This window comes from Mus musculus, chromosome 11, assembly GCF_000001635.26.
Source record: "Mus musculus strain C57BL/6J chromosome 11, GRCm38.p6 C57BL/6J".
Classification (NCBI taxonomy): Eukaryota; Metazoa; Chordata; class Mammalia; order Rodentia; family Muridae; genus Mus; species Mus musculus.
Window position 1 is genome coordinate 101,905,534 of NC_000077.6, and position 70,620 is coordinate 101,976,153.

Here is a 70,620-nt window from a genome sequence, read left to right on the forward strand (position 1 = left end):
CAGAAGAGCCCAGGTGGAAGATAGGCAAGACTCCAAAGAGCTAGATAGCGGTTTCCTCTCCTGCCCACCCCTACGAATGTACGAGCCCATGATGTCCCCTTCCAGTGTCAGAGCTGGAAGACAAGGCTTGAATCTTCACACACACACACACACACACACACACACACACACACACACACACGGCCTAAGAAAGTGCCTCTAATACAGAAAAAAGACAAGGCATGGGTCTGAGGACAAAACATGATAATTGATTTGGCCATCGCAAATGTTTCAATGTAAACAAAGCAGGAGGTGGGCGTCAAGGGCGGTGTTCTCCCATCTACCCTGGTGATGGTTTCGAGCAGTCACTGAATCCAGGTTTGGCCTGAGCCCCTATGTGTTAGTGTGTGTGTGTGTGTGTGTGTGTGTGTGTGTGTGTGCGCGCGCGCGCGCGCGCGTTGGGGGTGGTGGTGGTGCGTGTGCGTGCATGCGCGTGCGCTCCCCCACCACCACCACTTTGGGTGTAATTCCTTAAGAGCAATCTGTCTTGGGGTTTTGGTTTGGTTTGGTTTTTGGTTCTGTTTGTTTTTATATTTTTGTGGTTTTAAAGATATGGTCTCTTTCACCGAGTCCTGGGGCTCAGTGCTCAAGTTACACTGGCTGTCCAGTGATTTTAGGGTACTCTGGCTCTCCAGCAAGCCCCAGGGACCCACCTGTCTCTGCCTCCCCAGCTCTGGGATTAAAAGAAGACCATGCCAGGCTTTGTACCATGGGTTCTGGGGATCAGACCCAGGTCCTTGGACTGCAGTTTCCAGACTGTGGCGCGTTATGCACTAAGCTTGGAGAGATCACGTAGAGTTCTTCCACTCAGCGCAGAGCCTGACAAGCAACCATTCGTCCATCCTTAGAGTGGCTAATGTGGACAGTATGGCTAGGCTGTCGGACTGGAGTCACAGAGGCAGCCTCAAAGATTCCCTGACTGTCTAGTTGTGAAGGCTATTTTTAATGTGCTTATTTATTCTTTTAAAGAGACATGTCTATCCTATCAGCTGGCCAGAGGCAAAGCAATGCTAGCAGTTGATTCCCTCCCATTTTTCAGATTTTACCCCCATTTGTCACACAAGCTCTGGGGAAAGTGTTACCCCAACTGTGTCTGGGAGTCCACAGGCACCCCTGAACTCAATGGTCAGACACAGTCAAAGTGGCATTGTCTGCCACCCACGCTTTACAGACTTGCTCTGTGTCTGCCTGGGAAGCCGTTTGAGGGGCTCCCTGTCTGTCTGGGGGGCAGGCATTCTCAGGACTACTGAACTGCTGCTTCCGGACGGGTCTGGGGAGTCCCCCTAACCTATGTTATACTTGGTCACAAGGGCTCCGCTGCCAGACCGAACACTGAGGTGATGAAGTGGTTAAATTGTGACTTGCCAGTCGGGAGATGGGCCTCCCCGCACACCCGCACACCCGAGAGGGATTATCTAGATTAAGGTTAGCTCCTGAGAGTGTGTGAAGGATTGCCTTAGTTAGGGAAATTGATGTGGGAGGATCCACCCTATCTGTGGGCACTATTCTGTGGGTGGGAGTCCTGGCCGTCCCAGAACACTAGGACCATTCATCACTGAATGGCTGGCGTATGACCAGCTGCTTCTGCCTCGCACTGCCTTAACTTCCCCATCAGGGGTTGTGTCTTGAGTTGTCAGATGAATTAAACTCTTTCTCTTTTCTTAACTCTAGCCTCGGTGTTTTATCAGAGCAACAGGAAAGTAAGAATACAGAAACACAGAACCAGGTACCAGCAGCTTCTTCCCCAAGCCCCAGACCTCCTAGAAGGGGTGGGGGCAGGGCTGCAGGCGGGGCTCCTCTGAGGAACCATCTGTAACAGAGTGACTTTGAGGGCACATTCTCAGGTCTGTGCTGGGGTCCTCAGGACCCTCATACCCCACTTTAAGCCAACTTTCCTGGTGAGTCCTTCGGGCTCCCCTCTCTTAGGCCAGCTCCCTTTTGCAAACATTTTTACTGTTTGTCAGTAATGCAAACTATGAAATACAGCCTGGCCCACGGATGACCAGGACATCTGATTTCTTATAGACTTGGGTTCAAATCCTCACTGAGCCAGTTCCCACTTGGTAACCTTGAGAGAGTTTCTAAACGTCTTTGATCTGAGCCGTCAGGCAGATGATACTGGTACACACATGGGGGCGGGGCTCTCAGTGAGGTGTCACTGTGGGCATGGTAGAATAATAGCTCATTGGCAGCCCTGAAGTTCACAGTCCGAACAGAGGAAAATGAGGGGCATCCTCTGTGGGCTGACACTCCAGGTTGCTTCTGAGACTAGGTGAGGGAAAGGGACAGGAGGTAGGACAGGCCACCCGAGGTTCTCCCAGTGTGACTCTGGAATAGTCACGGTGTAGGATCTGCTTCGGAAGCCCAGCCAGCTCTGCAGGAAGACAACAAGGTGTGGGTGGGCGGGGCTGTTGTTCAGGGGGGACCCAGTTCTCTTCTAGGCTGGCCTGCTCAGGCCTTGAAATGAACTGGAAGGCAAGACTTGGGAGTGCCCTAGGGGGAGGGAAGTATATGAGCAGTGTGTGTGTGTGTGTGTGTGTGTGTGTGTGTGTTTGTGTGAATGTGTATGTATATGTGTGGATATGTGTCATATATGTGTATGTGTGTATATATGTGTATGTGTGTATATGTGGGTATATGTCTGTGTGTGTATGCATGTGTTTGTGTGTATGTGTATGTATGTGTGTATATATGTGATATGTATATATATGTATGTGTGCATATATGTGTATATGTCTGTGTGTATACGTGTGTATGTCTCTGTATGTATGTATATCTGTGTGTTTGTATGTGTGTATGTATGTGTCTGTGTGTATGTATGTATATGTATGTATGTCTCTGTGTGTGTATATGTATGTGTGCATGTGTGTTTGTATGTGTGTATGTGTGCATGTCTGTATGTTTGTATGTGTGTATGCATGTATGTCTGTATGTGTATGTATGTATGTCTGTATGTGTATGCATGTATGTCTGTCTGTCTGTGTGTATGTGTGTATATGTGTTTTGTGTGTGTCTGTGTAAGGAAAAGCTGAGAGCATAGAAAGGACCACCAAGAGGCAGGTGACAGAATGCTAGTTCTGGGGTCCCACAGGGACTTTGGGAAGAAGGGTGACAGCACCTACATTGGGACCTGGGCTGTCACAGTGAGGGCTGGGGAGGACCAGCCTTGGAGGGGGAGGCAGGAGGAAGGCATTAGAGAGAAGTTCCCTGAGCTGGGCTTCAGTCCTGGGAGGGGAGCGAACTGGATAGAGGGAGCAAGGTCCTCAGCAGAGTCCCGGGACAGGCACGTCCTTATAAAGCCCCCTGGGGAATCTGGCTGCAGCCATGATGGGTTCAGTAGGTCTCTGTGAGTCACTGTCACAGGGCCCTGTAGGTCTAGCGTCTCATAAATCCAAGCAGAAGGGCACACTCTCATCTGGGCCAGCAGCCCGGGTGGCTCAGTGTTGTCACTGCAGGGATCACTGAATCAGAACGGTCAATCCCAGGGCAGAAGGAAGAGCTGGAGGCAGAGAGACCCCCTCTCTCCTCCCCTGAGGAAAGCTGTCTTGACTGGTGGGTCTCCAGGCCATGGCCTTTAATACATCTTACTGTTTTTCCTCTTTGTTCCTCTGTCTTTCTGTCTTTGTCTCTGTCTCTCTGCTGTCTCTGTCTGTCTGTCTGTCTGTCTACCCGTCTCTCTCTCTCTCTCTCTGTCTCTCTCTGTCTCTCTCTCTCTCTCTCTCTCTCTCTCACACACACACACACACACACACACACACACACACACACACACACACACACTTCTGTCTTCCCTCCCTCCTTTGCCTTCTTTAATTTGAACTCACTGTGTAGCCCAGGCTGGCCTTGAACTGGTAGGAATCCTCCTGCCTCAGCTTCTGGAGAATTGAGGTAACAGGTGAGCCACCTTTCTTTCTTGACACTCTGTGAGAAGCATCAAGATCTGGCTCAGCCCCTCACTGGCTTCGTCAAGCCCCATGTCACCTGAGGGTCCCAAAGTCCTGGAAACCCCCAAACGGAGCCTAGCTATCACCACACCAGTGACCTGAGGAACTATATAGACGCCAACAGCAACAATCACTATAGAAGTTCTAGGTACGGAGTCGTTAGAGTCATCTTGCTCCTGCTTTCCAGGGGTGGCCAAGATAGCCTGGTGCCACCTTGGAGGTGCGGAGGTAATCTGTCGGTTTAGTGGGGACACCTGGTCTTCCCTCTACTAAAGGAGACCACTGTAGCAGTCACTTCTGAGTCCCAAGCTTCTTCAAAGTCCATCGAGGTCCTAAGGTGTCAGTGAAGCTGGTCACTGCTTCCTGTCTGGTCACCTGCCTCTGAATTGTGGCTTTGGCAGTGGAGAGAATGGATTACCATTCAGCACAGGAGAAGAAAGCCTGTGGGCAGTATGGTCTCCTTAGGGTTTTTGTTGTTGTTTTAAATTTTTAAATTTTTTTTATTTTTATTTTTATTTTTTTTTTAGCTTTTTGGAAAAGCCCCTGCCTCTTGATGAACCCTGGGGCCACTATTCTTGTGGTTTTCCAGTTGTGGAAACCAAGGCATCCAAGCTTTGATATTCCTGCGTAGAACTGGGACTAGAACCCTGTAGCTGAGAGAGTCACCCCCTCTTTCTAGGAGCTAGCAGCCAAGGGGACGAGGGCAGCCCTGACTGTGCAGGCCAAGTCCAGTTTCCAGATACAAAAGGAACCAACGCCTGGGTAGAGTTTTGCCCCGAATGCCCACAGGCTTTGGAATTGGTAAGAAGTAAGCGGTGCTCACCAGGAGCTCAGCTTTCACCTGGCTGTTTTGGGTCATGTTGAGCGGCTTCCTGCTGGAAACTCTGTGGGTCACTGGTGCCCCCTGCTGTTCAATATTAGTATGACATCCTCGCCGGGCCTCAGCTACTATCCCGGCTACGCACAACCACTCCAGCTATTTCAGCTCCTGCGGACCCACACCCACGGGAGTGAGAAACTACGGGGAAACTCGAAGGGCTGCTTTGTCATTAAGAGCACGACCTTGGGAGAGTGTTAATAGGATTTAGGAGATAAACAGGTCGAAGCTCTACCTTTGCGGTGAGTTGAATAATGTGTACTAAGAGACATGTGACCCCACCCCATCCCAAACCTTATGTTGTCCTGCTTCCGCTGCTGCTGATTTGAGCTCAGCTTGTATCAGACCAGCAGGGTGTGTCAGGAAGAAAGAGAAAGAATGACCAGGCTGCTCTGAGCTGGGCCCTGGGGGAGAGAATGCGGCCGGGGCGTGTGTGAGGTTCCGGATTCAGGGATCAGGTCTGGGAACCTACCTACCCCAGGAAGGGCAGTCGAGTGGACAAGAAAGAGACACCCACAAGCCCTGACTCAGCTAGATCAAGGTCTGAGCTGGAGGCACATTGTTTTGATCAGCAGGTTGGACTCCAGAATGGGGACATCTGCTTTCACCAGGTGTCTAACTTTTCCTGGGATGCCCAGGAGGCGTGAGAAAGAGGCCCCACACTTGTATTTGGAGGAGAGCTCAAAGGACACACAGGCTAGGGACAGTTCTTTCTGGGACCTCTGGAGAGTTTTATACAGGGACTGAATCCCTTGGGACCACCTTCATCCATATGCTGAGCAAGGGTGCTCTCCCCATCCAGGCCATAGGAATGAAGGGAGAAGCTGGATGAGGAGCTAGGAAAGGGAGGAGGAAGAGGTGGAGGAGGAAGAGGATGGAGGGGAAGAGGAGGAGGGAGGGAGGAGGGAGAGGAGGAGGAGAAAGAGGAGGAGGAGGAGAGAGAGGAGCAGGAGGAGGAGGGAGCGGAGGAAGGAGAGGAGGAGGAGGAGGGAGGGGAGGAGGGAGGGGAGGAGGGAGGGGAGGAGGGAGAGGAGGGGGGGAACTTTACAGTTCTGTGTAGGTGGGTAGACATCCACACCAGAGCTGACTTCATGCCAGTCCTCTGCATCCTGATGCCCCTCTAGCCCATGAAAGTTTCTTACAAGAAGACAGTGGCCATTCGGTGGTAGAAGATCCCGCATGGAAAACACGCCATGGGCTTGTCCTGAGTGTTAACATGATTTAGGAGATACACAGGTCAGCCCCTCATGACTGAGAGCCATCCTGGAGTGAATCTCAGTGGCCATTTCCAGGCAAAAGCACCCGATGAGATGAAATAGCTCAATTGCTGACCATTAAGTCATGAAGGCCATGGCCGTTGTAAATCTCCAACTCAGCACAGCTTTGGCCTGCAAGGAGTGCTCGGCACTGCCAGGACCAGCCACCTCTGTGGGAAGAGCATCTACATGTTCATGCACGCACACACACATGCAATGCACGCACACACACATGCACACAATGCAAACATGTCTCCCTGGCAAGGTGGCTTGGGGTGAGGTGAAATTATCATAGAATTCATGTGCCCTCACATCCTGTCTTGCAAACTATGGCTCCAATTAGGTCTCCTCTTCCTGAAATGCCTTTCTCAGATGGTCTCCCTGGCCGATCCCACCCAACAGCCTCCTCCCTAGGGGTCACCCACACTCTCCAGCACAGCCCTTCTCCTGCCACCTGCAATGACCACACATTGGTACCATCTGGCCAGGAGGCTCCATGACTTAGATGGGAGCCATCTCTAAGAATCAGGACACAGCTGCTTGCTTTGTGTGTGAGGACATTTGAGTCAAAGACAGGAGTAGAGAAATTAGTCATTGGGACAATTTCAGCCTGAGGGATACGGGACTGGGGGGGATCAGGAACTCTTGGAGTTGAGTTTCTCTCCTGGGCCATTTAAGAAGAACCCAGCTGTCCCTCTAGGACACTGGACCTGCAATTCCACCCACAACCACTAGGTGTGTGGTACATGGCTGTCAGGGCACTGTGATAGGAGCCCCTGCAAGGGGATGCCTGAGGTTTCTCAGCATTCAGCCCTCTTCCAGTGCCAGGCCAGTCAGGTCATACTTTGGGAATATTCCTGTGTAGATTTTTCTATTCACAATGAGACCTTTGGGACGTCTGTGGTGACATTGTGACTGAGATGTGACTGAGAGGTAATGCCCTAGACAGATTCTTGGAAACAACCATGAGCCCTGGAAGGTGGCAGCTGCTTCTTCCCATTTCACAGACTTGCAAACTGAGCCTTAGAGAGCCCTTCCCAAAATCCTAGAGCCAACAGAGGCAGCCCAGGCCCAGGTCTTTAGGCCTTAGGAATGGGCCTTTCTCAGATTCCATAGCAGGGGGTGGGGGGTGGGGCTCAGTTCTCAGTTCTCCCCTGCCCCAGGAATTTGAGAGAAAACAAAACCTGGATCTTAAATTTTCTTTCCAGAAAAAGTTAGGGTGCGTACGTGGGCTGGGGTCCACCCAGCGGTGTGATTAAGCCACGGGTGATAGTGTTCCCAAGGATAAGAAATTCTCCCTCTTGTTCCTTCACTTGGGCCCACAGAGCTCAGAGTTGAGTGGATCCCTCCACCTCGCCCAGCCCCTGCCCCCTCCCAACTGCCACAGGCAGGTGACACCTGTATTATTGCTAAGGGTTAAAAAGCCTCCAAATCAATAAAACCCGTTAATGAGTGTTGGTACCTCGAAGGCTACAGATAAATCCCCTCTATCCTGAGAGTTCAGTCCCATAAAACAGGGCTCCCCTCTCCATCCCAGCATCCATCTGACAGAAAATGTGAAGAAATTTTTAAAAGGTGACTTACTAATTGCCTGTAAAATAAAAGGCAGATGGAAGCTTTATTACAGTCGAAGGAAGTCAGGAATATTAAGGTAAAATGTCAAATAACAATTGATTTTCCTTAGACATAAAGGGACGATTTATGGCTTCCTAGTTAGTACAAATGAGAAATTATTTGAAGTTCTAAAAAGTATGAGGAGAAATAAAGATTAAATAGAAGATGAAATCATAGAGTTTTTTTTTTTTTTCTGGGAGGTGACTTCAGTGTCCCCAGAGACTAGAATTCATGTGACTGAGGGGTGGGGGAGGTTGTGGGGAGAGGTAAGTTAAGACAGATGGGGCTTGGCTTGGCCAGTCAAAATTCACCCTGGGGTATCCAAGGATTCTGAGGTCCGCTTTGTTTTAGAATTAGGAAAAGGGAGTTGGGAGGGATAAGATGATAGTTAAGAAATTTTAGGACTAGAGATGGCCATACAGATTACTTCCCACAGCAAGCAGATATTGGGGACCTATGTACAGGAAGAAGGATTTGGCTTCTCTGAAGCTGTGGTAGCGCCATCTCCTGGGCTGCCATCTTGCTCCCTTAGACAGCAACGGTCTTGCACCCTCAGCGCTGCCTAAGGTCCGGTGATAGCTTTGCCTAATCTGTACCCTAGGCCCCCAAAATCCAGCCTGAGAAAGGAACCAAGGGGATGTTGTCGGCTGAATGGATTCTTGTCACTCCAGAAGAAGTGCGAGGAAGTAGAAGGCAGGAAGAGAGAGGTGGGTGACCCTTGCGAGGGACAGGATCTCAGGACCCAGTGTGGAGTCCACACTCCAGAGTGATCACACCCAAAAGTCATTGATAGCGGCTGCTGGGGGCGGGGGAAGGTAAAGTCTCTGACACTTTCAGGGGCCCACAATGGATCAAAACTGAGTCCCAGGAGGGACTCTAAGATGGTGGAGCCTTGAGTGATGTGGATAAGACACACAGCACATACCTGTGTGGGTGACCTAACATGTACTAACCCACTAGATTTCTCCCATGTGTGTATTAGAGCCTCCCAGTTCACCAAAGAGAAAGACCAAGGTCTGGAAAGTTTGTATAACATCCCCACAGCCAAGAGGATGGGAGAAGTAGGGGGTTAGCCCAGAACAGCCTGACTTCAGGACATAGCCCAGGCTCTCGATAGTCTTCCTATAGTACATGAGTGTAATGTGTATAGATACACGAAAGAGTTTGTGAGACTCCAGGTTCTGGGGCACACTTGAGGAGGTTGATGGGAGAGATGGGTCTAGGAGTTTGTGCTTGGAACTGCCGAGTGGCCTAGGCATGCCCAATGGCCAGACAGACATCAAGAAGCCCTACCCCTTCCTGAGTATTATCACTATCCCCTGGTAGACAGGTAGGGGACTCTAGGCTTCCGTGCTCTGGTCTGGATGAGCCTCCTGAAGCCAGGAATAGCCTGGGCTAACCCTAAAGAGAAAGGTCCTTCTTTAGCCCTAAGTATAGACAAGCTAGATCTGCCAGTTTTGGCTTTCTATGACTCAGTTTCCCTCCTGAGCACTCTATTTATTTCTTACTACTGCAGTAACAGACGACCACAGTTTAAAGCAACAAATCTCGCAACTCTAGAGGTGGCTGGATCTACAGGCAGGGTAGTGAGCGATAGTCTGCCTTCCTGACTTCAGGGAAGAGCCTGTCTCCTGCCTCCTCCAACCTCCCTTCTTGGCTTGGGGCCCTACACCGTGCTCATTGGTGATGGTCTCTGAACTGTCTTCCCTTTGACTCCCCTTGTCCGCTCTATGATCTCTTTGATCATCTTGAGTAATCTCTCCTAATAGCCATAGTTTTGAGACAAAGCTTTACTATGAGCTCAAGCCGGCCCAGAACTCAAAAAAAAAAAAACAAAAAAAAAAAACAAAAACAAAACAAAAAAAAAAACCTCCTGCTTCAGCTTCCTGAGTGCTGGGATTACAGATGTGCTCTCTCACACCTGGCCTGGCTTGTCTCTCTCATCATTAACGCACACCAAGAAGGTATCTTTTAAGATATCAGACTCACCTTAAGGCGATTAGTCACTTAGCTTGTGGACATCTTTTGGGGGGGTGTCTTTGTCTCACATCAACCTTAGCCATTCATGGTCTTAAGTAGGGTTCACCCCCCTCTCCGAGCCTTGGCTTCCCTAGCTGTGAGATTAGGCTTGCTCCTCTGGTCTCTGAGTTTCTTCGTGGGAGGGCATCTCGGGGTAGTGGAGAAGTTTTAATCCTATCTTAGCCAAGTGGCGCGGGTTCCCTGTGTATGTGGAGTGTGTATTTAATCTTCTATATTTTGGATGAGTTCCTAATCCAATAAATGCTTAGGAAATTTCTATAGAACAGATTAATTTTTACTAGAAAAAAATATAATTGGCTGATGTTAAGGCTACTGCCCTGACAGATCCTGCCTTGGCTATCTATCTGAGAAAGCGAGAGGCCTCATAAATATGCCATCTTCCCCTGGGCCCTGAGAGCACTCCTCAGGGGCTCCTGCCGTGATTTATTCTTCATTAATAAGCTCTATGCTGTATTAGGATCAGATTTACGACTCTGCCTCACTAATATTTCTGACATTTCATCTGAAAAGAATTCCAAACGAAATCGTGAGACATTACCACGTCTTCCCTGCTAGCGTTCCAATACTGCACACCTAAGGTTGCTGCTGGGATGAGGTGGCCCGAGAAAGAGAGATGAAGGGTGCTTCAGCTTGACTTTGGGGGGCCTGACTAGGTCTGCAAGCAGCTCAATAGGCGAGAAGCTTGGGTAGAAGACGGAAAAACAGAAGCAGAGGAGAGATGGTGTCAATCAACCAGCCATGTTGATTAGTGTCTGACCTGGGTACCAGAACCATCCATCCATCCATCCATCCATCCATCCATCCATCCATCCATCCATTCATCTGTTCATTCATTCCTTCCACAAGGTCTATGACTAGTACATGTCACTTGATGCTTGGGATGCAGCAAAGAACAAGGATGAAGATCTCAGCCTCTCTCTATCTGTCTCTGTCTCTGTCTGTCTGTCTGTCTGTCTGTCTCTCTCTCTCTCTCTCTCTCTGTGTGTGTGTGTGAGAGAGAGAGAGAGAGAGAGAGAGAGAGAGAGAGAAGAGAGAGAGGAGACAGAGATACTTGGGCAGAGGGAACAAGGTGACAGAATAGAGCATGAAAATCACAAAGAAAGAAAATAGGCTGTTCAAGCGTGCAGAGGGCTAGATTCAAACCAATGCACAACGAGCCGGTGTGATGACACACACCTGCCATCCCAGCACTGTGGAGGCTGAGACAGGAGGATTAGTGTGAGTTCAAGACTGGCTTGGGTGACATAGTGAGCTCCCCAAAAGGAAGGCAAAGTGTGGTGTTGCAGGCTCAGTGCTTGGGAAGGGGAGAGAAAAGGGTCAGGAGTTCAAGGTCATCTCCAGCTAGATAGCAAGTTCCAAACCAGCCTGGGCTATGTGAGAGTCTGTCTCCAAAATCACAAAACACAACCCAAACAACACAATAAACTCCACAGTAAATAGAACCAAATGTGCTGGTGGGCAAGAAGACTGGGGTACGGCTTCGACTCCTCCAAGCAGGGCACTGCCATGTCCCCTTCATAGATATGATGGAAACTAAGCCATATGGTGACCCAAAGGGTCCCACTGGCCAGCTTGCAAAATGCTACTTCAGCCAGTGGTCTCTGTTTTCCCCCTGGTTGCATACCACACTCACTGAGGGACCTTCAAAATACTGTCCCCTGGGTCCCCCTGCTGGAAGGTCTGTGTCCGCTGGTCTGGATGCAACCTTAGACTCAGACTTGGGTTCTTGGGGTTCACCAGGGATTCTGAGGCCAGGTTCAGGTATGAAAGGCATTAGCATTGTGTGTGGACCCAGCAGGTTCCCTCTAGCTTCCATTTTCAGTGTGTGACTTTCAGAGGGGAGCTTAAGCCAGGCAGCTCATCTGGAGACTCTGCACCTGAGTTCCATGGAGGGTTTCAGTCCCCTCTACTCCCAGCTGGTCATCCTGACCCCAGAGCAGCTCAGATCCTCCTCCTCCTCCTCCTCCTCCTCCTCCTCCTCCTCCTCCTCCTCCTCCTTCTCCTCCTCCTCCTCCTCCCCCTCCTCCTCTTCTTCCTCCTTCCCTTGGTTTGGTCTTTTCAAGACAGGGTTTCTCTGTGTAGTCCTGGCTGTCCTGGAACTTGCTCGGTAGACCAGGCTGGCATCAAACTCAGAGATCTGCCTGTCTTTGCTTCCTGGGTGCTGGGATTAAAGTTGTGAGCCACCACAACAGGCTGAGGGGGACCTCTAATACCACCACAGCTCACCAGTAGCCAAAGCAAATCGCAGGCTTCTGAATGCCGCCTAGTCTGTGACTTAGAGCGTTCAACTACAGTAGAAGCAGCGTCCACCGCACCCCACCCCTGACACTGAGTATGCAAAGGGGCGAAGTGGGGCTAGACGAAGGATGAACTGTTTGTCCTGCGAGACCCGATGGACATAGGGAAGATCCTGGAGCTGACACAGTTACTGTGTAGTGAAAAGTGTTGCCTGGAGATCACAGTAGCCAAAGTGATCCCGTTCTCAAATTTAAAAGCTAATTTCATCTTGTTTATTTGTTCTGTGGGCATATATGGAAGAGCATGGGAGTATATGGATATGTGGGTGCTACACATACACGTGAAGGTCTTGGTTCTCTGTTCCCGCTATGCATGCCATCAGGATTAGAAGCAGGCACACCATTACCCTCTGAGCCACCATGCCCACCAATGGTGTCTTCTCACTCAGTGCCAAGGGAGGCAGGAGGCAGGAGGCAGGAGGCAGGAGGCAGGAGGCAGGAGGCAGGAGGCAGGAGGCAGGAGGCAGGAGGCAGGAGGCAGGAGGCAGGAGGCAGGAGGCAGGAGGCAGGAGGCAGGAGGCAGGAGGCAGGAGGCAGGAGGCAGGAGGCTAGTTGACCACTCTCATTCTGCTCACAATGGAGCTACATGGAGAGATAGCAGCACTGACTTACTCCATCCCTACCCAGAGAGGGGTGAGTGAAGAATAAAGACAGGAAGGGAGGCAGGGAGAGGCTACCTACAGAAGCCCAGAGAGGCTTCCTGGAAGAGGAGGAAGGCAAGGTTAAGGGAATGAGCTCTGAAACAGGGTTTGGGAGTGTTATGAAAGAATGCAAGTAGGGAATGTGGGAGAGGCCACAGGAGGGCTGATTCCAAGCGAAGGTGGGCTCTGACACCAGACTCAGGCAGGCATTTGGATTCGAGGTGTAGCTTTCTGTCTTAGTTAGGGTTTCATTGCTGTGAAGAGACACCATGACCAAGATAACTCTTATAAAGGAACACATTTAACTGGGGCTGGCTTACAGTTTCAGAGGTTCAGTCCATTATCCCCATGACAGGAAGCATGGCAGCGGGCAGGCAGACGTGGTACTAGAGGAGCCATGAGTTCTACCTCTTGATCCAAAGGCAGCAGAAATGGGGGACTGAGTTCCACACTGGTTGGAGCTTGAGCATAGGAGAGAGAACTCAGAGCCTGTCCCTACAGTGACACATGTCATCTAACAAGGCCACACTTACCCCAACAAGACCATACCTCCTAGTAGCACCACTCCCTGTGAGCTGGGAGGTGGTCACTGGCAGACACAGATGTCCCTGTCTGATTACTTGGGACTGGAGCCCAAGCCTCACTCAGACTCATTCGTTCACAGAGCTCATAGATGTTTCTGGAAGACTGGGAAGAGTGGATAAGGTCAAGAATGGGGAAGGCACTGGACAACTCAGATACTGTGTTGTGGTTGCTACTCAGAAGTTGTGGAGCAAAAGTGAGAGAGGCCAGGAGGTGGCCATGGCATGACAACCAGACCTACCAGATACCAGTGTGGTGAACCAGGAGAAAGGATGACTCAGGGAGAAATGACAGGATTAGGAGAATGAATGGAAGCAGTGTGTGAATCCCACTTTGCAGAGCTGGGAACTAAAGTCCAAAGAATTTGTGTGACCTAGGTGGCGCTGAGATGTATCCCTTGTCTACTTGGATCTCAGCCCACTTTCCTGCCACACTGCCCCCTCTTCCAAATGGGCTTTGGTCTCTCACTGGGTTGGACACCTAAAAATGGAGTCCTTGGCGCTCCTCAATGCAGGACTCTCCTCCTCAGCACTGCCATTTTAGACCAAATAATTCTCACCATGTGCATATGCATCTTGGTGGGCACCACATCTCTCTTTCCACGAGAGTCCTGGGTATCGAATGCAGGTCAGCAGTAAGAACCATGTTGTTGGTACCCAGATTTCTTTCATAAATAATTCCTGAAGAATGTGTTCTGTCATCTGTCTGGAAAGGCCTAGTAGTTTAGATGGGTGGTACTAGGGAGCGCTGAGCAAAATTCCAGTACCCTTCTGTTCTATCCGTGGGGTTCTCTGGCTGTGGCTTGGGTCTAAAAACACAGACCTCCAATGTCTTTGAGGTCCTGATTCTCTGTACTGGGGGTCAGGCCTGGTACCTGCACGTGCTAATGCCTGACACACAATATAGACAGTATCCAAGTTATATCCAAGTTATAGTCAAGATTTCTCCATCCTCCCTAAGAATTAATTCCACCATGCAGTTCCACATGTGTCCGCCAGGTGGCGATGGTCAACCATAGTTCTCACAAAGCAACCCTAAAGAGGGCTATGTGCCTTCTGTGGTAGTGGAATGTTCTAGAGAGCCAGTATTTTGCATCCTGGCTCCGTGTCGTGCATAGACTTCACACCAATGTGATTATCCCTCACTCTTTGTTGCTCTCTGTCGCCAAGCCTTTCAGCAGCCCAAAGCTGGGAGCTACCAACTAAATCAGTACTAAAGTACTGGTTACTACTGTGTCTGGAATCACTGAATTATCAGCACTGAAAGGGACTTTAGAAGGTTGGGCATTGTAAGTCTTAAACTAAAAACAAATAAACAAACAAAACAAAACAAAAAAAATGGTATGATCTTGGACAAGCTCTCTAACCTCTCTGCCTCAATGTCTTTGTCTAAAGTGGGATAAAAATGTCTTGCTTATGCAGTTGTTAAAGAGAACGTGCCTATAACAGATGTTTGCTACAAACTTGTGTCACTATTTAGTTTTACACAAGGGCAAGCAGAGGCTGGGCAAGGGCAAGTGGCTTGCCCAAGTCACACACACAGGGAGAGACTGCTGGATGAGAGCCTCATTTCCTGTTCCCTGACCCTCACCCTTCCACAGTGTGTGTGTGTGTGTGTGTGTGTGTGTGTGTGTGTGTGTGTGCACAAATGTTTGTGTGTGAGAGTGAGCATTTGTGTGGCGTCCAGAAGTCAACTTCAGGTGTTGTTCCTCAGAAGCCGTTAATCTTGGGTTGTTTGTTTGTTTGTTTGTTGTGTGTGTATGTGTATTTGAATGTGTGTGAGAGCATGCATATAAGTGTGAGGTCAGAGGACTTCAGATGTCCATCCTTGTCTCCCGTCTTGTCTCTCTTCTTTACCCTGAGATACCTCCATTCCCCACCCCGCTTCAGGAGTGGCCTCTGAGTCCACACTCGGTAGTCAGGCCAGTACAACACCTCTGTGCACTGAGCCATCCCCTCAGCCTCTGCCTTGATTTTGAGATGGGAGTGTTCACTGGGACCTGATCTCACTAGTTAGGCTCAGCTGACTGGCCAGTGAACCCCAGGAATCTACCATGTCGTCCAGGCAAGCATTTGTTGGCTGAAACTATGTCTCAGCCCTTCTCCTGTTCAATGTTCTAGTCTTGGTTTTGTTCCCGTATAAGGGAAAATCAAAATTCTAGAAGACAAGGACAAATGGCTTTTACTGCAGTGAGCTCTCCCTGAGGGCAGGAAGAGCCTACTGCTGGCCTGGCCTCAGAGGTCCTAATGAGAGCCTTTCACTGGCTCTGGGGGTGAGGGTAAAGGTCTACCCTGAGCCATGGTCTTTGCCTCTAGGCAGCCAGATGGGGTCAGGCTGGAACATCAGAAGAGCAGCTAGTCCAGCGTCAGCCCTCAGGGGGACCAGAGAGAGCCATGAGATGAGATACCACACAGGGAGCAGCTCTGCAGAGGAAGTCAGGGCTCTAACACTTCACTCCAAGCTGGCTGGCCAGGATGGGGCCGACTCAGCACTCTGTTCTGTTTCTAGATGCTATTGGGGTTTTGAGACATCTCTCCCTCATTTGTAAATAAAAGGAATTAAATGGCATTATTTGGGATGTTCTTCTGGCTCCCAGGATCCCTGTGTGTTGCTGTCAGCTTTGGCCAAGAGCATCGGCGAAAAGGCCAGCATGGGAGGCAACCACAGCACAGTGAAGGGAGGATAATATTTACCTCCCATGTTCACATTCATCGAGGCGTCTTGGCACGGGTGCCCTCATGGGGACTCTGGCCCAAACAGGGAGCCTCAGCTGTCCTCTGAAACAGATCTGCCACTTGCACCCTGCCCCACCCCGCCACCCCCACCCCGAGCCTGGTCTCATTTGTTGTCTTCATTTTTAGACACATTCCAAACTTTTCAGCAAATTACAATGTTTGCCAACTGGCCGTCTGGGGCTCAGGAGAGACTATTTATAGAGCATTGGGATGCTGCCATCCTAGAGAGGCCTGGTAAGAAACTGGGCGAGTGCTGTGCCCAGAAGTGGTATCATGTGGCCTGGGGGAGAATGAGGCTCCAGGAGCAGGGAGCCAAGCTGGATCTACGGTCCGGGGAACATCAGGAGCCACCTCTTGCTGCCTCCAGGCCCCCAGGATGCGTCAGTACAAGCTCAGTTAAGGTCCAGACTCATAAGGGGATCAGCTCTTGGTTGTGGGGCTACTGCCCCATCTTGGTTGATTCATTTTCCCCTCACATGTTCCTTGGAGGGTCAAGTCACCATGGCCAGCCTTGATTTTCCCCATCTGTACAGTGGGTGGATGTAAGTTCCACATGTCTCTAGCCATGTGTATGAGGCCTCAGTCATGTCTACCGTGCAGCAGATACATAATAAATGTTGTCTTCCCATCCTGCTCAGGGATGGGCACTGTGGCATCCAAGGGGAAAGAAGAAATACATACGGTCTCTCTTCTCCAGATACTCTGTCCCAGGCTGAGACCCAGCATGCAGGTGAGGCATGTCCCAGGGATAGCACAGGCTACCCACAAACTATTCGACATGCTGCCGGGTACAAACACTAGAGCACCTGAAGGTCCCCTGTGGCTTCCTAAGGGACAAATGTGCCATGCCCCTCCACTCAAGAAAATGGCACACACCAGGAATGCCAAGAGTCTTGTGCAAGGTCACACAGACGCAGGAAAAGGGCGGGCTTCCTGACCAGAATGGCTTGCCATTCTGACTGGCTCTCTCAGACCTCACAACTGTGGGTCTGTCCCCTGCCTCACCATCCACTAAGATTTCTCTTCTCGGCACATGCTTTTAATCCCAGCCCTTGGGAGGCCGAGGAAGGTGGATTTTTGAGTTCGAGGCCAGCCTGGTCTACAGAGTGAGTTTCAGGACAGCCAAGGCTAACCCTGTCTCAAAGAGACAAAACAATCACCAACAATAGCAACCTTCCTCTCAACTGGAAAAATGGCTTAATCAATAAAGGCACTTTCTATGGAAGCCTGAGGTAACCTGAGCTCGCTCTGTGGAACCACAGTGGGAGGAGATGTTGGTTTCTAACCTCTACTGCAGTACACACACACACACACACACACACACACACACACACACGGACAAACAACAACAAAAACCTAGAGGCTCTCCAGGGCTCTACTGTCCTTATCCCAACAGGTCCTGCTGGGGAACTGAGGCCACCTCAGCAGACAAGGGACAGAAGCCTCTGTCTTACTTTATGTCATTTTTCTTTGTGGCTTGGTTCTCTGTATTTTCCATGAGCAGTGGGAATTGCCTTTTTCAATAAAAGGGGAATTTTAAATGCTTAATTAGTATTTTTATTTAGTCACTTAAAAAAAAGATTTATTTATTTACTTATTTATTATATTTGAGTACGCTGTCACTGACTTCAGACACTCCAGAAGAGGGCGTCAGATCTCATTACAGATGTTTGTGAGCCATCATGTGGTTGCTAGGAATTGAACTCGGGACCTTCAGAAGAGCAGTCAGTACTCTTAACCACTGAGCCATCTCTCCAGCCCCTATTTAGTCACTTTTTATCATTAAAAAGAAATCCCCTTTGGCTGGGGATACGACTCAGTTGACAGGAGTCTTCAGTGGAGAGCATGAGGTGTGTGTGAGGCTCAGGGTTTGATCCCCAACGCCAGACTCAAAGTGATAAAACACACACCTGCAGTCCCAGCACTGAGCAAGTGCAGACCAGAGCATTAGAAGGTCCAGGTCATCTTAGCTACTTATAGAGTTCAAAGCTCCGAGGCCAGCCTGAGCTACATAAGACCCTATCTCAAAGACAAGACAAAACAGAAGCACAAAGAAGATATTCAAGTCACAGAGTCCTAAGTGGCCCAGCCTTGAGGGTGGGGCAGGGATTGAGACAAAGAGAGGGTAAAGGGACTACCCAGGGGACTTTAGGGACTATACCTCTGTCCCTTAGCACCCTGGACAGGGCTTTGCACATAGCCTGCCCTGTTTCTTTTTATTTATTATTTCAGTCAAGGTCTCACTTTGTAGCTCTAGCTGGCTGGAACTCAGAGATCTGGTTCTCTCTGCCCCACTGGGGGTTGATATTAAAGGCATGTGCCATTATACCCAGCCCTCATTATTTTATTGTTTGGAACAGGTCTTGCTATATAGCCTAGGTTAGCTTTGAACTCAAGATCCTCTTGCATCTGCCTCCCAAATATGGGGAGACTACAGATGTGTACCATTAAGTCCTGAAGTAAAGAACTCTAGATGGAAAGGCTCCACTTTAGCAGAGACAGAATGAAGCAAAGACGTAAGGATAGGGTAGAAACAGGGCCCCGGTCGGCAGGAGTGAGAGTCTGCAGGAGTTGGGAAGAGGTAGCTAGTACCTGCAGCAGAGGGCCTTCAGAAGCAGCCAAGGACAAAGTGTCAGGGCTCTGAGCCCAGCGCGGGCACCCAAGGAGGGGCTGGGAGAACAGAGCCAGTGCTCAGGGAGGCTCCGAGCAGGTCAGATGAGTGGAGGTACAGCTGGGGTGTCAGGGAGGTGGTGGGGAGTCCAGACAATTCCCAGAGGCAGGGGAGGGAAAGCAGGAAATGAATGAGAACTGAAAGAAAGGCCCTAGTCTGTGAGCCTGAATGTGGCTAACGTGGCGCTCTGGAACCAGATCCCAAACCTGGGAGCTTCGGTCAAATCTTTTCTCACATACTCTGGCTCTTTCCTCTGGCAGCAATGGGTTCTTCTAAGAAAGTTCCAAGTGCTTCCCACGGGATCAATCGATGTGCGAGTTACCTTTACGCCGCCCCCTGCTGGCTCCTGCTCTGCTCTGCACCCCCCCCCCGCGCACCCCCCCCCCCTTTGCTTCCACAGGATCTTTGCACTGGCTGTCTCCCCTGCCGGAAATGCCCTGCGGAAAATAACCAGGATAAAGGTATGACTCAGTTCCTGACTTCCGGATCTATGCTTCCGGGGAGGGGCTCAGCCTTATCGAGCTGTTCTATCTGCAGCCACACTCATTGGAATCTTTGCCCTTCCCGGACTCCCCCCGGGCTGTCACCTGCCAACAGCATGCACTTCTGATCAGTCAGCTAGTTGAGACTAAAACAATGCTGTGTAACAACCACCCCGATGCTCAAAGGCCCCAAACACCAAGCGTTCATCGGCTTTTCACCGTGGCAAGTCAGTGGATTGTGTAGGAATAGGCAGTTCCAGGCTGGGTCTGGGTTTGGGTTCTAGTCTTGAAGCTCCACATCCTGTTTGGACCAGCTGGCCCCTGGCTTCTTAAGGGAACTGGTGGGCATCTCCAAGCCAAGGTTTAGGGGGCAGGATTAGGGAGACCATCACATACGACTAACATCCTACGTAGACCACACTATCTCTCACTGCCATGTTTAGTACAGATAGCCCGCGTGGATTCCACACTGAAGTGGAGAAGAGGAGAGGAGAGGGTACAAGAACCTTCCCGAAGAATAAGAGCAGTACCATCCCCCCAATAGAACACAAATGCCACGGATGGACTGTACCCCAACTTTATTCCCCTCACCTAAAAGAAAAGAGTTTTTGATTTACCATAAGGTGCAATTACCAGTCGCCAAGTGCACCTGCGAACTATCCAGTCACCATACTATAACAAAGATTTTCCTTTCCTTCCAACTCCCCTGCATCCATCTTTCCATCTCGAACTCTGGCAAAATATGGGGGACTGTCTCCCTCGCTCCCTTGAGATCTCAAGCTCAAACACTTCATGTCACCCTGCCCACCTGTACTCCCAGCCCCCGGACGCCCCTCCCCCAGCGGCAGCAACTAGGGGTCTTGGGGGGTCAAACTTGCCCTTGCTTTGCAACCTGACCACTGTGTTTCACTGCCCCTACCTAGCATGGGGTTTTAACCAACTGCAGGGCTTTATTACAGGCGCCAGGGGTGACAATTACTTAGAGCCCTGGCTATTGGTCTGGCTAGGCTACACTGGAAAAGAAATACGTGACTCTGTAGTGTAGCATTAGCCAGTCGGGGAGAGTTGCAAAGGACTCAGCCTTGAGTGACTTGGTGGGGTGAGGAAAGTTGTGACTCTTGCAATTTACAAGTGAAGAGGTTCCGGAAATGGTGAGCTGTGGTCCGTTGCACACACCTGCACACGGGGAGAAGCTATGGCCTTGGGGCAGAATGTTAGCAAGAATCTAGGAGACAGGATTGCTGGGGCTTATATTCCTGCAACTTTCCCCCTACAATTGTAACTTCTAAATAAGTTTAAACCCAAACTACAGCTCCAGAAATGGCTCAGTGAACAAAGTGTACGGGCTGGCGCTGGGATTCTCAGAACCACACAAAGCCAGGCTCAGCATCGTGTGTCTACAACTCTAATACTTTCATGGCAAGATGGGAGGCCGAGACAAAAGACTCCCTGGAAGCCGGCTGGTCAGCTAGCCATGCAGCACGGACGGACAAAAAACAGACCCTGTCTCAACCCGGGGGAAGGGAACGGGGGGGGGGTGGTGGTGCGTGGGGTAACAGGGCAATTACACATATGTGCACGTGTGCACACACATGCACACATACTTAATAAGCACACACTCCATTTACACATATGTCATATACACACACCATACACATACACACACACCATACACATACACACACACCATACACACACTACACATACATCATATACACACCACAAACACACAAATATCATATACACACATACCATACATATAAACATACATACCATACACACACACACACCATATATCACACACACACCCCACACACACACAAGTTTTTAAAAAAAGCCAACTGGTGGGTGAGACCCTTAGAGTCCCCACTAGAAAACAGAGCCCCTGTGTCACCATGCACGGCCTTCTGCATCCTATCCCCTATCCTAACCCAAGGGCCAGGGCTTTGTTCATTGAGACATCTTGGGATCAGTTCTCAACCCCTGATTTCATCGATTATAAATGTGCTTGTTTCTCACGGCAAGGCAATTTGTGTTGACCGTGGTCTGTGGTGACACTAACACCTTCCGGGCTCACCACAGCCTCGGCAGAGAGGAGGGAGGAGGGCCAGATACAGGGCTGTGGAGGTGGCAGAGGCAGCAGGCGAAGGGGTCACTGCTCAGGGCTGTCTTGTGACACTAGAGAGACAGAGGCTCCCCAGAGACCTGAGGCCTTCCATTCCTGAAGGAAGCCCTCTGACTAAACCTGGCAAAGGTGGCTTCCTCAACGTGCAGGAGAGGCCACCCTTAGTCAGTCTGCTATGAGACGGAGTCCTTTTAAATGAGTAGCGACTGTACACTTTTACTTGAAAACTCTTGGTTAAAATAATGCTAGTAACATGACTCTTGGAGCTGTCTGATTAAAAAAAAAAAAAAAAAAAAAAAAAAGCTGTGGCCAGCAATGTTGGGCGCCATATTTGATCCATTCAGCAACAACATCTGCCCTAGTAGAAGTTAGGGGTCAGTGGGTAAGGGTATCTAAAATGACACCCAACAAGCTGCTGAGGGCACAGCAGGGCAAACTTTCGGTAGCATCCCCCAACTTCCCAGTCTTCTACATCCTACACCCCGTGCCCCTCCCCCACACTGTACCCTGGACTTGGTCCTGAGCTGTCTGCCAAGCCCTGCTCCCCTGAGACCAGGTTCCCATCACTGGGGTGGCCTGGGCAGCTGCCAGCCAACAGCGTTAATTACTACGGACTTGCAGGGAGCTCAGCGAGCCCCCACCCCCTACATTCCCATTTCTAAGTGGGAACTGAACGGGCCCACCATGGGTAAAAGGGGTGTGAGCAGGCACCTGTTCATCCCTTGCTGGGTTCCCAGGCCCCTAGAGCTCCTGGTAATAGTGACCGGTTGCCCTGTAAGCAGTGGGTGAGCAGGTTTTTAATCTTGGAGACCCCTCAGATACCAGCTGGGAAGTGGGATTTGTCAAAACGGGAGGGAGGTCCTGTCTGTGAATGTCAGAGCTCATTTCAACACAAAGGGGGCATCCCTGGAGCAGTGCCCCATCCCTCTAACCTCCCCTGACCTCAGAGCCACTCTACAGCATGTAGAGGGAGCCACCAGCATGCCCAGTCACAGATGCCTGAGTCTGGGACTGGATAGCTTACTCGGGTACCTGGCAAGTTGAGACTCTCCCTAGCTTGACTTTCATCCCCCACCCCCCCCACCCCCCCCCCACCCCCCCCCGCGCGCCTCTAGACTTCTCTACCTGTTTGTTGCCTGTCAGCAGCTGTCAGCAAAGAGCACCACTTAGCCGCCAGGTCTTAGCCCTCAAGATCCAGGTCTTAGCCCTCAAGGGTAGAGATCAAAAGCTATGGACGCCGCTATGTGGCCTCGGGGCAAGTGGCTCTTCCCATGGCCTCTGCACTGGAGGCCAAGCTGACTCAGCACTTGCCGCACGCACGCCCAGCGTGCGTTCTGGCCTTGAAATGCCTGATCTGACACAGGCTGTGATAATGACCCTGTGACCTCAATCTTGCCATTCCCAGTTGACGCAGGCAGCCTGGGAGGGAGATCTGGGGCAGGAGCTGAAGCTAGGCCTCTTAGTGTAGACCTTTCCCCCTAGGCCGCCCCGGCGCCTGAGTGATTACAAGAACTCCTACAGTCTAAAGTGACGGAACAGGGGTCCTGTAGGCAGATTCTCATGCCTTTTCAGTCTCATGTCTTTTCAGTCACCCCCTGACCACCTGTGAGTGGCTCTCCGATGTCACTCCGATGTCAGACTGCTGTGTGTGTGTGTGCCCCAGGGCGAAGTCTCCGGCCTCAGAGTCTTTCTGCATACAGTCTTGCAAGGTGCCGCCTCCGCCCAAGAGCTCACCCTGGTGCACCTGGTGACCTCCTGGGAGTCAGTCATTTTTTAGCTCCCCGCCGAAGCGCCCTCTGCTGGAATCTTCTGTCCTCAGCACTTAAAACTGTGTCTGCCACAAGCCGTATCCCTCAACCAAATATCCGAAATCCACAGTGCTCTGAAATCAAAAGACCTTTTTGAATGGGATGCGACAGCCCATCCTCGGCTACAGACTGAGTTTCAGGTCAGCCTGGACTACAGAGACTTTGTCTTAAAACAAAGCAAATAAACGCCCAACCCAAACGAAACCAAACAAAAAATTTTGGAGGGCACGGCGTGCCACTCAAAAGGCTTCCGGTTTCAAAGCACTTTGAGTTTGGACTTTTAGATTAGAGAAGATGGTCAGTATTATGTTATGAAAAAAAAAAACCTGTAAACCAGAAAAGCTGTAAATTCAAAAATGCTTCTGGGTCCCCGGTACTTTGGGCAAAGGATGCTCGACATGTGCTCTGTGTAGACTTGCTCCGTGGACAGATGAACAGTAGCCACACCAAGGCTGGAGAGATGGCTCAGCAGGTAAGAACACCGACTGCTCTTCCAGAAGTCTTGAGTTCAAATCCCACAACCACATGGTGACTCACAACCACCCATAATGAGATCTGACTCTCTCTTCTGGAACAAGCAGGTCCGACCAGAGTAAGCAGAGGTCGTAAAAATTCAATTCCCAACAACCCCATAAAGGCTCACAACCATCTGTATGCTATACTCATACACATAAAATAAATAAATCTTTTAAAAAAAGTAGCCATACTCCCAACTAAAACCAAACATCAAGGACAGGGCTTCATTGCTAGAGTACTTGCCTAGCACACACAAAGACCTGGGCTCCATCGCTAGCCCTGAATAGACTGGTGATCCCAGCTGTTGGGATGCGGAGGCAGGAGAATCAGTTCAAGATCATCCTTGGCTACCTAGAGAGTTTGAATCCAGTTTGTGCTATGTGCGACTCCGTCCGAAGATACAGCCGTTTTACAGACTAACAAATAGAGTCACAGAAAGTCACTAATTGCCCCAGAGCCTACATTCTCACTTGAAATTTCAGGTACTATAGGCTCCAAAGTGCTCTGTGACTCAATGGTAGGTAGTCAGAGCTTTTATGAGCACTGACATCTTCAGGCCCTCCCCAGCGCCCCCTCCGGCATAGATGAACCATCTTCTGCTTCTTGCTGTGGCCAAGGGGTACAACCCTGGGATCTCACAGAATCCCCCAGTCCAGAGACCCAGATCTTTTTCCTCTCAGGGGATGTGATCTCAAATTTCAAGCAAACACCTGAAAATAAAAGCCAAATTAAAAAACAAAACCAACCTTTCCTGCCTTAAAATATTGTGAGCCAGGGAAGCAATCTGCCTTGACGCTGCGTTTTATTGTGAGGTAGAATTCTAACTGGACTGGCTTGGGTTCGGTACACCTCCACACATTGTTTGGGGAATTGAGGGATCAGTAGTATTGGTAATTATGGTTTAGCATTCAATTACCCCCACAGTTGAAAACCGTTAAATTGTCTGTGACAGGGCTTAAATTTAGCCCAGTCTCATGTCCTGTGAAGACTTCACGAGTCAATACAAGCCATCCGGAAACCACAAGGTCCCTGTGCCAGGTGGTAATGACCAGTTGGGTTGAGGTTTTTTATCTGGGACATCGGGACAAGGGACAAGCTGACCTACAGGGCACTTGTGTTGGGGGTGGGCATCACAGAGCACACAGTTCCTAGAGCCTGCTTGGCCTGGCTGGCCCTGACCCCAAGCCTCAAGAGGCATCCAAGAAAAGGCTGAGAGTCCAGATGATGGGTGACAGCTGACCAGGAGCCTCAACCAGGGGAAGCAGCCCTGGGGTCATGAGTGACACGTGAGGTTTGGGGACACTGCCATTGAACACTTCTGTGCCCAACTCTCTGTTCTGACACTTAGTGAGTGACCTGAGGAGGGATACCCTATGTCTATTTGTTTACTCATCTATCTATGTATCTATGTATCTATGTAATGTATCTATGTGTCTATGTATCTATGTATCTATCTATGTATCTATGTATCTATGTGTCTATGTATCTATCTATGTATCTATCTATTAATCATTTCTCATTTATTTATCTATCATCTATCTTCTATCAATTAACCATCTATCTTCTATCTATCTATATATCATCTATTCTCTATCATCTATCTCTAATTCTATCTATCTATTTCTATTGCTATCATCTATGTATCTGGCTCTATCAATCATCTATCTCTATATCTCTATCATCTATCTACCTATCTACCTATCTTCCAATCTTCAATCTCTATATCTATCACCTATCTTCTATCTCTATATCTATCTATCTATCTATCTATCTATCTATCTATCATCTATTGGCACTTGCCTCACTTTCTGTTTTGAGACAAGGTCTCGCTGAGCTGCCCAGGGAGATGGTGCCTTGTCACTATGGTGCCTTGGCATCCTCAGACCTTGGGATTATAGACAATGACACCAAGCCTGGCTCATTTAACTTCTCTCAGCCTTTGTCTCCTCATCTGGTAGATGGTGACACCACATGCCTCACATAAGTGTTACTTTCCATGAGGATTCAGAATGAGCACCGTGAAGGCTGATGTCAGCAGTACCCATGAAGCGCATCCATCTGGATGGTGCTGATAAGAGCGGTGAAGGCAGAGCTCTATATGGAGAGAGTGTTGGAATAGCAGCTGTAGATCCCTACTGCAGCCAACTGAAAAGAACTGCTTGTGCAAGGGAGAGGACATGAGTCTGTGAGCATCCACAGGCCTGGGCTCTTCTGCTCATCCTGGTCTCCAGGAAGCCCTTAGAGCAAACAAGCTCCCAGTGATATTCCTAGCCTAGAGTCCTTGACCTCAGGACCTGTTTTAGTCACAGGCCTGCCTCATCACTTCTGTCAGACAGAAAGAAGAAAGTCTACCCAAAGGGCAGACACTAGGATTTCCTATTTTTCCAAAATGATACAGGGGTTGAGGGTGTAACTCGGTTGGCGTAGTGCTTGCCAACCATGCATGAAGCTCTGGTCCCCATGACGCATGATCCAAAGCACAAGGGTGGTGAGACTCCTGTAATACTAACATTGGGAGGCACAGGTAGGAAGGTCAAAAGTTCAAAGTCACCCTCACCTACATAATCAATTTTGGTCTAGCCTGAGCTACATGAGACCTCTCAAACAAACAAACAAACAAACAAACAAACAAACAAACAAGTTAGTGAGTGGCAAGATGAAGTTAGGGTGCCGGAAGATGGATACTGGGTGCCTTATACTGGGTGCATGTTCTTTATTATTTCTGTGTCTAGGCCAGGTGTCTAAGGGTCCGTTCTGGGAAGCACTTTCTGAAATCCACACAGTCATTAAGAGGCAGAGCTGAGATCCAAGTCTATCTGTCTCAGCCTCAGCTTTTCAAGGGTGGGGTCAGAGGTTGCAGGCTCCCAACTCCAGGGACCAGCAGACAAAGCAAAGAGTACATCAACAGAAGGTCTAACTGACTGGAAGCATGAGGTAGTAGGAATAGGGGCTTGTGACCCTGAAGAACTCGGAAGCTGTCATGCGCTTTGACCCTGGGGGGGACAGGCTTTTGTTCTTTCTCCGATACAGTCATGGCCCCCTCCCCCTCTCTAAAGCATTCCACATTCTTTGAATCTGGATCCGAATTCCACTTTATCTAAGAAGCCTTCCTGAGCTGCACTCTGGGAGTCAGGGGCCAGGCTTCTCCTTCCTGTGAGCCACAGTCTCTGCTGTCCTGACCCTGGCTGGCTCTGCTTTCATTAGCACCACCAGGTCACAGTGCTGGTCCAGGGGACAGTTGCAGGGTGGTTGTTAAATGAATCCAAGCCACTCTTTACCTCTGCAAACTGGTGTATGTGTGTGTGTGTTGGGGGGGGGGGGGTTTCACTCCATGCCCCACACTGACTCGTAGCTCCTCCCCTTATTCCCTAAGGATCAGTCTCCTGTGGGAGGGGAGGACTCTGGGCATCAAGACAATCATAGCTTGCTTTAAGACAGCTAGTACTAAATGGAGGTTACTGTCCTGGGAGTGAAGGGGAGCAAGAGGCAGAGAAGGAAGCTTTGGTGAATCATGGCTCAAGGGGGCAATAATTGTGGCTCAGTGGGGCAATAAATGCCAGGGGAGGAGTAGAGGGTGCCGCCTCTTCTTTCTTCTCCTCTCCCTCCTCTTCTTCCTCTTCTTCTCCCCCCTCCTAGTTTTTTGAGACATGTTTTCTCTGTGTAGCTCTGGTTGGCTAATTATCCTAGAACTCACTCTGTAGACCAGGCTGGCCTTGAATTCACAGAGCTCTGCATGCCTCTGTCTTCCAAGTGCTGGGATTAAAGGTATATGGCACCATCACCCAGACTTCTCTCTTCTTTGGTTCAAATCCTGAATCTAATAACTTACTAGCTGTGAGGCCTTGAGCAAGTTATTTAACTCCTCATGCCAGCACCTTGGGTACCACCTGGCACTCAGTGACTGCATGCTGAGTCACTCTTAGACACTTGTTCCAGATCCGTTCAGCATCCCACTTTGGGGTGGGGCAGGCTCCCTTGTGGGGCAGTCAGAGCTCCCCAGGTGGAAGCTAGAGAGGCCATAGCCTCCTTTCAGCATCCAGAGCTGGGCATGTGATCCAGGCTGATCAATTCCATGTTCTCCCACCCTGCCCAGAGCTCATGTTAGGCAGTGATCTGGTGACAGTGGTTGTTAAGAGGCTGTGCCTGGGAAGCCCCACCCCCATGAGAGGAGAAGACGAATGGTTCTGTCATTGCCCCCCCCCCCACATACCCCTACCTCAGTGGACGGCTTGCTGAAGACCTTGCTATCAACACATTGTCTTGCCACCAAGAGCCTGGTCAGGAGCAGGAAGGGCTGGAGGGACCCAGAAGTTGATGGATATGTATTCCTGATCAGGTGCTGACAAGTAAGGCTCTGGGCCAAGCACATGGTATTCAAATGATGTGTAAGATACAGGCGGTCGACTGGAAAGACACAGCCAAGGCAGCATGTGAATCAGATAGGTCCAACCTTTTGACATAGCAACATGACAGACGTTACATTATCTACAACATTCATGCTTAAGAACCACACAATGGAGATGCAAAATAATAATAATAATAATCCCTCAAATCTCATAATGGTTGTGTGCGCATACGTGTGTCTATGGATGTGCACATGTGTGTGCGTTTGGAGGCCAGAGGTCAACATCAGCTATTTTTCGAGGTCATTCAGACATTCTCCACCATTCAGACAGACTTTCTCTTTGAACCTGGAACTGACTTGTTGGCTAGGTTGGCTGACCAGTGAGCTCTAGAGATCTACCTGTCTCTACCTCCCAGTGCTGGAGTGACAGGTGAGAGCCACTATGTTGGGTTTTCAGGGGGTGCAAGAGATTAGAACTTGGATCTTCATGCTCACAGCAGGCAGGCACTGAGCCATCTCCCCAGCCCCCAAATTTATGCTTTAGGTATGTTTACAGTTTGTGTTGAGTGACATTCATAGCTATCTCTTGGCTTCATCTGACCATCAGGCTGCAAGCTGGATGTGACCACACTTTGTGATGTTTACCGGCACCTGGAGGAGATGACAGTGTCCATCGGATGGGGCCATGACAAGGGATCATCTTAAAATGGAAGTATCCAAATATCATTTTAGATTTAAGGCTGAGGTGAGGTTGGAAACCCAGTTACCATCAAGGCAGGATTTGTAAGAAGTCCTATGAACTAATGCAGGGAAGATTTAATCCAAGAGCAAGCAGCTGGGTCCCTGGAGTTACATCCCTCCTCATCTAGCAGGGACCCGGGTGTACATCAATCTAGATGGATACTCCACATGTGTGCTTTATCTATAGGTAGGCTGCAGAGCCCCAAGGAAAAAGCCATAAGGAAGCCATGCAGTAGAGAGGCTTCAGGTTTCAGCAGGACAGCAGGGAGTCCTCCCCTCTTCTTGGCCATGAGCTTCATCTAGGGGACCTGGAGGTGTAAGCAGTTGTGATTTGGATGATGTATTTAGATCTGATGCATATTTGTATATGCATATATGTGCATATGCATATATGTGTATATATTACATGCATATATGCACATATGTATATGTGTATATGCGCATTTGTGTATATATATGCATATATATCTATGTATATCTATGTATATATATGTATATATATGTGTATGTATTTAGAATATATTATATGGAATATATGAATATTTCATGTATTAATATATGCATTCATCTATTCATGCATATATGGAATACATACATCCACTATATCAGTTATGGTTCTCTAGAGAACCCTGACTAATACAGAAGAGGCAATTGTGTCACATCCTCCAACCACATGGAACCCCAAAGCTCCAGAAAGCAGGCTGCTCTGCGGGAGATAGGAGCCCCAACGTGCAACTTATCCCAGCTGTCTTCAACACCCCTATCCTGTCTGTCTTTCTTCTGCTATTGGATACAAGTCTCTCCCAACTAAGCCCTGACTTCCCTATCCATCTCTCAGAGCCCCTTCTGCAAGAGCTGCCTCTGTTGTGCTTCTCCGCAGTACAGCACACACACACACACACACACACACACACACAGTCCATGATGTCAACTCCTTAATACAAAACAACTATGGGAGGAAGGACATCAGCAAATTGGATGGTGGCTGAGTGTGGAGAGCATGCCATCTAGTCATCGGCTCCATCTGCATAAAACACAGGCAGTTTTCCCCAGCACTCAGGAGGCAGAAACAGGTGGAGCTCTGTGAGTTCGAGGCCAGCCTGGTCTACAGAGTGAGTTCTAGGTTAGCCATAGCTAGAGAGAGAGACACTGCCTCAAACAAACAAACAAAGAAACAAACAAACAAAATTACAGGTGGTTCCACCAGAACCCAGATCTGTGTCACTCAGGGGTTGGCTCTGCATCAGAGAAAAGACAAAGACAGCAAGAGATCCAAGGTGCAAACTATTCCCATTCCGCTCTAAAGCTTAGCAAACCGTGAGGTTTACAAACCCAGAGATCCCAGCTCTTAGACGTAGACAGGAAGACGAAGAATAGGAAGTGATGAATCTAAACTCCTGATAAGAGCAAAAGAGAAGCCGAGAGACAGAGCCCCACACTCCTAGCAGCCCCTGCTTCTGGAAAGTTCCTGTGTTTTCCCCAACTCTCTAGTCCTTTTTTAGCTAAGCCTCTACTGTGCTGCCACTTGGAGCTTTGGGAGGCACCTGATCCCCTTGTCCCCAAGGCCATGACCTTCTTGTATGTATAAGGAAACTCTCTGTACACACTTGGTTTGTTCCTTGTTATAAGACAGTAAATTATCAGACACAAACCCTTTGGAAAGCAATTTGGTCACAGCACCAAGTGTCATAAAAATGTTCTCAACCTTTGGCCTTGTCATCTTCCTCCTGGGAATTAATCCCGAGGAAATAATTCATAAGGAAGACAGAACAATTTTGGTATCTACAGAGACATTTATTGGGGTTTTATTTATGATGGGGGAAAACCAGAGATGCCGTCCCCTACCCGACAAGAGGGGGCTGGGCCTATAAATTATGATTCATTCATCCAAATGAAACCCTACCCAAAGGTAGATGGAAAATTGTCTAGCGATGACATAGAGCGCTTAGAGCACTGGGGAACGTAGCTCAGTTGGTAGAGTGCTTGCACGCACAAGGCCTGAGCTGGAGGCCCAGGACCACACAATCTTAGTGTAGTGGTGCATAGTTACAATCCAGCATCCCAAAGTTCAAGGTCATGCTTGGCTCCACAGAGTCTGAGGTCAACCTAGGCTACAGGATACTCTGTCTCAAAAGAAAAAGAAAAAAAAAGAAGGTGTTCTGGGAAAAAAAAAAATTCAGATCTAGTCACAGAGGGGGAGAAAGGCAGTAAGAGCCAGAGGTCAGAGGGAACCAGTGCACCCAGCATCTTCTGGACATGACAGAACCAGGACACACAAGACCTCACTGCGGTCACAGTCGCCTGTAGGAGACCAGGCAGAAGAGCTAGCCAGTCGACTTTCTAGCCCTAAGTGGGAGGGGTTCGTGAGTCCCCACCCTTCCCTGAGGAATTATGGGTAGCTGCCAGCTTCTGCAGGAGGAAGAGTCTGTTTTCTTTAAGGACATCACTCCAGATAGGTTGACACGCTTCAGTGGATGGCCCTACACCCAGAAATAAGTCGATGGCACAAATTGGAATTGATTGGTTATTAATTTAAAAACAGGAAGTTTCGGGTGGTAGGGAGATGGGGTTGGGTCTGGGAGACATTGAAGGAGTTGGGTTAATATCAAAATACAATATAAAATTCTCAAAGAATTAATAAAAATATTAATTCATTTATTTCAAATTTCAGGCCTAGAATTCTGTATGGCCTGTGATAGTTGCAATATTGACAAATGTATATATGTATGCGCACGCACGCGCGCGCGCGCGCGTGTGTGTGTGTGTGTGTGTGTGTGCAAATGTGTATGTATGCTTGTGTAGGGAAGAGATGCCTAAATGGATACACTGTTTTTCAAAAGGTCTAGGGTCCTAATAGTGAGACTACACTCTATAAAACTGTCACCTGTCCCCAGGGGATAATGACTTTCTTTGTTGCTTCCTTGAAGGTGGCCTCACAGATCCCGCCTCGCTTCGTCCCCACCCCGACCCCAGAGGAGCCTCTCGGGACTCATGCCAGCGACTCCCACTCTCTCCGAGCCTTTGGTGGCAGACAGAGCCCGAGGCACGTTTTCATGCTCATAATTCAAATTGCCTGTTGAAGTCGGTCAAATGAAAAAATAGCCGCGCCCGGCGGTCGCGGCCGGGCGCCGGGCAGGGGAGCCGGAGCCCAGCGCTGGCCGCGGCCGGGGCCTGAGCTCATTTCCTGGGCCGCGCGCCGGGCTATTTCAGCCTGGCGCTGTGCAAACGCGACAATTGACTGCGGCCCACAGGGGCCCAAATTACAATCGGAGCCCACACAAATAGCCGCCGGGCTTGGCCTGCCGGGGGGGGGGGGGCGTGGGGTGTGTGAGGAGGAGCTGGATGCCACTCGAGGTGGAAATGGGGGGAGGGGCGGAGGGGTGGGGTCGCGCGGGTCCTTCGGGCTTGCTAGGAACCCAAGTTCAGTCCTGCGTCCTGAAGTGTGACCCTCCTGATACCCCATGGGGACTGCTTGGGTTCCTCCCACCCACACCCACCCCCGGTGCAATGCTGAGAACCTTACCTGTGGATTCTCCTTGATTAACCCCCCTGGCCATGCCTTTTTCTTAGCATTTTGGTAGAAACAGACCTCCGTTCCATCTTCCCTTCTTTAAGTCGCATCTGATTATTCAGAACCTTCCCCTGTCTCTCTTGGAAAGCTGACAAAATCCTGAGCTTGTTGGACACAGCCAGCAGGATCCCAACCTAGCTAGGCAGACACACACCCAGCTCAGACACCCCCAGCTACCCTGCCTTCTCCACATGACCTAGTGAATAAACTCTTATTCCTTCTGCAAGAAGCTCCCTGTCACCTCCTCAGGGGACCCTCCCTGACTTCTGACCCTTGACCTTTTACTTTCTAGCACCTGCATTGATTGATAAGGGGATTTCTCTCGTGTCTTATTATCCACGGGCATGTGTAAACTTCATTGTGCCAAGTGTTTGCAAACGTCTGCTCCTCTTTCTAGAAGAGTATCACTTCTCTGACAAATTGACTTACTTAGCCTTGGGGGGACAGTGTGGATCCCCATCCTATCTCCCTCTTTCCAGTGCTAAGGGTGGTTCATCGAGTCTCATCTCTTTTTGTCCTCTGCTGTAAGCATGGAGGTTACCCAGCTACCAACATCCCACGAGCCCCACACAGGAATGAAGGGTACAAAGCCAGGCAGGAGCCAACAGATACACAGTAAACTTGACTTTAGTTCTTGAACCTCTGAGACCTGGACTCACTGGACCAACCGTGCAGCATAAACCATCCTGGCGTCTCCAGCTTCTGCCTCTCTTTCTAGGCACTGTCTCCCCAGGCCCAAGAGCATCCCTTGAGAGTTGAAGTATATTACATTAACTGGGAGAATTTATTGAGCGCTGACTGTGCCCCAGACTCTCTGCGGTGTCTTGACAAACACTGTCCACTTCATCTGGTGCTGGAGGTGGGTACTACCCTTCCTTAGAGTTCATAGAGGAAAGGGGTTCCACGTGATCTTGTGGGGCTTGCCTGAGATCCAAGTTGTAAGAATAAATTCCCACCAGCGTGGCTAAACAGCCTTCCCAAAGTCCGTGGGCGTGGCGTCTGAGACAGAAGGGTATGATGTGGGGCTGCCAGGCATAGCCAGGTGTGATCTGTGCGTGGGATTGATAGCCAGGATTTTAATTCTCCCAGGCACCGTGCTTAGAGCTGGATTTCCTGGCCTCTCAGCACCTCACCTCCAACCCTTCCTGGTTTGCTAATGGCAAATGACAAGCAATGGACATTTATTAATTAAACTGCCCACAGAGGCCAGTGGTAAAACCGAGGGCCGCATGCAGTGGAGGCTTTCAAAGCACTCCTACTGTTTGTGCCTGGAGCCACCAGGGTAGCCTTGGCCTAGCACAAGGGTCTTCCCAGGACTCTGAATTCTGACAAATGAAAACCACCTCTCCAGCCATGGGATGGGATAATTAAACTCCCTGAAAAAAAAAAAAATCAAAGATCGTTCCTCTAGGGACATTCCCACGAGCTGCAGAAGGACTGGCTGGGATCTTTGAGCTCTCAGCTAGGACTGAGGGATTTTGAAGTTGGCCTTGACTGGAGGAGATTGGAGGGGGAGGAGAGTTGGGATGGGTGGGTAGGAAATGCCTTGTAATTAAATTTATCACAGGTCTGCTCAGCTTGAAGCATGGACACCTGTTTCCTTAGGACTGATGTGAGCAGAGACAAAAACAGATCCTTGGTCCTCCTTTCCTTTCTGCTGGGTGCCGACTGCTTGCTTTTGAAATGGGCAAGTTCATGAAATCCAGGAAAGTGGTGCTGGTCCTGGCCGGACGCAAAGCTGTCATTGTGAAGAACATTGATGATGGCACCTCAGACCGCCCTTACAGCCATGCCCTGGTGGCTGGAATTGACCGCTATCCCCGAAAAGTGACAGCTGCCATGGCCAAGAAGAAAATCGCCAAGCGATCCAAGATCAAGTCCTTTGTGAAAGTTTATAACTACAACCACCTCATGCCCACAAGGTACTCTGTGGATATCCCCTTGGACAAGACTGTTGTCAACAAGGATGTATTCAGGGACCCAGCTTTGAAACGCAAGGCCAGGCGGGAAGCCAAGGTCAAGTTTGAGGAGCAATACAAGACAGGGAAGAACAAATGGTTTTTCCAGAAGCTTCACTTTTAGGTATATTTTTGTTTTGTCATTAAAAATTAAAAAAGAAAAAAAACCAAAAAACAGATCCTCAAGGCCCGTTTGTTATGTTCGAGTTGCCTGTTCATTCACTGACATATCCTCACTGCCTAAAATAGCCTGGCAGACAGTGGGTGTTAGATGCACACATTAGGTGTTCTATACATAGAGCAGGTGTTCAAAACACATACACAGTAGGGGGTTCAATATAGGTAATAAATGTTCAATAAATACTTACTGACTGATTAGCCAGAGATACGCTTGGTGTCTTTGTTTTTTGTCTATTTGCTTGCTTTTTAAAGGTAAGGTCTTTCTGTACAGCTCAGTCTGGTCTTGAACTCAAGAGTTGAACTCAACGGAATCCTCCCTCCATCTGTCTCCCAAGTGCTGGGGTTATAAGCAGTTGTCACCATATCAGGATTATGCCATGCTGAGGCTTGAACTCATGGCCTCACAAGGACCAAGCAAGCATTCAGCCAACTCAGCCACACCCCTAGACCTGTTGACAGGTACAATGCATAATTCCTAGAGGCAGGCTGATGTCTCTTGTTTCTAACTGGTGTTGCTACAAGATTGTAAATAGGTTACTGAAGAGGCCAGGATCCACTCCACTGAAGTCCCCAGGACAAGCTATCCAGGTCCTAGGCTGTCTGCAGTGGTTTCTTCGTTTGTTTGTTTACTTATTTATTTATTTTATCAAATTGTCTTCTGGAGGGATTGAGGCAAACTGCACTTCAGGGCCATGCCCCACTGGGGTATGTCCTATATAGCCTTCGTGCATGCACTCTGGCTATACCTTGAACTTCAGCAGTGCTGGCTGCTGCAATGCCATGAAGCCCAAGGGGATCACAGCCAGAAAGGCTGTATATCTCAGTCAGTTAATGACAGAACAAAAACAAGAAGTAAAGGATCTGCAATCTCTCTCTCTCTCTCTCTCTCTCTCTCTCTCTCTCTGTGTGTGTGTGTGTGTGTGTGTGTGTGTGTGTGTGCATGCAGGAAACACAAATTCTCTTCCTGGTGTCTCTCTGAGACTCAATTTTGCCCAGCTGCAGCAAACTCAAGCTAATCAATTGCAGCCGAACTCAGTAATTACAGATGTGAACGTGAACCCTTCTGGATTTTCTTGTCTTTCCTCTCAGAGCAGCTCTGTAGTTCCAGGTCCTTCTGGGCACAGGGGAAGGAGCAGAAAGATGAGGTGAGCCAGCCATGGTCACAGCCATCTGTCTTCCTTAGCCTCCTGGGAGCAGTCCTGTCCCCCACTCCCACCCTGCCTGCACCTTGTTCACGTTGGACTCAGCCTTTCCCAGCCAATGCTTCTGACTCCGCACACAGTGCCCCCTTGGCCACTGGGTCTTACCTGGCATCTTCCATTGAGGGCATTTGGAAAGCAGCTGGCCTCTCTGACACTCATTACTTCAGGGCTCGGGTGGTGTCTTTGATCTTGGATTCCAGGATGAAGCAGGGCTACTGCTCTTAGGGGTTTTATGGAGATCGTGGACTCTGTCTGGTTGGGAGGCTGTCGGGGTTGTCTCTCTGATTTAGGTTCATCAGGAGCCATGGATGCAGGTATATGAGGGAGCTGCTGGCCATGGTGACACACACCTATAGGCCTGGAACTTGGGAGGCTAAGTGGGTCACTCCGAGTACCAGGGAAGCTCAGGCTACATAGCAGACCTTGTCTCAACCAAACCAAACCAAACCAAAACAGAATAGAGTCTAGTGGTTCATGCCTATAATGCCACCACTCAAAAAGCCAAGTTAGGTGCCGGGCGTGGTGGCACACGCCTTTAATCCCAGCACTCTGGAGGCAGAGGCAGGCAGATTTCTGAGTTTGAGGCCAGCCTGGTCTACAAAGTGAGTTCCAGGACAGCCAGGGTTATGCAGAGAAACCCTGTCTGGGGAAAAAAAAAAAGCCAAGGTTGAAGGATCACTTGTTCAAGGCCAGCCTGGCCAGCATAGTAAAATCCTGTCTTAAGGCAAAGCAAAGCAAAACAAACTAACAAAAAAAAAAAAAAAACAACCACAGACATAAAGGGAAATATATACTCATCTAAGATGCTATTTCATTTTACTGTTTTATTTTATTTAGATAGGATATCACGTAACAAAAGCTAACCTTGAAATTGCTATATAGCCAAGGATGCCCTTGAACTGCTAATCTGCCTCAGTCCCCAAATGGGGTTACAAGAATGTACTACCACACTTGACTCCTTAACTAAGCCTTAAAAAAAAAAAAGTCCTTCAAATACCTCAAAGGCCCTAATTTTGAACCCTAACACCATCAAAGAGAACTTAAAAAAAAAATAGGGCCTGGGAAGATAACGCGACAGGCAAACACGAGGGTCTGGCTTCATTCTCCATCATATAAAAAGCCCACTGTGGGAGCAGAAAGGTGTGATCCCAGCTCTGGGGGACAGGTAGAGGAGGTGAGTCCCTAGGGCTGTCCAGCCAGTGTCACCTAGTCTAAAAGGCCCACAGTCCATGAAAGAGACTGTTTCAAAACCAAGTTGGGCTGCCTCTGAGAAAGGACATCCGATGATGAGATTTGGCTTCCACAGGAATGCACGCGCGCACACACACACACACACACACACACCAATATACACACACATAAACAAGTAAATATTAGACAAATCATCCGTTAGATGAGTTGGCTTCAGGGTGATAGTTATGCTCCTCCGTACTTCTGGACACATGGCCTGTCCACCCCAAATATCCCAATATCCATCCCCACTGGAAGCTCTCTCTCAAGGTGCTGTGGAGTGAAGTTGTGAAGCACGTGAGCTGTGGTCAGGTGGATGGGAAGCACTCAGCCTGCGTTGCGTTCCTCTCCTGAGCCTTCAGACCATACTGAGGCCTTCCTGAGTTTTCTGTGGGCTGTGAGCACCTTGTGGGTCCCAGAGAGATTTCCCGCTGGAAGTAGGTATGCTCCAAATTGATGCCTGACTGGATGCTTTCTGGTGTAAACTATATGTCGACTCTAACTTTAGCCCAAGCGAGCGCTCTTATTTGTTTCATGAAAGCTATAATACAGGACGAGACAACTCACCTCATACATTCCGATTTCTAAATACACAATTTACAATTTTCTGGGATATTATTTAAGTTTATTTTGGTGATGGAGTCTCGCCATGCCCGTTGAGCGTTTATTTAAGTTCTGGGTGGTCACTGGAAAAGCCTGGGTTGCCTAGGGAGGAAGGAAGGGAGGAAGGAAGGTCTTCCTATTCATTAGTCAGAAGCAGGTCTTGCAGGTCCAGGGATCCCCACTGTGAGGCCAGGGTGGGGGCTGGGCACAGTCTGACTTGCTTTCGCAGCCCTCAGCTCTGCAGGTGGCCTTCTGGTGTGGGATGACTGCGGCCAAGAAAAAACCTAGTTGGGCTGTGGTCTGGCTGGGGTTCTAGCTTTCTCTTGATGGGCATTTCTCTGTTTCAGGAAAGACCATCTGGACTCTGCAGGAACCTGTTTTCAAAACCTTCTGGGTTTCCCAAGCTAGCTTCTTGCCAACACCAGCTAACCAATGGCGTGGTGTGTGTGTGTGTGTGTGTGTGTGTGTGTGTGTGTGTGTGTTTTACCTGCATGCATGCATGTGCACTTTATATATGCCTGATACCCTTAAAGGACAAAAGAAGATATCAAATCCCTTGGAACTGGAGTTACAGACCATTGAAAGCCATCATGTAGGTGCTAAGAATCAAACCTGGATCCTCTGAAAGAACAGCCTGTGCTATTAACTGCTGAGTCATCTCCCCATCCCCAGATAAACGTAATTATATTAAATTAGGTTTTTGAAAAGAGAAGGAAAGGGGACTGGAGAGATGGCTCAGTGGTTAAGAGCCCTGACTGCTCTTCCAGAGGTCCTGAGTTAAATTCCCAGCAACCACATGGTGGCTCACAACCATCTGCAATGGGATCTGATGCCCTCTTCTGGTGTGTGTGAAGACAGCTACAGTGTACTCACATACATGAAGAATAAATAAATCTCTTTAAAAAAAAAATAGAAGGAAAGCAATTGTATAATCTAGAGATAATTAGAACAGCAAAGCATCTTGGGATACTCTGGTCTGGAGTAGCAATAGGTCCCAGAGCTTACTGGAAAGGCACCATGGGGCTGGAGGTGTTCTGACAGAGAGGGCATGCTTAGCATGCTCGGAGACTTTAGTTCCAAACCCAGCACAATAAAGGAGGCGGCAGAATGGGGGCAGGGTGGGGGAGAAGGGAGGAGACTCTACATTAGACATTCTGAGAACTTCAGCCAGAATATGTCCGATATTGTGGGCTCTGTGTCTCATTGATTGATTGATTGATTGATTGATTGATGGTGCAGATAATGTGGGGACACAGGAATAGGATCGGGTTGGTCTTGAGCTCTGTACGTGACCAAGGATGCTCTTGCCCATCCTCCGGCCTCTGCTTCCCTATCGCTGGGAGTGCAGGCGCGTGTCGCCCTGCTCTGCTCACCGTTCATTTTCTTATTTGGTAGAATTCACACGCCGAGTCCACTGTCCTTTAATGTCATCCAGGAAAACTCCTTATTGACTGTAAGAGATGATACAGCATATGTAGCCTGAGAACATTGTACCCATCACTGTATTTTCCTAATTTTTTTTTTTACATTAACATCCTTAGCAATGTGTCTCATACAAAAGGTGTGCAATTTGGTGGTTTTAGTGTCTTCACAAGTGTGGTGGTTTGAATAGGGATGCCCGCCCCCATAGGCTCCTATGTTTGAATCCTTTCCCCAATTGGTGGAACTGTTTGAGAAGGATTAGGAGGTATGGTCTTGTTGGAGGAGGTGTGTCACTGAGACAGGCTTTGAGGTTTCAGAAGACCTGTGCTATTTTCAGTGTTCTCTGTCTGCCTCCTGCTTGTGGATCAATATGTGAGCTCTCAGCTGTTGCTGCTGCCATGCCTTTTGCTCCTCTGATCATGGCCTCTATCCAAACTATAAACACAATTGAATGCTTTCTTTTATAAGTTGCCTTAGTCATGGTGTTTCCTCAAAGCAACAGAAACCTTGACTAATATACAATTGTGCAACCATCACTACTACCAGTTGGCATTTAGTCTAGGCCAGTTACCTGGCAACAGCCAGTTGTGCCTGACTCACTATAAAAGGGGCTGCTTGTCCCCTCCTCTCTCTTGCTCGCTCCCTCTTGCTCTTGCCCCTCATCCTTTTTCTCCCCATTCCCCTTCTCTCTCCCTGCTCATAGACAGCCTCTACTCCTCTTCTCTCTCTCTCTCTCTCTCTTTTTCTCTCTCTCTCTCTGCCTTTCTCTCAACTCCCCTCCCCATGCCTATACTATACTATATACTATACTATACTATATTATACTATACTATACTATATACTATACTACACTATACTATATACTATACTATACTATACTATCCTGTAGCTGGTACCTCAGGGGGAAGGGATGCCTCAGCATGGGCCCACAGAGGCACCTCTTCCCCTATACCATATCACACCTCCACCAAACATACCCTCCCCCCACCACCTCTTATATATAACACAACAGTGCCTAAATCCAAAACATGGTCGAGACACACAAAGAAATGCCATACGCACCCACAACTGGTCACTCATCCCCTTGACTTACAGCCCCTGGAAACGACTAGCCTAGCGCTGTCTCTACAGATACAACACGTGATCCAACCATTAGAGACAAGCTTCTTTTGCTTAGTATCTGTTTTCAAGGTTCACCTGCGTGGTGGGAAACGTCAGTACTTGACCTTGTCTTCTGGCTGCATAATTTCCCACTGTGTAGGCACTCCACATGGAAGACATAGATTCATCAATTATTAATTTTAGGTTGTTTTCAAATGTATGAGTGATGCTGCTAGCAATGTTGGGGTAGAAGAAGGTTTTGTATGGGCTTAAGTTTTCACAATCTTGGGGATAAACCTGGAGTGGAATAGATCTTTCAATAAATTTGTATTTTTACCTTTGAGTTAGGATCTCTAGAGCTGGGCCCCGAGCCAGTCGGTCTGTCTGTCAGTCAGTCAGTCTTTTATCTGTCTGTCTGTCAGTCATTGTTAGTCTGTCAGCCTGTCTGTCTGTCAGTCTCTGTTCGTCAGTCAGTCTGCAAGTCTTATCTGTCTGCCTGTCTGTCAGTCATTGTTAGTCTGTCAGCTTGTCTGTCTGACAGTCTCTGTCAGTCAGTCTGTCTGTCTGACTCTCTCAGTTTTTGTTCTGATTTATTACTCCTTTGAGAATTTTGCATTTTGAACAATACTTTTTGCTCACATTCATAGCTCTTCCTGGATCCATTTCCTTCCCTACCCACCCAGCATTTATCAAGTCTAATTTGTGCTGCCCAAATAATCTCGGATGTGTGTCCTTCCTCTGGAGAGTGGTGGACTTACGGGGGGCTATACCCCTAAAGAAAACCGGTCCCCTCTCTCCTGGAAGCTACCCACTGCACATAGCTCCTAGGTTGGAGGGGGACTTCATGCTGACCTCCCTTTCCATGCTGCGACTTGGTCTGACTTGAACCTGCATGGGTCCTGCGCCTGCTGTCACAGCTGCTGTGAGCTCATATATGCAGCTGCCCACTAATAGGTTTCCCACCAATGCAATACAGGCCAGATTAGACCAGATTAAAGCAGATAAAGGCAGGTTTATTAGATCTCCTCCCAGGTGGGTTGATCGCTCCCAAGGAACAGGGCTAGGGAAATTGCGCACCCGGGCTAATGCAAGGGGGTCTTATAGGCCTTAGAGGAGGGGTGGAGACATGTCAGCTAGGAGCTGGGATTGTGCCCATATATGGTCAAAAGCTGAGCCCCTAGGTGGCACTCTTGGGCGGGTTGCTGGTACTTCAGAGGCAAGGGGCTTGATGTGTTGGCCTGGAGCTTTCTCTGTGAAGGCAAGGAGGGCAGAGGTGGGGTGTGTGTGGGAGGGAGTGGGATGGAGGGAGATGGAGGGTTGTGGGGCCCGGAAGGTTCTCAGCCTGTGGAGGAGGGGTGAGCAGGTATTCCAACCAAACACTCTTGGCTTTCCTGAAGTCATCTATTTCCTCTGATTTTTTTTTACATTCTTTCTATCCTGTCTTCTACAAGATCCCCGGGCCTTGGGAGAAGGTGTGCTCTCTCTTTCTTTTAATTAATTAATTATTAATTAACATGAATGTACCTTGAATTTTTTTCAAATCTTATTTATTTATTTATTTATTTGTTCTATTTTGTTTTTCGAGACAGAGTTTCTCTGTATAGCCCTGGCTGTCCTGGAACTCACTCTGTAGACCAGGCTGGCCTTGAACTCAGAAATCCACCTGCCTCTGCCTCCCCAGTGCTGGGACTAAAGGCGTGCGCCACCATGCCTGGCTCAAATCTTATTTTTAATGATGGTTCTTAAACACTTTAAGAGCCACCATTAAAAATGAGACTCTTAATCTCAGGGTGTGGGTTCAGGCTCCACATTGGGTGCCACTTGTAACTTCACAGGTACATGTATATGTATACATGTGCATATTTGTATGTGTGTGCACCACGTGCAGGTATGTGCCTGGGGCCCAAGAAGGCCAGAAGAAGGCTCAGATCCCCTGGAACTGGAGTTACAGAAGGTTGTAAGCTCCATGTAGATGCTGAGAGGCAAACCTCAGTCTTCTGCCAGAGCGGCTGACTGACTCTCTCCACAGCGTCCTGCAAACTCAGGCCTCCTGGGTCTCCAGAGTAGAGACTGGGGAGGGGAGTGATGGCAAGTGGTAGGCAGTAAAGATGGATGTTGGGTCTGTAGGGCTTAGAGACCAACTGAGTATTAGTTACTTTTATTGCTGTGACAAAATGCTGCACTGAAAGGAGGGTTTTTAATAAGGGGACGGTCAACCCTGGCAAGGAAGTCATGGTGGCAGGAATATGAAGCGGTCAGTCAGTCACATAGCTTCTATGGCCAAGAAGTGGAAATGTGGTGCTCTCTTCCTTCTTGACTCCAGCCTATGAGATGAGACGGTGCTGCCGGACAGCTGGGTTGAGTCCTCCCAGTTAACCCAATGGAGACAACCCCTCGCAGACAAGCCCAGAGATTTGTCTCTTAGATGATTCTAGATCTTGACAAGTTGGCAATGAACGTTAACCATCACTCACTTATACACTAGAATAGGTTTTTTGTTTTATTTGTTTGTTTGTTTTTCGAGACAGGGTTTCTCTGTGTAGCCCTCACTGTCCTGGAACTCACTCTGTAGACCGGGCTGGGCTTAAACTCAGAAATCCGCCTGCCTCTGCCTCTCAAGTGCTGGGATTAAAGGTGTGCACCACCACTGCCAGGCTAGAATAGTTTTTAAAAAAAATCACGAAAACGGTTACTGACAAAAAATTTTAAGTATGACCATAATAATTTGAATAATTTTTTTAAGCACAAGTTTATTGTGAGAAGAGAGGTATTTTTTGGTGGTATGTCATCTTATAGGAAATCTAAGTTCAGATTTTCTACTATCAACTAGACTGCTATCATCCACCTGTGAAAGCTGTGTTCAGCTCACAGCCTTTAAAGGGCCAGCCTTGGTGAGCCGCCACACTTGCTAAGCAGCCCTAATGCCTAGCAACCCCTGAAGTTTACATGCAGCCAGGCCAGTGCTAAGCAATTGCCTTTACTCACAACATAGTTTTTCTTTGAGCAAATGACTTCTATTCCTCATAGTTCTGATAGAGCCACAGGCTGTGGGGTCCTGGGTTCCCACCTACCTCATGGCCTCATATCCCCAGGAAGCTGAATGTGGAAAAAGCCATCAATTAGAGAGAGAGGGTCTGTTTGAGCATTCGGACAAAGAGACCCAAGTAATTTTCTGCCGCCAGGCTCACACTCCATGTCTGGGTCCTGTGGCTCAGCCATATCTACTGATGACCCTTGAATCCCTCGAAAATGTACCTGAAGTGGGCTGCAGAGATTAAAGAGTGGCATGCTCTCACTGTAAGGTAAAAGCATTGCTGCTCTCCAGCCTGCCAGCCTGGAAGAGTGGCCACCCATCCTGCTTCAATACATTCACACATCCTAATGTGTTCCGGAGACTGTAGTCCTCACTGGGTCTGCTTGGGGTGTGGGATTGGAAAGTTATATCCTGCATCCCAAAGAACAAAGAACACCTCTTAACAATGTCAAAAGAACACGTGACATTTGGCCTGTTACTTGCAAACTGCAAGAACTACGGGGTGTGGGGAGGGCTCACTGTCCCCATCCCTGGAGCCTCCCAACTCCTTATCACCCACAAGCTCCTCACTGCTGTCAAAAAAGCGGGCTGAGAGACCCCACTTCTTACTCTGATCCATGTAAACGTTAGATAGCAGGCAGTCCTGAGTACTCAGTACTTCATTCTGTAGTATTCTGGGAACTTCAAAAATGAATGGCAGGGCTGTGGAGACGGCCGCTTACTACGCATGCGGGTCCGAATTTGATCCTCTGCACCAACAGGAAAAACTAGGCACAGTGGCTCACAGCTGTGATCTCAGTGCTGGGCAGGAGGGCTTCAGGCTCAGTTAGAGCCCCTGCTTCAAAATGAAGCAAAAGTAAAGTGGAAAGCAATGGGAGAAAATACCCAGTGTCAACCTCTGTCCTCCACGCGCATGCGCACACGTACGTAAGCGCAACCACACGCATGAACATGTGTCCACACACCTCCAGAGGGTGTGGTGACTCAGGACTTTCCGTGCTTGAGGGAAGTATTATCTTAGTTGTCTTACAGAGGTGGCTTAGGGACTGTGGCAGACAACTTGAGTAAAGAAAGCAACAAGTCCAGAGCAAGGGGAAGAGTGTAAGTAAGAACAGGCCAGGGAGCCAGGATGAGCTAATCGAGCTAGGGACTGGACTTGTTCGGGCCCAGGAACTGGACTTGATCGGGCCCAGGAACTGGACTTGATCGGGCCCGAGTCAGGGATCAGGAGCCCAGGCCCCAGGGGATAAAGATTGTACCAGGTAGCTCAGAAGACAGCAGCTAATCCCTAATGGACATGTGTGTGGCCCGAAATTTCAACCACTGGATCACCATTAAGAATGGGGGTTAGGGCCGGGCGTGGTGGCACACACCTTTAATCCCAGGATTTCTGAGTTCGAGGCCAGCCTGGTCTACAAAGTGAGTTCCAGGACAGCCAGGACTACACAGAGAAACCCTGTCTCAAAAAAACAAAACAAAAAAGAATGGGGGTTAGGAAGATGCCATGATGTGAAAAATGGTTGTGTCGCTTTTCAGATACATGAAACAGATGCATACATACTTGTCCTGTGGGTGGGTCCACGGCTCTGTTTTTAGATAAATCAACAGCACTTGCTTTTACGCAAGCACAGGCTGCTGGGGTGCTGGCCAACCCCGGGCGGGCATAATCCTTATTCCTAAAATAGTTCCAGCTCAGGAGATAGCTGAGCATCCTATCTGGCAGCCCTGCATCCTGGACAGGAGCCTAGGGCTTGCCACACTCTCACCTGATGGTCCAGAAGAGGTGGCATGCCCAGTAGGCTACTCTTCCTCTTTTGGATGTGTAGAATCACAGAGCTTGAGCTGGTGCCAGACAGGGGGTGGGGGGCAGATGTGGAAGCTGGCAAGCCCAGAGCTATGGGAGCCAGTGTGATGGCCCCTGTTTTAGTTCCAACTCATCAACCATTGTTGAAAAGCATCCTTGAGGCTGCCTGTCTCCACACCACAAATCCCCACCTCCCTAAACAATGGTACCCGAGGTGACTCCAAGACATCACCTCTCATGTGGCTCCCACTGCAGCACCTTGGGCGCCCACCTGGAGCCCCTCAGCGGAGGGCTGCTACAGTCACGCTTTAAGCCCCTCCATGGGTCTGATCCTGTATTCCTCCACTTAGCAATCTCTGGTACCTCATCAGGGCTGCCAGTGTTCCTTAGGAGGCGAGGCATTTGTCTTGGACCCTCTCTGGATGCTTCTGTCCAGACCATTGGCAGGACTCCACACTCCGACTCCATACTTGTGCCGTGACCTTCTATCTGGGTCCATTCTTCACCTTTTAAGGACTGGGGAATTTTTTTTTAAATACATAATCTGGATTTTAGAGTCTCCAACAAAAGCAATACCATGTATAAGGGTGTATAAATAGAATTACTTTTGACAGTAACTATTGCTAATAAGTGGCATAAAGTCATCTTTATATCTTATATAGGCATAAGTCATCTTTCTGCCTATATGAGGCAGATTTGTCCTTTGTATAAGAATTAGAAAAGTTTTGTAAAAGCAGAAAACACACACACACACCACCACCACCACCACCACCACCACCACCACCACCACCAGCACCACCAGCACCACCAGCACCACTGCCACCCAGACACAGCTCAGTCAGGGCCAGCTGATGTGGTAGGGCTGCCTCAGAACCCAGCTGGAGTGTGATTTTAAATTCAGCTTCCTGGACTCAGCTTCGGAACTGCCTGTCAGAATCCGGGGAGCAAAGCAAAGGCCTGGAAATGTGAATTCATCCCAGCTCCCCTGCTGACTCTGAGGTACCCCAAACTGCTAATTTCATTGGCTTCCTTGTAATCGTTTGACCAAGACATTAGAGGTCAGGAGAAGGGAGAAAGAAGGTGGTAGATTCAGGAGGGAAATGGAGAGAATGAAGGAGATTTCTAGGACATAGAAGCCAGACTGGGCCTGTGCTGGTTGGAGAACCAGAGGCTAGGCTGAAGGTTTGCAGGGCTGGGTAGCATGGAGGAGCTGTGGTGAAGCCAGGGTCCAGGGTACAGCACCAGAGAGGTTGGACTACTTAGCTGGCCGGATGAACAGAAGCAGGGGTGGGTGGGTGAATAAACTGGTCCCACGGTGACTTTGTAGTGTGTGTCTTTATCTCCCTAGAGAGAAAGAAAAGGGCAGGGGAAGAAATTTAGAGGGAGTTTATGAATGACGGAGATTTAAAGAAAAGCCTTTGCTGGAAAAGGCATGCAAAGTACAGAGGAGTCAAGATGAAGAAATAGAAGAAGTTGAAGCCTTAGTGGGGGTGACAAGAGCGTAGCCAGGAGACTAAGGAGAGGGAATGTTGGTGTATGTATGTATGTGTGTATGTATTTATTTTTTTATGTATGTATTTGTGGAGGGTGTTCAGGTGTGTGCATGTGTTTGCCTGTGTGTGGATGTATGTGCATGTGTGTATTTGTGTGTGTGGAGACAAGAGGTTGACCTTTGATGTTCCATCTTGTTTCTTGAGACAGGGTCTCTCACTGATTACTAATTAGGCTGGGCTGTCTGGCCAGGAGCTTTAAGATCTCTGCTCCCTGCCTTCCAGGTGCTGGAAATACATCCATGTGCTGGGAATTGAACTCCAGTTCTCACGATTTTGCAGCAAGCATATTACCAACCAAGCCATCCCGCAGGACTCAGTGAGCTCATATTTAAATGACACCTTGGTGGCCATGGTAACAGTGGTAGCGGAGTGACCAATGGCCCACCTGCCAAGACTACGGTGCTGCTTTCTAGGAACTAAAAGGGCAAGGTGGATGAGGGCGGAAACCGGATGGATGAGGACTAGTGGGCAGAGACAGCGGATAAGGGACCAGGTGGAAGCTAACTAAACCGGAAGTGGAATCTTTTCCTGAAGGGAGGGCTAGATGACTCCCTGAAGAGCCTTCCCTATCCCAGGTATGGATGACATTTTAAAGAGTCACCCGGCGCACACCATCATCAAAAGTTGGCAACTTCGTTTTACCTCCGGGTCTCCTTTCCGAAAGGAAAAGGCACCGGGGCTGGCAGAGAGCATGTAACTTAGACCGCCATCCCTGGTTTCGTGCCGGCACACGGTCCAGCCACATTTTTAGAAAAACGTTCCCTTTTAAATTTGACTTGTCTTACTTAGCCAGATTGACAGGGCGGGGGTGGATAAGTCCCTATGAATAGTGAGCACACGTGAATGAGGAGACTCATTATCTTAAATTGAGACTGGTTTCTAAGAAAAAGAGAAAGGGGAAAAAGTCACTGGGCCGACAGCTTCCCCCCTTCCCCCAGCCCGTAGAGGACCAGGGCTTTGCCACCCTCCTCCCTGTGAGTACACAGACTCCACTGGGCCCCAGCAAGAGGAAGGAAACAGACAGAGGGAGGAAATCAAGAGATTAGAGAAGTTGACAGACGGAAATAGCGACTCAGGAGCCGCGCTGTCCCGGCCTCGTTCCCCAGGGAGCCTTTTGTACCACGGAATCTAGTTGCCTGAATGAAAAATGATATCATTTATTTCTTTTGTCCAGGTTGCACTGTTTTCTGCAGACACAGAAATAACCTAACACCGCAACACCCGACTGTTGGCCAAGTGATAGAGTTATCTGTCATCTTGGCCCTCAATAATGTCCTGAATAAACAACCACAGGCTTGGTGTTCTAGGGAGGGGCCCTGCTCCCCCATCCCCGTGATGACTCTGCAAAGAGGCTTGAATGAGCAGCTGGCCGAAGCCAGTGCTGCTAGCTTGAGAAGGAGGGTGACTTTGTAGATCACCAGCAACACGTGCATTCAGTCCACAAACACTTGCAAACTCTGACTCTGGCCAAACTTAGTGCAAAAGGCTTGCAACTACAGATGTGCAGAGATGGCTGTGTGTTGGCCAGAAGTCAATATCAGATATCCTCCCGGGTCACTCACCATATTGTCTTTTCAGACAGAGTTTCTCACAGAACCTGGAATTCAAACTCCAGGGCTCCACCTGTCTCTGCCCCTGAGGCCCAGTACTAGGAGTTACAGATGTGTGTCAACGGGCCTTGTTGTTACATAAATACTGGCAACCTAAAAGCTTGGCTTGAAGTTTATCTTTTAGATAATAGGGCACTGTGGTTTGAACAGGGAAGGGAAGTGGTTTTGTATTAGAACTGCCTTGGTTCATTTTCGGTGGTTAACTACCTGAGGCTAGTTAATTTATTTAGAGGTGTGCTTTTTTTGCTCACGACTCTGGAAGCCTAAGAAGATTTGTATGACTTCTGGTGAGGACCTTCATGCTGGATAACATCATGGTGGAGGTCATTACGCCGCCAGCATGTGCAATAACCAAGCCACTTTCTTAATAGCTCATTAATCCATTCATGAAGATTCTGTTTCCGGGATGCAATTGTCTCTTTCCAGATGGCACAATGGAGATGGGGTTTCAGCATAAGCTCTATCAGGGGCATCATTCCTTGGGGTCATGAAGAAACCCTACCTTATGTAGTGTTTAAAACTATCTTTACTTATTGGGGTTACACATAAGCCACAGCACATGTGTGGGAAGTTTGAGGACAACTTACGGGAATCTCTTCTCTCTCTCCACCATGTGGATTCCAAGACCAAACTTAAGTTGTCAGATTTTGTGGCAAGCACCTTTACCCCTAGAGCCATCTCAGTAGCCCTCCACCCTTTGTTCTCTCAGGAGACAAATGCAGATATCTTTCTTATAAATTGCAAGGGTGAGAACATAGAAAGAATCGAAATATCCACTCATGGCAAATGACTGGGCAGTGACATCTTCGTAAAATGGGACAGTGTCCAGTAGTTTTAAATGATCTGGCATGAGGCTAGAGAGATGGATCAACAGATAAGAGCATTTGGTGCTCTTGCAGAGGACTAGGTCTTGTCTATGGAGGTCAGAAGAGGCTGTTGGATCCCCTGGAAGCAGAGATACAGTTGAAAGCCATCATGTGGGTGCTGGGAATCAAAGCAAGATCTGAAGCAAGGGCAGCCAGAACTCTTAACTGCTGAGCCAGCTCCCTAGATCAGTTAATATATATATATATATGTTTTTTACTTTTTCCTTGATAATTGTATTTGATCATTCCCACCCTGATTCCTCTCCTCCAGATAAAAAAATACTGCCAGGCAAGAAGGGGCCTGTGGGAGAGACTCAGGCAGCCTCTCAACTTCCCCTAGGCTTGTCTGGATGCAGGAGATCTTATGGCAGAAGGCAGATCTTATGGAATCTCTGAGAGGCATGCATACAGGAAACGCACTAGTTTCTTGGGCTGAGAGGCAAGGTCCCAGCCCCCTGCTCAGTGTTCCTGGAAGGTGTGGAACTCTCTCTTGTACAGGCTGGCCCTTCTGACCTGCTGTGATTTCTAGATCTCTACCTTGTTCAGTTTCCAGTACGCCAGTACCAATCTTGGAACCTGCCCACCAAAAGGCAGAAGTGATGTTTTAAAGTATCTAGGAAAGTCTTTTAGCAAAGCATAGTCTAATAAGAATGGTGTACATGCATGCTTTTGTGAGTGCATGACTCTGTGTGTGTGTGTGTGTTTGTGTGTGTGTACTTAAGTTTCATGAGCCAAGTAGAAGTGAATAGTGAATGTTCCCTAAGAGGGTTTGCAGTAGCTTTGGTGACTCGAGGATGCTCACTGATAAGGATGTTCAGTTTAGGGAAATATGAAGGACTCCTCTTTGAGAATGCACATCTGGAGACTGGAGAGATGGTTCAGGGTTCATAGACACCTGCTGCTTTACAAAGGACAGGAGTTTAGCTTCAAGCACCCACATGGTGGGGGGTTGGGGAGTGTCACAACTGTCTATGACTCTAGTTCTAGGGAGTCTATGCCTAGTCCTTCAGCACCAGACACACACATGGTATACATACATACATACATATGTGCAGGCAAATACTTATACATATTTTTAAAAGAATGCATTTTTAGACTTTTAAATTACACACACACACACACACACACACACACACACACACACACTAAGCAGGGTATCACTATGTAACCTAGCTGGCCTCAAAGTCAAAGAGTTTCACCTTTCTTTGCCTCCTAAGTGCTTGGATGAAAGGTATGCATCACCATGGCTCGTCTAGACTTCTTAACCCATGGGTCTCCTCCTGACAACTGAACCCCTCTTTTTGTTTGAGAAAGGTTTTCCCAACATTGCCCTGGATATCCTGGAGCTTGCTGTGTAGATCAGGCTGGCTTTGAACTCCCAGAGTGCCACCACTCTCAGCTTTGTAGAAAGAATATCTTACAAGCATCACCTAGAGACACTGAGGGCGACTCGAAGGAAGAAGCGAACCAGGATGGAAGGAGAGGTAACTAACCATGTGGAAGACACAGAATGGTTTGAAAGAGTTAAAGAAGTAAGAGCTAGTGGGGGAATGAGCCAAAGCTTATGTCTAAGCCACCTATTAATAAGTGCTCTCAGAGTAGTTATTGTTGAGAACTAAGTGGACGGGAGGAAATATTTATTACACAGCTTGCATCTATTTTATGTCCAGGTTGGAGCCACAGAGGGAAAGAAAAGCCAACATGTTATACTTGTCCCAGAGGTAAGCGTTGCTTCCACCCCAGCCTAGAGTCTGCAGCCTCGCGGCAGAGGGAGAGTGCAGGCGGTCCTGGAGCCACAGATGACTTTCTGAAATTCTGAAGAGACATGCACCCTAGAAGGACTTCAGGGCTGAGCATATGTAGTCTGCTGCAAGTCTGCCTGATGCTAGCAGCAAACCAGACAGACGCTTTAAGAAAAACGTGAGCACACAGCCAACAGTGTGGTTGTTATGCCTCTCAGGGGCCATTTGGTTTTCAACTCATAGGGCAAGATGAGCATGTGACATCAGAGTCACACACACAATCACACAATTTTAAGTACTGTACTTGCTCTCAGATTTTTCTTCCTTTTTTTCTTTGTGGTGTGTGTGTGTGTGTGTGTGTGTGTGTGTGTGTGTGTGTGTGTATGGGCACTGAGTTGGAGAACTCTCTGTAGTGACCTTCTCCAGACTAGACATACCTTCAGTGCTTTATATTCACAGGCCTTCTTGTTACCCCAGACCCTCATATATGGGCCCATTTACATCCATGAACATTTACACCTTACTCGCCACCTCCTCGGGGAGGACAAAGCCAGCCTCCTCCAGGGCCTCTATCTGTGTGCCAGCTAATTTTCTTTTTCTCTATAGGACTTTTCATTTCTAGACATTATGCAATGTACAAGTTATCCATCCAGGCAAGTCTGTTTCCCATTGACAGTGATACAACCCAGACCGACTGTGCTTTGACGACAGTAACAAGAAAGTTTAATTTGGCTCTGAGTTCTGGAGGTGCAAGGTGGTGGGTGATCCAGGGAAGGCCTTCTTGCTAGAGCTTCCCAAGGAGCAGGTCAGGTGACATAAGGCAGCAAAAGGTGTATGGGTCTCTCCCAGGCCCCCTCTCTCCATGTAGCCATTAGGAGCTCTGCAAAAGACCATCTCAAATCCCAAAGGCTCTGCTCCAAATGCTGACACTAGGTAAAGTTTTCATCTTCCCAGTACTTAGCAATGAGACTTCAGACTCATGCCCAAAACGTTAGAGACTGTGACTGTCACTATTTCTTGTAGATTTGACACAGTTTAGAATTACTGGGGAAGGGAGTCCATGAGAGATTTCGTAGAACAGGTTGTTTTGTGGCATGTCTGTGGGAGATTACCTGGAATATGAAGACTCCAATTCTACAGCAATGAACTATAACCTGGAATTATAATACTTATACATTCCTCTCTCTCTCTTAAAGTAGCTTTGGGCCGGCAGTGGTGGCGCAGGCCTTTAATTCCAGCACTTAGGAGGCAGAGGCAGGGGGATTTCTGAGTTCGAGGCCAGCCTGGTCTACAGAGTGAGTTCCAGGACAGCTAGGGTGATACAGAGAAACCCTGCCTCGAAAAACCAAACAAAACCAAACCAAAACAAACAAACAAAAAAGTAGCTTTGGTCAGGGTGCTTTATCCCAGCAACTGGAAGGAAACTAGGGCTGGACCACATTCAGATCATATCCAAACCATGCACCATTCAGCACTCCCCTCTGCCAGCACTGGGCTAGGAGTCCCACGAGGTGCCATGATCAGCCGAGCCTTGGCATTGGCTGTCTGCCACGCAGCTGGTACTCAGTCAGTAGCTGTAGAGCACAAGTGTTTCCCTCCTTTGGTCTCTGCCTCACCCTCTCCTTTCTCTGACTCCTCCCCTGACCATTCATCTCTCGCCTCTGTCTCCCATCTGTAGGAGAGACTGGTCCTGCAGCTTTGTCAGGCAGCAGAGGTCGGTGGTCCTCTGGGTCCTTCATCTTCCTCCCTCTTTTCAGATCTTTCTTGCAGACATCTATCACTGCAGCTGCCCACTGCCAGCTCCAGGTTCTTGGACAAGGACGAAGCTCAGGAGCCCCAGATGACTGTAGGAAAAGGAGGAATCATATGGACACACAAGTCAAGTCTCAGTCTCCAATACTGCCCTGCTAGGCATACAGAGAATGTGACATCATTCAAAGCTCCCTTCAGTGCCCACAGCCCAGCTTCTTGCCTTTCTTCAGGGAGCTAATATCCTAATTGCGGCGCATCGTTAATTGCTTCCATTTCTTCAGGCATGACTGACAGTATCTGACTCCAACACCACCTACTCTTCTTTTTGGCTTCTGTTTCCCAGTGTGGTGAACCTGCTGAAGAGCCATTGCAATGCAAACCCCATGCAGATAACATGTACACCAGGTTCCATGTATGCAGGGCCCTACCCTTCCTGCCTCTATTCATCTGGTTCATTTCCTTCCCTGACCCTTTCTGTATCTCCATATCCCGAGCCTCGAATCCCAAGTTTTCATTTCTTTGTCCTCTGCTTCGCTGATGGGGTCTCGAGGCTTGCTCTCACTCCCCACTTGACTCTCAGCAGGCCTAAGAACTGCTGAGTGCAGGGGCAGGGGCTCATTGATTTAATAGAAATACTTTAATAGAAAGTAGAATCCCAGGGTCTGGGGAGATGAAGCAGTCATTCAACCGATTGCCTTGCAAGCACTCAGATCTGGGTTCAAAGCCCAGAACCCACATAAAAAAGCCAGGTGTGCTCATATATGACTGTAATCCCAGCACTAGGGAGGCAGAGATATGCAGATCCCTGGGACCTACAAGCTAGCCAGCCCAGCCCAGTTGGCAAGCTCCAGGCCAATGAGAGATGCCCATGTTAAAAGGGGGGAGGGGTCTGTGGAAACACTACCCTAAGGCTGTCCCTTGGCTTCTGCTTGCATGTGCCCATACCTGCACATCAGTACACACAGTGTTGTTCTGTGCAAACTTCCTCGTTTGCTATGCACCACATACTCCTTGCTCCTGCAGTCATCGTAACCACACCCAGCCCATGCCATCTAACCAATCCACCCAGCCCCAGATGTGCAACTGCAGCACATTAGCCATCTTCCATACATCTGGTTCTGGGTGTGTCCGGATGAGAAACAGAGAGAGACCTGCTTTCCCGAGTCTTTTAGTCTAAAATGGCAAAGGGACAAAAATATGATTAATAAAATACGGGGACAAACACTCTGGCTTGTTTTTCTGTTTGTTCGTTTTTGTTTTCTTTTTCTTTATTTCTTTTGTTTTTGTTTTTTTCGAGACAGGGTTTCTCTGTGTAGGCCTGGCTGTCTTGGAACTCACTCCGTAGACCAGGCTGGCTGTGAACTCACAGAGATCCGACTGTCTCTGCCTTCTTAATGCTGGGATTCAAGGCAAGTGCTACCTCCACCCAACAAAAGGGGTGTTCCTTATGAAAGCTAAATTGAAGGGCTTTGGACTGGCCTGACTGCTCAGGGAAAGTGATCTTGTCTAAGGTTGAAGAATGGACACATTTACAGGCAGGCAGGGAGCTTCCCCAACTCCAGAAAGAGAAACAAGTACTTGGAAGTAGATAACTGGACCTCAGCCACTTCAAAGCAGGGAATACATATCTCCTGCCCCAAACTGGGACTTATTAAGGAATAAGACTAGAGCTGCTAATAACTACACAGGGCCATCGGTGTCACTGGGGGATCACCCTGCCCTAGTCTCACGTTACGAGGAACATTCATGGTCCTATTGACTAAAAGAAACTCTCCTTTGTCTCCTGTCTCTTTAGCCACAGAAAGAACCTCAGTGATGGCTTAGTGGCTAAGAGCGCTGGCTGTCTGCTCTTCCGGAGGATCCAGGTTCTGTTCCTAGCACCCACACAGTGGCTCATAACTGTCTGCAAGTCCAGTTCCAGGGTATCTGATGCCATCTTCTGATCTCCTCAGGCACCAGGCTTGTAAATGCTACACAGGCATATATTCAAGCAAAAGCACTCATACACCTAAATTAAATCACAAACAAAACAAGAACACTTTCAATACTTGTGGAACTTTCCCAAGACCTGAGACCTCATGTGCCCTCAGATGGGGAAACCAGGGTGCACTCCAAGAATGGGGAAGGCCCAAGTGCTCTCATCCTCAGTGGTCAGGAGACAGGGTTGGGGAATGTGGGCTCCTTTCAGGGAACCTGTGGAAGAGGGTTTATACAGGTCTCAGCACCAGATTTCAGTGTCTGTGGCTCTGGGTCACCCAGGAAGCCTCTGCAGACCCCTCTGTCTTCCCTGCAACAAGTCCAAGTCATTTCAAAGAGAGTGGGGACCCTGTGGCTCTTTTGGGTTTCTGCAACTTTGTCTCCTTTATGAGGAGGAATGGTTTGTTCTTAGAATGTAAGTAGGGGCTCTTCGAGTGAGAAGTGAGTGGTGTGTGCATGTGTGTGTGTGTGTGTGTGTGTGTGTGTGTGTGTGTGTGTTTCCTTCTGTCTCTCTGTCTGCTTGACTCTCAGCCTATTAATACAAGCCCTGTGATTAATACAAGCCCCGTGTCTGGCTGTACCCCAAGCACACGTGCTCCCTGCCATAGAGTACCACCCCTCCCAGATCAGCCTGTTGTTTGTTCTTTCTGATGGGCGCCAGCCTTGTAGACCCCATGGAGGTAGAATATAACTTTCCATAAATAAACTCTAACCTGACCTACAATTTGGACCTTGGGTTTTTTTTTGTTTTGTTTTGTTTTTTTTTGTTTGTTTGTTTGTTTTTTGTTTTTTCCCTCTTTGTGGTAATGGGATCACAGCCCAACCTAGTCTCTCCTGCATCTGTCTGTCCCAGAAAGCAAGTCCTAGGTGTGTTTGGGTTTGGGCATCACTTGGACTCTCTGATGCCCCTCATCCCTGGCATGTGATGGGAATACAAGGGCATGCTAAAGGATGGTGGATGGGCTCCCTGCATCCACGGCCAGCTCTGCTCAGCCTGTGTCTTTATGTGAGTGGAGTCTTTGCTTAGAGAGTCTGGGACCCCTTCTCCTTCAGGCAGCCTCTAGCAGCACTCTCTTCTGTGTTCCTTCTGGAATCACTGTCCCCTGGGGTCACCATAACATTATTTGTCTCTGCCGGCTCTGAAGCACAGTTAGTACATGACAGTACAACCGGTGTCTTCACCTATGCCCACTGGGCTCTGCATAGCTGAACAGGTGCAAGTACCAGGAACTGATCTTGGAATTGTTTTGGGGGAAGCTTTTTAATCCTGAGTACCCTGTCTCAGCTTCAATTGCAAGCCTGCCTCCATCCTCACCCTCTGCACCACACTGCCTTGTGGGGCTGGCCAAGGTCTCCATGGCCTCCTGCTCTAAGACATTCTTCAGGATGCCTGGATTCCCTGAAAAGTCCTTCCTGGAATCTGGAACCACAGGGACACCAGCAGCACTCAATGGTATTTTTCAAAGACATGATATTGATAATTCATTTAGGGGAATTCATTGGGAGTTGAAACAGAAAGCCAGTGAGGGCTGGGTTTAGAGCAGTAGAGAGCTTGCCCGGCAGGTACAAAGGCCCAGGTTCAACCCCCAGTGTGCACATACACAAATCAAGATGGAAGCTTATATTAGGGATAGAGTTCCCCTCACGCAAAGATGCACTTGACTGGATTTAAAGTGTTGCAGTTTCAAATCAAAAAAACAAAACAAAACAAAACCCTGGAGGGAGGGAGGAGAGGTTGAGACAGGGCCTCATAGCCAAGATTGGCCTCGAACTCCCAATCATCTTGCTTTCACACCCCTAGTGTTGGGTTTATGAATGTACTACCCCACCAGACCCATAAAGCAGGAGCCCTGATGTTGAAGGAAGAGCCAGGCATTGCCTCTGCTTTGGAAGGCTTTTACACTTCTATAGGTGTAAAATTCACATTTTGAAAAAGCTTGGCCCAATGATGAACTGGTCCTCAATTGTACTTGGCTTTGCATTTATCCCAATATCAAGCAGGACTTGGCCAGATGAGACACTATCCCGTGAAGGAATGAACAAGGGAAGATCTAGAATTGGGAATCAAATAGTGGGGTGGGGCTTTACAAGAGAGAGGACACATCAGACGCTGGGACAGTCCTGGAAGGTTCAGGGGCAGGCAAGAGTTCCATGAACCTTAAGACAGGGGAAGGAATTCATGTGGTGTCAGCAAGTAGATTCAGCTAACTGAAGAGACAGGGATAGCCGCAGGGCCACTGGGGCTTGATGGAGTGGGAGATGAACATCTTTGTGGGAGAAGGGTCTGGAGCAAGGAGGAGCAATGGGATGACCTGGACCAGGGAACTGGCTCGGTGAAACGTGCACTTTTGGAAGACAGTGTGGAGAGTGGTCAGCTAAAGGGAGGCTGGGGTGAGGGTATGACGATGACCCAGCTGGGGAATGAGAGCCAGGTTTGCAAAGGAAAGGATGAATGTGACTTTTCAAAGGAAACACGTATTGCCACAAGGGCTACCAGAGAGCAGTCGGAGGTGTTGTCAAGGTTTGGGTCTTGTGACCAAGGGAAGGGAGTGAGATGACAGTGGCGAGACATTGTGTGTGGTTGACAAAACAAGACCACAGCCTCCTGCTCGAGATTCATTGTCTTTATTAACAATGCCTCTGGTCGGGGAAAAAACAAAAAACAAAAAACCACACACACTTGTGCTTCACAAAGCGATATTAACACTGCCTTTCTCTACAAGAAAAAAATGTTGGCATAAATAACTTAAATGAGAAAATAAATATGTCACTGAACTCTTAAAAAAAAAAACGCGGCTTTCAGTCTTTGTGGATGAGTCTCACATGGAAAGTTCGCCAAACTCACCAGCCCCAACCCCCCTACCCCCCCCTCCATGTGCTTCTGTTACAAACGCTCTCTCTCCTCCCCTTTTAACAATTAAAATCTACACAGAAAGTAAGAGGTGTCTGGAAATGATTTACAAAAAGATTGTGGGTGGTGCTGTGGCGCCTGACAGCTTCTCAGCATATGTATAACACTTGCGCCCTCCGCCCCCCCCCCCGTATTATTCTTTTTAATGTAAGATATGCTGTCTCAGAGGACAGCACGACGACGCTCTGTTTCTAGACAGAAATGTGTCCGTGGGTGGCAGGCAGGAGGTGGTGTCCTGGCAAGGGACAAGGATGGGAGGTGACTGGCAAGCCCAGTTTCCTCCAACGACCTTAAACTGTTGTGTAGAAAATCCCTTTACAATATGACAAGGCAGTTGGGGGCGGGACACTGCTCTTCGGGGGGCCAGGAGTGTGATTTCTGGCCCTTCCACCATCTCTCGGACCCTGGCCTTCCCTATCCCAGATATGGATTTGAAGGCAGATTTGAGAGGAAGGAGTGGGGGAAGCCAAACCTCTGAGGCGGCGAGGCTGGGAGCCAACAAACAGCTTCTTCTAGGCGGTTGCCCACCACAATCTCTCCCCTAACCCCTCCCCTGTTCTCCTCTCTCTCACCAGTCTACACGGGGTACCCCAATCCTTGGAATCTCAGCAGAGTTCCGGTCCCTATTTTACAAAGAAGACCGTACCAAAAGAGAACCACGTAGCCCAACATCACACTCAGTGGCCAGGTCAGGGTCAGAAACCCTATCTAGCCCACGCAGGCTTTACATTTGGGTGGAAGGAGTAGATCTTACTGTACGTCCATAACCAGTCCCAGGTCTTTCGTTCCACACTCCCTTCCCTTTAAGGTGGAAACACTGCCTTGTCCTGTATAGGTCCGGCGAGGGTAGAAAGACCCCCATCCCACCCGGGGCTAGGCAGAGTCTGGGACTCAAGCTTCCTCTCCTGGCCCGCGGGAACCCCACCCCCTCCCCATCCCCCGCAGCGGGCAGAAGGACCTGCGGTCTCTACTGGGCTGGGAACTCCACACGGTCTGGAAAGTTTGGCACCCCTGGCCTGGGCTGCAGGCTTTACACTGAAAACGAATCGGATCGCGCGGGGGCTGCATAGGCGCGGGCTCGCTCTAGTAGGCGTTCTCCAGCTCCGCCTGGTTGGCTTTGGCTCCCCGGGCGCCGGGCCGCGGCTTGCGACCCTTCTGCGGCCGCGCGGTCTCCGGCCCGAAGTCCTTGAGCTCCGACTGGTTGTGGAAGCGGGTGAGGCGCTTGCACTTGCACGAGGCCACCAGACGCACCTTGCGCGAGCGCGGCGCCGCGCCCCCGGGGCACAGCAGCTGCACCCGCTGCGCGCGGTAGCGATCCGGGATGCAGCGGAAATCCGGTCCGTTCGGGCGCCACCACTTCACGCGCCCGATGGCGTTGGGCAGCAGCCGCGCGGGGCCGCACTGGCCGGAGCACACCAACTCGGTGACCGGCTTGGCGCTGCGGCATGGGCCGTCTGTCAGGAAGCGGGTGTAGTGCAGCTCGCGGCAGCTGTACTCGGACACATCTGCGGAGAGAGGGATGCGTGAGGGGCTGCAGCCTAGGCCAGACTGGTCTGCTCCTTCCACCCTTCTCTCTTTTTCCAAACCTGCCCTGCGCTTTCGAATCTGTATGGATTATAGGAAGGAGGCACCGGGGAGCAGTGAGATCCCACCCTGGCTTCTCTCTCCCTGTCCTTGGAACCCAGGGATGAAACACTGGAGCTCTGTCACTTACTTTCTTTGTGATCTGTGGGCAGGGTACTTAAAGTTGCTTTTCCCCACATCTGTAAAATAGGTTGCCCCAGGATTCAACGACTTCATCCACTATTACATCGGGCACTACGTGGCACAGAATCAGAATTGGCAGCTTTTGAGATTGGGTTTTTATGTAGCCCAGGCTGGCCTCAAACTGGCTGTGTAGTTAAGGATGGATGGTCTTGAACTTCTCAGCGCCCATCTCCACTTCTCCGGTACTAGGGATCCCACCCAAGGCTTTGTGCCTACTAACCAAACACTCTTCCAGTTTAGCTCCTCATCCCCAGCCCTGCCTGGTAGCCTCTAGCCACACCTGGCTCTGGTCCTTCCTAAGCTCCTTTACCAGCCACTGGGACAGGGGCGGTATCCCAGGAGATGGAGAAAGGAGTGGAGGTTAATTGAAGGTAATAAATCAGGACAGCTGCTGTGGAGGAGCGGGGTAGAAGGGCAGGTGGTAGGGATAAGAATTCATTAGACTTGAAAGCGACCAAAGGCGGCGCGTCCAACCCCCTCATTATCACAGGTCCAGGCTGAGAAAAGAACTTGCCCCAAAGGCAGGGCTGGGCTGCTTGCGGGGGGGGGGCGGGGGGGGCTACCTAGGATGCCAGGGCTCTCTGGCTCCCGCAAGGGTGAAAGTGATCTGTTATAGGACCCCAGGTGGGGGCGGGGCGGTGGCGAGTAGAGGGCCTTTCGCTCTTCACTCGCGACTTGGGTCGGAGTTCTGACCCAAAACCTATAGCTTTTGCTACCACAAGCATTTGTTTAGCACCTGCTGTATACCAGACTCTCTTGTTCTGTGTACCTTGAGCTGGTTACTCAAGGGTGGCTGGATCTGACTTAGAGTCTGTTCTCCGGGGAAGGAGATTGGGTTGGATGCCCAGCCATATCTTCTAGGTCTGATGCCTGCCCTCCTCTCTTGGACATGCTCTATCTCCTACCATGAGCTTAGATGGATGGGAGGCTTTTAACTAATCCATGTGTGGGTCCTGTCTACCTCCAAAAGTTCCATGGTGTCAGGATCAATATGACATAAAAGGAAAAAAAAAATCCCAGTACCAAAGCCAGAGGGGCAGAGGCCAGGATGCACCTTCACGGGGGGGGGGGGGGCACAACAGGGGGGAGGTGTAGGCCTTGCCACCCTTCTGTGGCTGGCTTAATTTACTCACCCCTGCAGAGGTGGTATGTGGGGGAGGCCTGTTTGCCCAGGGAAGGACTAGTTTTGGGGCTTTCCAAGAATAGTGCCCTTAGGTCAAGCACTTCCTCTGCAAAAACGTGACTGCATTGCATGCTCCTTTGGGGTGGCCCTTTCCTCCACATCCCTTACTGGCTAGGAGACAGGAGGGACAGCATGTGGTGGCAAGCTGGAAAATGAGCTCTCCTCCCACACAAATGGTGACCAGCAAGGTCATTTCTCTGGAGTGTCCCTCCAGCTGCCACCCCACCCCATTCATTGCTGCTAGTTCCGTGCGTGATACCCCCACCCCCACCCCAGGCATCTCTCTGTGCTGGCTCTGCCTCCACAGTTTCTGCTGTCCTCAGGAATGAGGCAAAGCTGGGGTCAGGGTGCAAGCTCAGGGCAAGTGGTGCCACCTGTGCTCATACAGGGGACATTTCACTCAGCTGCCCCTCATGTCACATGCCACCTACAAACCCTGTTCTTTTAATGCTAACCCTCTGGGCTCATTGAGCAGACCCTGGGCAAGGGGGAACTAAAGGGATTCCTCCTGGCTTCAGGTTCCCACCCAAACCCAATCTAGGGTTGCCTTGCATCTGGATCAAACCAGCTTCCAGTCTCAGCTCTTCTTACTCCCAGGTGACTTTATCTCAGGAGCCTCTCGGTTTCTCCATCTTCAAGCTGGGGCCTTCTTTACCTCATGTGGTGGTCATGTGGGATATAGTACAGCCATGGATGGCATCTGGCATCCAGCCTCACCATATCACTTCCCCACTGGTCAGCAGCTAGATCTGACCTGTGTCCTCATCCTTAGGAGGAGATTCTCTGGACCATCATACAAGCCCATGCCCGTGTTAATGCCAGCTTCGGCTGACCTCAGCCTCCACCCTGCCTTGGGTGCTCTCTACCAGCCCCCCAATGCTGCCCTCCAGGTTCTAATGCTGTGCTAGTATTCTTCCAGGCAAATGTGTCCCTGCCCTGATGTAGCAGAGGCTAGCCACCCACACAAACCTCTGAAGAAGATGCTAAAACCACCCCAGTCACCTCCCAGGACCCCCCCCCCCACTAATGTGCTTCTTCATCCCGTACCTTTGGCGTCATAGGGATGGTGGGGAGGTCTGCCTCCATTCTCCGCCCGGTTCATGGTCTGGTTGTTCTCAGGAGGAGGCTCGGGGTACTCTCCAAGCCCTGGGATGACCTCTGTGGCATCATTCCTGAAGGCTTGCCACCCCTGGCCCTCCACAGCACAGAAGGCAGCGTGCACAAGTAGGCAGATGAGGCACGGGGCTAGTGAGGGCTGCATGCTGCCAGGTGGAGGAGGGCACTCGGTAGCACAGGCTCCAGTGTCCAGCCTAGATACGGTTGCCTTTTTAAAGCCCCCTCTGCCTCATGCCAGCCAATAAGGACGGGCTGGAGCAGGGCTGGTCCCATGTTTCCTCACCCTCCTCCTCACGGGGGTGGGGTGGGGGGGGTGGAGAAGGGGTGTGCTTAGCGTCAGCCCTCCCAAGACTTCTCAAGCTCAGTAAACTTCCAAATTGCTGCTGGCACCTCCCAGGTGACCCGAGGAGTGTGTGTTGGGGGGGGGGGCGTTGGTGAGGCAGGGACACAGCCAGCTCTCCCAGTACCTCCCACGGGCAGGGCAGTCAGGCTGTGGTTTTCAGATATCAAAATGAGCTTGGCTTTTAATTGTCTGGCTCCCTGGGCCCCTCAGGCATTCTCAAAACAAACTGTGGGCCAGCTTAACAAAGGAAACAAGTGGGGCTTCTACAGAAGGCGGAATCCAGCTTGACCAAATTCCTCTAGCCAAGGTCATTTGTTACCCCTGCCAGCTAATGGTCTTAGTTAAAGGTGTTTGCTCCCCCCACCCACCCAGAGGCAGAAGGATGCCTTTTTGGGGGGTTGGGGGCAGATTCTGGGGACTCTAACCTAGGGTCTCACGCTTGCTGTGCAAGCACCCTACTATTGAAGTATGACCCAGCCCTGGGAAGGATGCCTTTAAAGGAATCCCATTGACCCCAGCTCCACATTGCTCAGCACCTACAATTCTGACCAAGGAGATCTCTCTTGAATTTCTCTTCAAAACCAGTGGGAGAGGCAACCACCAGGCAAGAGGGACCTGGGCTCCATTACATGTGATTCTTAGCCAGGGAACTCATGGTGACTTATAGGCTGGTGTGCCAAAGGCAGTTCCTTCCCTGGCCAGGCTTCTTGCGGCCAACACAGAATTTCATTTCTTAGCAAAAAATCATTTCCCTCATTATTTCTTAGCTTATTACATTACCCCCCCCCCCGTGTGTCTGTGTGGGTGCATGGGAGACCTGAGGAGGTGTCTTTCTCAGTCATTCTCCCAAGTTATTCCCTGAGACAGGATCTCTGACTGAGACATTTAGGTTAGGCTGGCTAGCTGGCCAGTAAGCCCCCAGAATCCACCTGCCTTTCCCCTCAACTCTGAGGTTAGAAGGTTATTTTTCCACATGGTTGCTGGGGATTCGAACTCATGTCTTCATGCTTGTACAGCAAGCACTCTTACCATATCATCTCCCCAGCCTCTTATGGTATCACAAACAGCTCTGGGTCCTAGATGTAAGATCCAAGGGATGGATATATATATATAAATCAGAAAGCCATCTCAGGTCTATCTAAGCACAAAGAAATCCAATGCTCAGCCTGCAGTAGCAGGAGGGCCATGCCACAGGGAGAAGGAGAGGAGGGAGGGTTCACACCTGAGGTGCAAAAGGAGGAGGGGCTGGCGGAAGCTGCACTGAGACAGAAGGTTGGAGGACTCCCCAGCCCTGGAGGAAGACTGGGAAGGAGGCTGTGGTCCGCCTAGCCCGCTGTGGTATGCTAACTGGGTAATGAATCAGTGTCGTCCACCTGCAGAGCTTCTGCAAGGCTCTGCCACCTGCCTCGACTTGTAAGTGGCCGGTCCATCTGTGGCGATCTGCCTGGGTCCTCCTTTTCATCTTCTGTCACCCACACATCAATGCAGCTGCTCTGACAGCTTTACAAGGCAGACAGAAGTCCCCTCAGGAAGGGGACTCTGATACCTGCTTCCTAAGTCAGTTTCCTTCGGGGCAGACAAAACCAGCTGTGGCCATTGTTGGGGGTGATCTATCTCTCCTACCAGAGCTGTGAAGTTGTTAGAAGCTGGCCCTTTTGTCTGTGACCTCCAGTCTCCTTTTCCCCTGCTCTGGAATGTGGACTGTTAACCCTGTCTGGGCCAGAAAGCTTTCCTATTGCTCCAGACTTGGGAGAGGGCAGCTCCTGGGCCCGGGATTCTGTGAGCACCATAATGGTTCTCACAGCACCACCTGCTGATGGGAGATTATGCTGGCCACCTTAATGATGCGATCTGTCCTTGGAACACTTCCGCCACCTGCTGGACGTAACAGGAAAAATCAAGCGAGCAGAGAGTGGCCAGGCTCTAGATTTTGTTTATTTGTTATTTTATCTGTAATTGAAGTAGTGTCAACAAGAAAAAGGGTATACAGAGAAACTGAGCTTACCAGCCTATCTCTCTGGACCCTCCTCGGCCCATGGGTAGCCCTGCCTTTTCACAGGATGGCTCGTGGTGCCTGCCGTCGTGCCTGCCTTCTGTTTGGGGGCCTGGTTTGCTCGGTTTGGCTTTTTTTTTTTTTTTTTTTTTTAAGATTTATTTATTATATGTAAGTACACTGTAGCTGTCTTCAGACACACCAGAAGAGGGCATCATATCTCGTTACAGATGGTTGTGAGCCACCATGTGGTTGCTGGGATTTGAACTCTGGACCTTCGGAAGAGCAGTCGGGTGCTCTTACCCACTGAGCCATCTCACCAGCCCCTTGGTTTGGCTTTTGTTGTTTTCTTTTTTTCTTTTTCTTCATTTGAGGTTAAGTCAGTAATCGATGCTTTTACTCAACACAAAACCCTTATCATTTCCCAAGGTTAAGCTGCAGTCAAGCCCCAGGGTCTCAGTGGATCCCTATTGACTGCAGTTTAGATATTTCTGTCCCCCACCCCCACCCCCACCCCATGCTCTCAGCGAGGCCGCTCACTATAAACACTCTTGTGTGACATAATGGGTTTGCTGTTTGGTTTGGTTTGGGGACGACGGTCTTGCTGTACAGCCCCAGATACCTTCAAACTCGCCATCCTCTTGCTCCAGCTTTCCAAGTGCCCGTGGCTATAGGTGCACACCACCACACCTGGATAGGTTTTTTGTTTTTTAATTCTTCTTTTTTTTTAATATTTTGAGATAATTGTAATAGACAGTTCTTGAAATAATTCGGAGGGATTTTATGATCTCCCTACCCATTTCCCCTCCACAGCTCACCAAAGATGCCAGTCCAGCACCACAGCCAGGACGTGCAGTGCGCCGACGCCGACACACTCACATCCATCCTTACTTACCTAGGGCTCTCTCATGATGCCTGCGGCACGTGCTCATGCATCCGCTTCTACACGACCTTACCACGAGACTCGCCTGTCCGCCTTTGGCCCCAAGGATCTGCCCTGATGTCTTTTTTCATTATTTCTTTATTAAAGTTTTTGAAACAGGGTCTCATGCACCACAGGCTAGCTGAGGGCTAACCTTGATCACCTCCCGGAGGTGGAGATTAGAGGTAGCTGTCACCACAGCCCGTTCTTTCTGTCGCTTTTTGATGGAGTTGTCCACATGTCTCACTCACCCCAGCTCTCAGCTCACAGCAACCACTCATCTAACCTTGATTTACATCTTTTTCTTTTCAATTTAAAAAAATGTTACGCAAATGCAGCCAATGCAGCCAATACCTGGGGCCTTCTCTTTTCACCCAGCATAATTCCCTGGAGTTGTCCAGTAGTGGGTGCAATGACTGGTATTTATCCTCCTCTAGTGTCCTGCAAAGAATTTTCACTGCCCAAGTTCCCCGTGCTCCCCCTACTCATCCCTCTTCCTCCATCCCAACCCCCAGCACACCCTGAGTTCTTTTCTGTCTCTGTAAGTCTTACGTTAGCCAGAACACCATGAGATGGACTTACACAGTATGCCAGCTTTCCAGAGTCGTACCTCCAAGGGCTAGGTTTTAGGAGGTTTTTAAAGGCTTCATTTTATTTTTATGTGTGTATCTGTATGTGGGTATGTGCTAAGAGCAGATGCCCATGGAGGCCAGAGGTCCTGGATCCTCTGGACCTGGAGCCACCCAGTATAGGTTCTGGGAACTAAACTCAGGTCCTACCCAAGAGCAGTGTGCACTCTTAGCTGGAACCCTCTCTCCAGCCCCTAGGTGATTATTTTTAAATGTTAGAAAAATGCTGTACTGGTGTGGTGGCATGTGCTTTTAGTCCTAGCACTTGGAGGCAGGGACAGGGGCAGGGGCAGGGGCAGGGGCAGGCGATCAGAAGTTCAAGGCCAGCCTGAGATCCTACCTCAAAACTAACAACAGCACCACCACAGCAGTTATAAAGCACACATAAAAAGCCCAAACACACAAAAGGAAACACAAAACAGACGTCTTTGTAATGTAAGACATTTATTTTGGTTACAACTTTAGAGTGCGTTAACACTGGTGGTAGACTAGAGGCTAAACTTTCCTTTTCCTCCCGGATGGCAGGACCTCCCATGCCTGGCAGGTGACAGTGCTCTGCCTCACCCCACCATCCCCTGCCCTCTGAGCCTCTTCGGTCCACTGAATCACTTTTTACGGAGTTAACCTAACGCTGGCAGAGGAAAATGGAATACAAGTTAAATATCCAGCTATTCTCTCTATGCTACGATCAGGACAAAGCCTGTAAAAGAATTATGAAAAAGACAATTTCCTGTGAGAAAATCTCTTATCCTCGTATTATAAGATCAGTGCTTCTCTTGATTAAAACATTTAGCATCTTAAATACTATAAGCAACTTAAGGTGGAAAGGCACCCGCCTCAACAGTGCCCCCTGCTGGCCATGGCATTATCCACACCCACTTGGGGGTGGCGGGTGTGCTAAAGGCCAAGTGAGAATTCTTAAAATAACTTAAGAGTGCTGGAGCCCAGAAGAGCCTTAGTATGGGCCAAGAGTTCCCTCATTTGGTAAGTGTTAGTCTGTGCTCTCAAGACAATAGAACAGCAAAGAAACAGACCTACCCCTGGAAAAGGCAGGCAGACTTTAGAAGATTGAGAAGAGAAACCATTTTTATGTTTGTAATTTTTACCTGGATGTTTATAAGTCATAGAAAGTGGCTGGGTCTGAGGAAGAGGTTGGGGGGGGGGGGAACACCCTTAATTCCTATTCCACCACTTTCCATGGATAGAACACTATCCAGGATTCCCAACCCCACCCCCTACTCACGGGCAGCCACGGGGTTGGCTTTTCCACAACATCGGTATTTTACCTGAAGAATAGTAGCTAGTTTTATAAACACGAGGCAAAGCCAACCAAGAACCGTTGTACTTTCAGCCCTAATGGAAAGCCAGGAATCTCCCAAAGGCTCTTTCTTCATGTTCCCACAAAGAGGTTTCCAGTAGGTGCTAGTGACTGTCCTGTGGCTGTCCTATGGGGTGACCAACCCAGAAGAGGCAGGGGGAGGGAAACCCACCCTCAGAGTGGAGAGTTCAATGCTATGTGTCACCATGTGTTACCTAGACAAAGAGAGACTGTGTCCCAATCGACTGGGGAGCCACAATTTTCACTTCCTTCTCTGGAGATGGCTCAAAGTCATGTGCACTTGGACACTGTTGGGGGCAGATTTCAGGTCCAAGCCAAGAACAGCCTCAAGCAGCAGGCCTGAGACTGCTTCTACTTAGCTTTAACGAGCTGGCAACTCTTAATTATCTTGAACTTTTTTTTTTTTTAATGGAATCTTAGTTGGGCAGTGGTGGCATTCGTCCCAGCCCTCAAAGGCAGAGTCAGGCAGATCTCTAAGTTTGAGGCCAGCCTGGTCTACAGAGCGAGTTCCAGGACAGCCAGGGCTACACAGAGAAACCCTGTCTCAAAAACCAAAGCCCAAAATCCAAAACCTAGGATCTTGGGACCGTAGCCCTGGCTGGAGTCTCGATACGTAGACCATGCTATCCTTGACCTTTCGGCGGTCTTCCTGTCTCTGCCTCTCATGAACTGGGCCTGTAGACATTGCAATCATGCCTGGCTAGCCCAGATGTTTTTGGTTTGTGGTGTTTTGTTTTGTTTTGTTCTTTCCTCTCTTTTCCTCTCTCATAACACATGAACCAGTTCTGTCAACTCTACAGTGTTATTTTGAAATGCACATTGTATTGAGCAAGAGAGCCGCTTGGAAACTAAAGACTGAGGTACACAACTTGGCTATGGTCACTTCATTCTGGGCCAAAAAAAAAAAAAAAAAAAAAAAAAAAGGATGACCAGCCCTATGTGACCAGGGTTGCTGTGGTCACACAGAATAGGGGACAATGACCATCCAGGCTGCACAGCTCTGCTCCTGCTGTGATCAGAGGTCTTTACCCTGGGAGTGACATCCTAAGACAGGTCTGCTTCTCCTGCCTCTTGCAGCAGCTCTGGAAAAGGCATGTTCCTTACCTTAACCATGAACACTGCTGAGTCTTACACTTAAAGCTGAATTTGAAATATTCAACAAAAATCCCTGATATTTCTTTCCCTCCAAGGAAGGTTTCTCTGCAAACTCCTGTAAGACATCCTACAGGCAGGCAACCAGGCTGCTGGGATCCGGGTGCCCCACGACAACAACTCTCTCTATACACGGGGTACTCAAACAGCTCTGGTTCTCATAAAATGGGCTTTTATGAGACGCCTATGTGCCGGGTGCTGGGGTGGTGGCTGACGGCTCTGCGTGACCCCGGAGACATACAAATAATGAGAACGTGAAGTCCCAAGAGGATTATGTTCAATCTCTGGCAAATGTGCACACATACAAGGTCCAGCGAGGTTCAAAAACCACCCTTAGAAAGTTCTTTTAAAGGCTGTTTCTTTCTTTGCTCTCTCTCTCTCCATTCTCATGGTGCCGCCAAGTCTCGTTTCTGTCCAGCGAGTCAGTTTCAGGATCCTGCACAGACACCGTGGAACCAGCAGAGCCTCCCGTAAATGGCCAGGGTGAGCAGAGGGGCCTTTCATTTTCCTTCTGTCCCCAAGGGGACAGGCACCCCTTCCAACATATGCACCCGTGCACACACCCACGGACATGAGCTGCAATTGGCTAGGTTCCTCCTCCTAATTATTCTTAGAATAGCAACCAGGATGGCAAGCACTTGGCGTGATGACTTGAACTCACCAACACTATAATTCAGGATAAAATCCTTGCAATTCTCCAAATGGAGGTCCTTTGTTTGTTTGTTTGTTTGTTTGTTTGTAATAGGCTGGACTTTACACCCTGTATTCTGAAAAGGGGGAAACCCTGCCCAAGGCATCGCTCTTCTAACAAGCAAAGGAACAGAGCCATCCTCAGGGAAGGCTCTGAAGCAGCAGATATAGATCGTAAGCTCTCTGGCAAGGCACACTTTAAACATTCCAAAGAATCAAGATAGCCTCTGGGAAAAATGGATTTGCTTACCCAAGGGCCCCTATGTAGTATCTTTAATTCTAAGGAAATAATTTTAAAATGCAGCCTTTTTTTTCCTTCTTTTTGGAAATCTAGTCACTAATCTATCTCCACTCTGCTTCAGAACTTAATGTCATTCGTCTGCCTCAGCAGGGCGTGTCGGGCTGTGAGGACCAGGAACAGACATGGGGAGGTCAGGGCCTGTGTTTGCATAGTTCCTTTACCAGGCTCGTGGTTCTGGACCACACAGGAAGAACCCAGGTGGGGGAGGGGTCATGAAGAGTGCCCGTGTCCCGGGCCATGCACCCTGATAGCCCTCCCACCCTGGGTCACTGAGATGTATCTATGCCACAGACAGGGACATAAACCTGAACCTCACCTCAGGGAGAGACATAAATTACAGGAAAGGATGGCTAAGGAGCAGAACTTCTTAGGGAGCTTCTTCATGTGCTCCCTAAGGGTGGAGTGGCCCCCGAGGACCAGAGTGGGACAGATGTGGGCACGTGTCTGGTGGTGCAGGGAGTGGGTATACTGTGTTTCCTAAACATGGCTGCCAGGGCCCTCCCAGTCAGACCTCTGCAAAAGAGGCTGTGGGCACCCTAGAGTTTCACCTTGCCCTCCTTGGCTAGTCTGTCATTGAGCTGGCAGAGTTGGGCCAGGAAGCCATCGTTGGGGCCGATCTCACGATTCTGCCTCACAGTACTCAGAGCAGACTTGACGTCCATCTTCTGCCGCATCATGAGGTAGGCGATAACTAGCGTTGGGGAGCGGCTGTAGCCCTCGCGGCAATGGACAAGCACCCGGCCTGCAAGAAACAGGGGAGACGTGGTAACTGTGGAAGCCCAACTTCACTGTAACAGTCAAAGTCTTCCATACAACAAGCATATCACCATGCACCCACCCAGAATGACCAGGGACAGCAGGGTGTCAAGAGGTTCTCCACCGCGGAAAACTGGCAACAGCTACTCACGTTGAACACCTGCGCCCCCTACTGCCCAGCAATGGCATGCTGGGAATTGAACTCAGGACCTCTGGAAGGGCATTCGGTGCTCTTAACGGCTGAGCCATCTCTCCAGCCCCCTAATAAGTCTTTTTAAAAAAGAATTAATGATCTAGGTAGAGAGTAGTGAGAAGGCTCAGTGGGTAGAGGAGCCAATGTCAAGCTGATGAGTTGAACTCCAACCCCGAATCCACATGGCACTGAGAACTTTCTGTAAGTTGTTCTCTGGCAAACCGAAATAGCTCAGTTGGGAGAGCATTAGACTGAAGCTGTTCTCTGGCTTCCACGCTCATGTCCAGTCCAGTCATCCCTTCACCTGCAGCATGTGCGCTTCCCCGCCCCCATCAAAGAATTAATGATCCAGTCAGGTGTGGTAGTACACATCGTAATTCCAATACTCTAAGAGGTGGAGACAGGGAGTCACTTTGAACTGCAAGTGCAAAGCCAGTTTGGGCTATGGAACAAGCCCCCACCTCAGGGGAAAAAAAAAGAATATGGAGATGTCTCAGTGGGTAAAGGCATTTGCTGCCACACGTGATGACCTGAGTTCAACCTCTGGAACCCACATGATTGAAGAAAAGAACTGTCCCCTGTTCACAATACTCTGACATCCCCACACACTGTGCCATGCATGGGCCCACACGCACACACAACTACAATAAATAAATACATGTAAAAACGCAGAGTAATATGCAACTTACTAGAAAGAACGTGTATGAGGCACACAAATGTGTGGCTCCACAGAGCAGAAAAGAGGCCCAAGTAAACCAGGTTGTTAGAAGCCTGAACAGTGGTAACCTGGGAGTACTGTAGGCAGAGACGTGGGAGGGAACATGGAGTGGGCTTTCTGGGGTGGTAATTGTGTGTGTGTGTGTGTTTTAAAGATTTATTTATTTTATGTGAGTACACTGTAGCTGTCTTCAGACACACCAGAAGAGGGCGTCAGATCTCGTTATAGATGGCTGTGAGCCACCATGTGGTTGCTGGGAATTGAACTCCGGACCTCTGGAAGAGCAGTC

At 49.3% G+C, this 70,620-nt stretch overlaps 2 protein-coding genes, 2 long non-coding RNA genes and 1 pseudogene across 8 annotated transcripts in view; 2 read left to right on the plus strand and 3 right to left on the minus strand.

Annotated features, from left to right (window-relative positions):
• Positions 1-23,660: 23,660 nt before the first annotated feature.
• Positions 23,661-32,470, minus strand: Gm33662. The gene is made up of 3 exons (XR_389051.3): positions 32,237-32,470; positions 27,844-28,031; positions 23,661-24,337 (listed from the first exon to the last, which is right to left on the minus strand). It is a non-coding gene; the product is annotated as a predicted gene, 33662 (long non-coding RNA).
• On the plus strand, positions 33,926-34,410 carry Rpl27-ps2 (ribosomal protein L27, pseudogene 2; annotated as a pseudogene).
• 4930417O22Rik (RIKEN cDNA 4930417O22 gene) lies at positions 46,888-55,041 on the plus strand. The gene is made up of 4 exons (NR_045806.1): positions 46,888-46,946; positions 50,162-50,331; positions 50,518-50,568; positions 54,137-55,041. It is a non-coding gene; the product is annotated as an RIKEN cDNA 4930417O22 gene (long non-coding RNA).
• A 1,883-nt stretch (positions 55,042-56,924) lies between these two features.
• On the minus strand, positions 56,925-61,482 carry Sost (sclerostin). 2 transcript variants are annotated; one of them, NM_024449.6, is made up of 2 exons: positions 61,227-61,482; positions 56,925-58,734 (listed from the first exon to the last, which is right to left on the minus strand). In NM_024449.6, the coding sequence occupies exons 1-2, from the start codon at positions 61,438-61,440 to the stop codon at positions 58,313-58,315; spliced, it is 636 nt and encodes a 211-aa protein (NP_077769.4). In that variant the 5' UTR covers positions 61,441-61,482; the 3' UTR covers positions 56,925-58,312. The 2 variants fall into 2 exon arrangements, with proteins under 2 accessions (NP_077769.4, XP_006534439.1); XM_006534376.3 differs by lacking the exon at positions 61,227-61,482 and adding an exon at positions 58,944-59,068 and having other exon boundaries at positions 56,928-58,734.
• Positions 61,483-65,607: 4,125 nt separating this feature from the next.
• Dusp3 (dual specificity phosphatase 3 (vaccinia virus phosphatase VH1-related)) overlaps positions 65,608-70,620 on the minus strand; it is a 15,873-nt gene continuing 10,860 nt past the window's right edge. For 3 of the 4 annotated variants that reach the window (XM_006534305.3, XM_006534306.2, XM_030246364.1), the window contains 2 exons: positions 69,213-69,406; positions 65,608-68,109 (listed from right to left, as the gene is read on the minus strand). In XM_006534305.3, the coding sequence (XP_006534368.1) occupies positions 68,020-68,109; positions 69,213-69,406 (284 nt within the window). In that variant the 3' untranslated portion in view covers positions 65,608-68,019. Of the gene's footprint in view, positions 69,407-70,620 lie in introns of all 4 variants that reach the window. The other variant, NM_028207.3, reaches the window with a different exon arrangement.

Bases quoted from the DNA above. Each gene is read 5' to 3' on its own strand.
- Sost (NM_024449.6), bottom strand. From the start codon at position 61,440: ATGCAGCCCTCACTAGCCCCGTGCCTCATCTGCCTACTTGTGCACGCT. The intron at 58,735-61,226 runs GTACGGGATGAA...CTCTCTCCGCAG, and splicing joins CCATCCCTATGACGCCAAAG to ATGTGTCCGAGTACAGCTGC.